This window comes from Apium graveolens, chromosome 3, assembly GCF_009905375.1.
Source record: "Apium graveolens cultivar Ventura chromosome 3, ASM990537v1, whole genome shotgun sequence".
Taxonomy (NCBI): Eukaryota; Viridiplantae; Streptophyta; class Magnoliopsida; order Apiales; family Apiaceae; genus Apium; species Apium graveolens.
In genome coordinates this window covers 179,394,204-179,466,292 of record NC_133649.1, presented here as the reverse complement: position 1 = coordinate 179,466,292, position 72,089 = coordinate 179,394,204, and the positions used below count along the sequence as shown (strand labels likewise).

The 72,089-nt window shown below is 35.8% G+C and overlaps 1 non-coding gene across 1 annotated transcript; it reads right to left on the bottom strand.

The window, feature by feature from the left end:
• Positions 1–54,086: 54,086 nt before the first annotated feature.
• LOC141715860 (small nucleolar RNA R71) lies at positions 54,087–54,193 on the bottom strand. The gene has a single exon (XR_012572607.1). It is a non-coding gene; the product is annotated as a small nucleolar RNA R71 (small nucleolar RNA).
• Positions 54,194–72,089: the final 17,896 nt, after the last annotated feature.

Genomic DNA, 72,089 nt, shown 5'->3' with positions numbered 1-72,089 from the left:
CTAGGCCTTGGTTGGCCTTAGTTAGAGGGAGTGTCAGAGGTGTTTTTACAGCCATAGTTCATAGGAATTGAGTTAGAATCATGTGTCACAAGTTAGGGCAAAATATAACACTTTTCTGTCTAGAAAATATGGGAACCATGGACTTTAAGCTTAGGCCTAGGGAGGCCCAATCTAGGCCCTTGAGCCACACCGAGTTTTAGAGTTGCCTTATGATCAGAAGAGTCTAGTGTAAACGTTTGGGAGGTAAACTTGAAGTGTAAGGGTGTTAATTGTACTTAAAAACCCATTGGTGTCATCCTGAAATCACTATGAAGAGCACATTCACTTCACATTTAGTTTTAGAGCACTTAGGGGTGAGGCCTAGGTTTATCACCATAGTTATAAGATAGTATAAGGTCAGTAGAGTGTAAGTCCTAAGTCAGGGTCAATAAAAACTTGATGGTTTAGAAAAGGCACTTCGAGTTATGAGGTCAATATTAAGAGTTTTGGCTAGTTTAGCATAACTAAGTGACTTGAGTAAGTGGAGTGAGATCATCCAAGCTTAGTGATGCAATATAGTGTGTTGATATATTATTATGTACTTAAATGTATTATGTGAGCATATGTGGCTATGTGAACTATTATGCTAATAAGATAATTGCAAGCATATATGTGTATATAGGCCTAAGTGCCAAAGTGGTTAATTTCGGTTTATAAATAGGTTGAGTTGGTGAGAATATATTATAATGAGGTTACTATTATTTTGTGTAGGCTCGTGAGACGAGGGTAAACTTTCCATTAAAGTCAAGTAAAGCTCCCAGGTGCTCCCACCTGTCAGTCAAGTCAAGCCTTTCTCAAGGAAAGTGTTTCAACCTACCTTTTTGTTTACACTGAAAATGTGTGTTAGCCCATCTTTTATATATGATGCGAGAATTCTAATTCACCTTGATATACATGTACACGTCTATCTTTCATATTATATGTAAGTTCCATGAACCCTCAAGTATTTATTGCAAGCAGTTTAACTTTACTTGAAGATTTCTATGCAAGTGATCCAAAAGTCATACCATGCTATACCAAAGTAATTGTGATGTTGAACCCTGTGCAAGTTATACTCAGTAACCTTACCTTGATACCTAAAAATCAGTTATTCCTTAAAGTTGTTCATGATTGCTTGATAACCCTATTCTTACCCCTAAAATATGATACCCTGTTATAATTTGGAACTGATGTTCACCTTCTTTATATTTTAATACCTATGACTTATCTGGAACCATTACCTTGAACCTAGTTTGACTCAGTTCCTTTATACTATCCAACAACCCTGTTAAACCTCATTGTCAAATTCCTTGTGAATTGAAACTTTGCGATTCCATTTGATAAGGTATCAGTCAAGTTGATCATGGCTTTAAAGTTGATCTAGAACCCTTGATAAAGATGTTCATTGTTTAATAGTTTAACCGTCACTTGGCATCGATTCAATTTTTATAATAAAACTTAAAAAGTAGATTTTCAGTTCCAAAGGGGGACACATATTTTCTTTAAATAGTGGATCTGGACAGAGACGCAAGTCCTTTCCGCTCTTAATTTGTAGGATTAAAGGTTTCCTAGGGATCCCATTAATGTTCTAGAACCCAGTGATGTTCGGGATTACTTCGCGGCTGATCACCGGCTATAATCCGTAGCATCATAAAATGGTTTTTGATAAAAAAAATGATTTTGAATTGTTTTATTACAAGAAAAAGATGCCATCACCCTGAAAGTTTATCTCTTGATACTATAATGTTGAATCTTACATTTCCATTGTTATTCTTTTATTCTTGTTTATGTATATTATAGCACTTGTTGAGCATTTGGCTCACTACTTGCTTTACCCTGATATTATAGCTAGCAGATATGATTAGATTCAAGCAGACAGCGCGTATGACTTGTGATGCCCATTCGTATGTTCGAGCTCAGGGAGATTAGTGATCGTTTTGTGTGAGGACTCGATATTAAAATCAGGTTGTAATAGTTAGTAGTGTTGGGCTGTTCCAAACCCTAAAATATAAGATTTTGTATTCAGATGTATTTGTTAACTATTATAATAATTCGTATAGTGTCTTTTGTTAAATTTGGGGCATGACAAGAAAGATCCTCCTCTGATTGAAACACTGTAAACTACAGTTGTGGGATTACTTTTATAATTTTAACAGATTATTTCTTCAAATAAACCTCAGGTGGCAAGTCAAAAAATAAACCACCTAAATTTTTTGAAATTTGGAGATCATGTTTCATCTCCTAAGTATAGATTATCTTAAAAAAATTAATTTATGTTCAACCCCCCTTCTATAATTTAACCTAAGTTGATTGTTAATGAAAAATAACTGGTATCGGAGCAATCCTTCAACAAACAGAAGGTCAAAAGTTCTTGAAGTTGATTCAATCAACAATGGTGAAGAATGAGGTGGAAGCCCAGATTCCTAATTTAATTAAAGAATTTCTAGATTTGTCTATAATGGAAAAAGATGATGAGTCAGAGATAATCTCAAGAAGTAGTTAGGTAATTACAACTTATCTCTCCAAGTTGATTAAGGGTGAATGTCAAGAAACTACAATGATATATCTTTTGAACTTTACAACTTGCATGTGACTCTCAAATCTCTTAAAAAGGAAAATACTAGGATTAAAAATGATAATTCCTTGTGATTTGAGAGAAACAACTTATTAGAGACTCAGTTGCTTGATTATGAGTTGCTTGAACAAGATAATTCTACTAATAACTATGCATCAAAAGATAATAATTTTCCATTGAAGGAAGATAAACCAAGGGATAAACTTCGTTTATTGAAAGAGAGTATTAGTACTTGCAAACTGGACATGTTAATTGAAGATGATAAACCAGTGAGCAAGAGCTCTATCAAAAGAGTAAGCAGCAAAAAAAAGAGTTGAGCAGAGCAACATAGGATACTTGTCAAACAGGAAACTAAAGGATAAGTTTGAATCTCGAATGGAAATCAAGACGAAGAACAACATGAATGGAAAATTAGGGATTAACAAGCACAACAACTACACCCCTGGAAAATTTGCTCTAAGAAAATCTTGTATCAAGTGTGATAGTGTTAATAATTTATCTACTAGATGTAAAACTATTTACATACATGTCATGTTTGGTCCTTCTATACCTATGTGTGCCATGCCAAATATGCGTAGTGTGCTTAGTTAGAACAGTAATAACATGCCAATCAATTCTAATCCTTATTAATCTGCCATGCCATCGAGTATGCAAGGTATGAATAGCATGTTGGCATTTTCCTCTAGCAAGATGCATTCTCGAGCTCTCTTATCTTCCTATAACACCAATACTTTTTCTCAAAGATCAACACCTAGAGTAAAAGTGGACCTGAATGTTAGAAGAAACTGTCTAAGTCAAAATCAGGATTTGCTAGGAATCAGGATCTGTCAGCAATCAGGATTTGCATGCAGTCAGGATTTGCATCAGGATTGAACAAGTCATCAGAACATGACTAGGTGTCAGGATCATATAATAAATCAGGATTAGCTGATTTGTACAGTCCCAGTAATTGAGGAGTAGTTTAGTGTCAGTTCCTAATTTGTAGGAACAAAGCTGTTAATTTAGATATAAATAGAAATAGGATAAATATTACCGTAACATATCTTGTAACTGATAGATATTGATAGTGCAGCTGTGTACTATATAAACACAGAATAGGTTATCATTGTTCATATGTAATACTCGAGTATCATTGTAACCTAGCAGCTCTCAAGAACATCATAATTTCTTGAGAGAGTTTTGTAACAATTTATACCAGAATTAATAAACTGTTATTGATTTTACCATTCTTACGTCATGATATCAATTTATTTAAATAATTGTATCCAATCCCCCTTAAACAATTATCTTCTTACTGGGTAATAAGTGGTTTCAGAGCAGTTTAATTGTAATATCCGGGGAAAATTTTGTAAATATTATATGTTAAATGAATAAATATTATGTGTTTATATAAGTTAAAATGATTATTGCCAGCAATTATATGAATCGATCTGCAATCCGGACTCGTATTTATTTGTGTTTTATCGAGGTACTCGTTTTATCTCATTTTATGTGAAGTTGTATGTATTTTGCGTGTTTTCGGGCTTTTGATAATTTAGGAGTCATTTCTGTTTTTAAAAAAGTAACGAACCGGGACCCCACCGGGACGTCAAAGCCCACAAAATTCGTATTTTCATTTGTTACAAAATCATATGAATTTCAAATACCCATAATTTTTGCATTTTTGAATTTTTCAAATTTTTTTTGATAAACTGCATTGCGAAGTTGAATTGTTAGAATAAGCATTAATGATAGAACTAGCTAATAAGAACCAAGTCGTCGACCGAGTGTGCCCGAAGTGTGACATTGAGATAGGGGGCATCATTTTTATGCCAACTTAATACCTTTTAAGTTGGGAGAATTTGATGTTATCTTTGGAATGGATTGGTTGTCCAAGAATAACGCTCAAATTGATTGTAAGAATAGGAAAATGAGACTTCAAACCTTGGATAGTAAGAAGAAGGTGATATTTCGAAGGAGTAAGCAAGAGAAGAAGTTCTTAACGATAGCTCAAGTGAAGAAGTTATTGCATTAGAATTGTTAGGTGTATTTAGCTAATGTGATAGACACTAACAAAGAAGTACCAGCACCAGAAGTAATTCCAGTTGTCAATGAGTTTCCAGATGTCTTTCCAGACGATCTTCCAGGGTTATTTGCGATTGATTTATCACCCGGAACGGAACCAGTCTCTAAAGCTCCGTATCGAATGGCACCAGTAGAGATGAAAGAGTTGGTAACTCAACTACAAGATCTTTTGAAGAAAGGAGTTATAAGACCCAGTGTATATCCGTGGGGCGCACCAGTTTCGTTCATCAAGAAGAAAGACGGAAGTATGCGACTATGTATTGATTATTGAGAATTGAATAAGTTGACCATTAAGAACAAGTATTCGCTGCCAAGGATCGATGATTTGTTTGACCAATTGAAAGGCGCTGTATGGTTTTCCAAGATTAATTTAAGATCTGGATATCATCAATTGAAGATTAATCCAGAAGACATTCCGAAGATAGCATTCTGAACAAGATATGAACATTATGAGTTTTTGGGTAATGCCATTTGGATTAACCAATGCACTAGAAGCTTTCATTGATCTAATGAATTGAGTATTCAAGAAGTATTTGGATAAGTTCATGATTGTGTTCATAGTCGACATTTTGATCTATTCCAAGACAGAGGAAGAGCATGCAGAACATTTGAGAATAGTGTTAGAGACACTGCGACAAGAGAAATTGTACGCAAAGTTTTCCAAGTATGAATTTTGGTTAAAAGAAGTATGATTTCTTGGGCATGTGATTAGTAATAAAGGAGTGGAAGTGGGTCCGTCAAAGATTAAAGCTATAATCAACTGGGAGAGACCAAAAACACCAATGAAAGTAAGAAGTTTCATGGGATTGGAAGGTTACTACAGAAGATTCGTGCAAGATTTTGTGAAGATAGCTACACCATTGACAAAGCTCACCATAAAGAACCAGAAGTTTGAATGGGATGATAAGTGCGAGGAGAGTTTCCAGGAATTAAAGAACATATTAGTTTCTTCTCAAGTGCTAGTCTTACCAGATGATCAAGGAAACTTTGTGATCTACAGTGACACGTCATATAAAGGATTGGGATGTGTTTTGATGCAGCATGACAAGGTGATAGCCTACGCTCAAGATAGCTAAAACCACATGAAAAGAAATATCCACCTCATGATCTGGAATTGGAAGCTATAGTATTTGTATTGAAGATATGGAGGCACTATCTTTATGGAGAAAAGTGTGACATCTACATGGACCACAAGAGTTTGAAGTATATCTTTACCCAGAAAGAATTGAACATGAGGCAGAGAAGATGGCTCGAACTGATCAAGGACTATGACTGTACCATCATCTATCATCCAGGCAAAGCAAATATGGTGTCAGACGCTCTGAGCAGAAAAGAAATGTTAAAAATGATCACTTCATCTGAGGAATTGATCAAGGAATTTGAGAAGCTTGAAATAGAGGTCAGTATTTCAAGTATGTCTACAGATATGTTGTGTGCAATATCTTTTCAACCAGAACTATTAGAGAAGATAAGAAGATGTCAGGAAGAGGTAATGAGCCATGAACAAGAAGAGTTAACAGAAGAAGAGTTAAGGAGTCAAAAGGATTATAAAGGAATCTTAAGATTTTCTTCTAGAATATGGATACCCAATGTAGCCGAGCTGAAAGATGAAATTCTTCGAGACGCTCACAACTACAGATATTCAATTCATCCCGGAAGTAAAAAGATGTACAGAGATTTAAGAGAAAACTTTTGGTGGCCAAGCATGAAGAAGGAAATTACTGAATGGGTGAGTAAGTGTTACACTTGCCAGTGAGTCAAAGAAGAACATCAAAGGCCCAGTGGACTGATAAAATCGTTGGACATTCCAGAATGGAAGTGGGAGCATCTTGCGATGGATTTTATAGTTGGATTACCAAGACCAAGGTAAATCATGATGCTATTTGGGTTATTATTGATAGATTGATGAATTCAGCGCATTTTCTTCCTATCAACGAGAGATTCTTATGGAATAAATTGGTCCAATTATACCTGAAGGAAATTGTGGTTTGACATGGAGTTCATATATCCATAGTTTCAGATAGAGAACCTCGATTTAATTCATGATTTTGGAGAAGTTTTCAAGATTTTCTCGGAACGAAGCTGAATATGAGTAGCGCGTATCATCCGCAGACAGATGGTCAAAATAAAAGGACAATTTAGACTATACAAGATATGCTAAGGGTATGTGTTCTATATTTTAAAGGAAGTTGGGATGAATATTTGCCATTAGTTGAATTCTCCTACAACAATAGTTCTCATGCCATTATTGGAATGCCACCTTACGAAGCTTTGTACGGGAGAAGATGCAGATCTCCAATCTGTTGGGAAGAAGTTGGTGAGAGGAAAAATTTTGGGTCCAGAATTGATCCAACAGACGAAAGAGAAAGTAGAACTCATTCGGAAATGATTAGTGGCAGCTCAAGATCGTCAACGCAAATTTGCTGATCCTACCAGAAAGGAATTTGAAGTTGGTGAAGCAGTTCTATTGAAGGTTTCACCTTGGAAAGGTTTATGAAGATTTGAAAAGAAAGGAAAGCTGAGTCCGCGTTCTGTTGGCCCTTTTGAGATTTTGAGGCATGTGGGAAAGGTCGCTTACGAGCTAGCCTTACCACCACACATGCAAGATATCCACAATGTGTTCCATGTGTCAATGTTGATGCGTTATTTTCCAGATTCGAATCATGTGAAAGAATATGAGCCAGTAGAGATTCAGCTAGATTAGTCTTCTGTAGAGCGACCAGTGCAGATTTTAGATAAGAAGGAAAGAATGCTTAGGAATAAGTCTGTGTCTTTAGTGCGAGTCTTGTGGAGGATCCCAAGGTTGAAGAATCGACTTGGAAGTTGGAAAGAGAAACAAGATCCAGGTATCCTCACTTGTTTTTCTAGGCTGATTCTGAGGACAGAATCCTGTTAAAGGGGAAGGAAGTAATATCCGGGGAAAATTTTGTAAATATTATATGTTAAATGAATAAATATTATGTGTTTATATAAGTAAAAATGATTATTACCATGATATCATGTGTTATAACTGTTATTTGTATTCCCGTGCGAACCAGAAAATTTTTCGATTGATTAATATATATTTAAACTGCAATTATATGAATTAATCTGCAATCGGGACTCATATTTATTTGCGTTTTATCGAGGTACTCGTTTTATCTCTTTTTATGTGCAGTTGAATGTATTTTGCGTGTTTTTGGGGTTTTCTAATAATTGAGGAGTCATTTCTGTTTTTCAAAAAGTAACGGTCCGGGACCCCGTCGGGACGTCAAAGCCCACAAAATTCGTATTTTCATATATTATAAAATCATATGAATTTCAAATACCCTTAATTTTTACATTCTTGAATTATTCGCATTTTTTAGGGAATTTTCATATAAATTTTATATTTTATTACTTTTAAAATTATTCCCCATAATTATTATTTTTGGGCTTAATTATTTTAATTAGAAGATAAAAACACCCTACATTAATTTTGGGGTATATAGTTTTCAGTTAATATAAATAGATGCAGATTTATTTATTTTATTTATTTTTATTAAAAAATTCAGAAAATAAAAGTTGAAGAACATGGGGTGTTCTTGAGCTGGGAAATCAAATCTCAATTTTGGATGTGATTTTGAACTCCAAATTGTAAGTATGAGTAATCAAAATGATTGGATTTCGACTATCTACCTGTTTTAATCATCAAAAACAGTTCAAGAGTAGTAGATTTTAATTTCATTTTTTTAGGGTTCTTCATCAAATTTGGGGCTTTTGATTTAAAAATTGTTGATTGATTCTGTGTATATATAGAGTTTGTCCATGCTTAATACAAATGATTCATGTATGTAGATGCATCATTTTGCCTGCAGAGATACTAGGATGAGTTGTTGGATGAACTTATACTTTTCTTTTCAATTCTTTAATCAGTTGTTAATCGTTTATATGTTTGGGTGATTGAACATGATTGTAGAGATCATAAGGATGATTTTTGTAGAAGATTTGTATAGTTTTGGTTAAAAATTGATGAAACTCGAATTATGCCCTATTTTTAAAATCAAAGTTTTATTCTTATTGTTGATTATCTGATATAAAGGTTAGTAGGATTATATTGTACATGTTATCAACTACATTTTGGTATAAGATTCATAAGTTTTTGTTGTGAAATGATGAGATTTGAGTTTTGGTCGGAGTTCGACCAAACTCGCCGGATTATGTTAATTGATTGCCGATGTGTGGTTGATTTTGGACTGATCCTGACAAACGGAGGGTGATATTGAGTTGGGGGAATCTCTGGGAATGATTTGGCAGTAAAAACGGGTTAGTTTCTGCTGGAAATCGTCGAGTTAGTGGCATGCCAGAACTCGACCGGAGGTTCGAGGTTCACCGGCCGGTTTCTGGGTTTTCCAGATTCCGACGGTGTTCATCGAACATTCCGGCCATGTTCTTGTTAGCCCGCCATTTGATCCTTCATTGACTACCTGAAACATACAAAACCTGTTTTTATACTTTCTATTTTTAATTTAATTCAAATTCATTTCTATTTTCTAAAAATCATTTCTTTTAATTCTAAAAATTATTTACTTAATCATTTTAAATTCCAAAAATTATTTTCTTTTATTATTTTCAAAAATCCAATTTGATTTTATTATTTATAATTTATTTTAGTTAATTATTTATGAATTTAATTAATTGATTAAATCATTTAATTAAGTAATTTTATTTATAAATAGTTAAATAAAATGTAAATTATTTATAATTAACACAAATAATTCTAAAAATTACTTTTAAACTTTTAAAAATCATATTTTGGTATTTAAAAATCAATTAATATTATTATTAATTGATTTATTTCCATTTTATTCTTATTTTATTATAATAAATGAACCGTTTGTCCGTTTAATACGAAACGAACGCGTATAGACTCAGAAAAACATTACGCTTTTAATAAAAATACTTTTAAGACCTAATTTCTTTTGTATTGCAATGTCATTTAATTTGTTAGTCCTTCTAAGTTGGTATCTGATCGGTAAACACTATTATTGACCTGATTTCAATTCTAAATATACTGAGGCCTATCTTTTGACTATCTAATTTATGTGTTGCATAAAATATGTGATTATGTGCTACACGAATGACATGATTACATGCTATGTGATATGCATGCTATATGTTTACAGTTTTAAAATACCATGATTAGTTATAAACACTCAGGTAGACGTCAAGACGTATATTTACGTCATTTGAGTTTGGTTCTGTCAATTAAGATAGTCCTTTTATTTATAGAATCGAGTTGTAAGGAGCGCAGTCTAGTATTGGACGAAGTCAGTAGCCAGCAATTATAAGCCAGGGTTATAGTGAGAAGTTATCGAGCATACCAGGCAAGTATCCCTATATTTACTTATCGTTCAAGTGATATTTATTATGAATCCTAATACGCAAGTATTCTTGAACCTTCTTGTAGCATAATTGCTAGTATCCTTACCTTCAATTAACATTAAAGTGATGTTCATTTTGAACTCTATTACACAAGTATTTCTTACATATTCTAAGTTCAGAATAGTTGATCGTTTTTACATTTTGCTACAAAATTACTCTATATAGTGGAACGTTGAGTTAATATTAGTGAATATCTAATTGTTCTAGTTATTTCGCCATCGGTTGTTGAGATAACTCTGGACCATAAGAAATGGGGAGTTATATAGTTAAGGATGTCATTTAGTCCGACTCCTTTGATTAAAAAATGTTTCTATGGATTGGATGGTAGCGTAAGAGGCCGCGGCGGCGGTCCAGTGTGAGCCATGTATTATACTTGATTATAATACCTTGCTATGCCAATATGTGCCTTGGGTGCCCCGTTTGTTTAGTTGGATATGCTTCAGCATACCGGTGTTGCTCCACGGATGATCACCGGCGGCAACATACCATCGTTCGAGGATTCTAATCCAAAATATAAAGATTTATAAAAGTGTTGTTTATTATCAAAACCTATATTAGTTTTTTATATTCTTCATGTATTGTTGTTTGGTTTTGTTCTTCAAATATATTGCTTTTGCTATTTTAAATCATACGCTATACACTACTTTGTGAGCACTTCTTTCACTCATACTTGTTTATTATTCTGATTCTTTCAGTTAGGCCAGAGTAGGTCTGAGTTCCAGGTTTCATAAGAAGTCGAGTGCTTGTAAGTAGTTGGTGTGTTTCCCAGGTAGACTATTTTGGGACGCTTGACTAGTCTAGAGGATTGTAATAAAATTTGAATAGTTTATAAAACTAAATAGACTTATGGCTTGTAATAACATTTGGTTTGTATTAGTGCATGTTCCATACTATAACATGTGATCGATCCAGTTGCATGCAAGGGGTCATATTTTTTTTATTTCGTTGTGCCTATTTTAGTTTGTGTATCGGTTAGTGACCCCCAAATCTAGACCCCGGGTTTGGAGAGCGTCACATTAATTTAATTCAAATTAGAAAAGATCAAATATATCAGGAAGTAAGTATGAAAGCATGAAGATCCCAATCTTGAAGAAGGCTGACTACTCTACATGGAAAGTGATGATGCTGATATTTCTTGAATCCATTGATGATAGCTATGTTAATATAATCAATGATGGACCACCCTATCTTAAAAAGGTTATTACAATAACACCAACAGTTCATGATCATTATATAAGGAAAGAAAAATCTTAATGGTCAAATGTTAAAAAAGCTACAATGCTTAAGGATGCCAAGGTCAAGAATATACTTCACAATAGTTTAGACAATGTTATGTCAAATAGATTGATTGCTTGTAAGCTTGCCAAAGCTATATGGGATGTATTGGAAACTGAATGTCAAGAAACCTTAGCAATCAAGAAGAATAAAATGGATGTTCTCATTCAATAGTATGAATAGTTTGAGGCAAAGTCTGATGAAACCATTACTGACACTTATGACAGATTCTTGACACTGTTCAATGATCTGTCATTAGTTGGAAATGAGTATGACAAGGAAGACTCTAGTACTAAGTTTCTGAGAGCACTACCTAAAAAATGGGATATAAAACATCCATCATTAGGCACCCGTATGACTTGGATCAATTTTTACTAGATGAAATTTATGCGATGCTGAAAATACATGACTTGGAGATTCAACAAAGGAAGAACATGAAAGGACATAAGATTAAGTCTGTTGCACTTAATGCTGAAACTCACAAGTTTAAGGAAAAGACTAGTGAGAACTCAAGAAGAAGGAACATGGTTGAGATGTCAGATACTGATGAGTGATCAGATCCTGACACTGAGACTGATGAGGATTCTGAGATAGAGCTGGATGATCCTCAAGTAATTTAGATGGATGCAATGTTGTGAAAGGTTTCAGAAGAATGAGATTTAGAAATCCACAGAGAAAAGGTGGTTTAAATAAGAAGTACTATGGTGATGGTAATGAAAAGTTCAGGAAGAATGAAGGTCAGTATTCTAAGGGAAGGAAGTTTGATAAGACCAAGGTGACATGCTACAACTGCAATGAAAAGGGACATTTTGCTGCTGAATGTCCAAAGTCAACTGGGAAGGCACTTATCACCTCAAACTCAAACAAGGACTGGATGGACACATCAAGACCTGACAGTGATGATGAATGATATACTCTAATGGAAAATCATGGAGAGGATGTGTCTTCTACTAATAAGGTACAAATGACTATTTTTCCCATAGATATTGATAACATATCTGAGTTAAAAAGATTTTTAAAATCTTTGCAAGTTAACTTTAAGAATAAGTCTCTTGAAAATGAAGGTTTAGTTCTTGAAAACAAAGAGCTCAAAAAGAGAAATGATCATTTAGAAACTGAGCTAATTTGTATTCATGCAACTTAAACTGCATGTAATAGAGCTAAGCGCAATGAAACTTAGATGCACATTAAATATGCCATGTTAGAGGAAGTTCTTTGAAAAAGAAAGCAAGTTTTTAGAACTTGGATGAGTTCTGGAATAAAGGTTCATAGCTTTATTAATGATAAAAACTGGAAAGAGTGTCTAGGTTATAATAAATACACTGATAAAACATTAATAAAATTAGGACAACTGGAAAAGAAAATTTGTGATGTAACTGATAAGTCTCACAAACAGGGTGTAAAAAAGGTAGGAATGGAAAGCAAAACTATTAATAAAGCAAGTAATTATAAGTATATTTCTGATGCTCCTAGAAAGACTTGGTTTAAATATTGCAATGCTAATCATATTGCTATTGATTACAAGAAGAGTAAAAAGAAAGTTGTTCTTATTCTTGAGTCTGATGTTAGTGGTAGATCAGTATTTTAAAAACCACAGAACCCTTGTTTTTAATGTGGCAGTGTTTGGCATTCCATTTATACCTGTAATGAGTATCATAGTTTGTATCACAACTATTATGATCCTTTGCCCATGTTTAATAAAATTTGTATTTCAGCTTGAACTGCTAACTTGAAAACTCAAGCATCTTTTAGAATTAAAACTAACAGGAAAAAATCCTGATGGAGCAATTCCTGATGAAGTAAATCCAGATGGAGCAAATCCTGATGGTCCAAATCCAGTCAGAAAGTCTTCTGTTACACAAAAACATAAGATGTCAAAAAGGATCCAATAAGTGTGGGTTCTTAAAAAATTTTATTGATCTCCTCATTTCTGATTGTAGGAAAATAAAAAGAATAACTGGATAGTGGTTGTTCTGCACGTATGACTGGAAATAAATCCCTATTATCAGAATATGAGGTAAAGGCCGTCCCAATGGTTTTCCATGGTGATGGAAATGTAGAAAAACTGTAGGATATGGTAATATATCATTGGAAATGTCATCATTCAAGATATAGCTATAGTAGATGGACTAAAGTACAACCTTTTAAGCATCAGTCAAATTACTGATGTAACGACTAGGATTTTCATAAATTATATTATGTGAGTAATATATAGATTATGTGGATTATGTGCAAATTATGTGAATTAGTGAAGGAATATTTAAAATTATATCTAGTTTGATGAGTCGGTACAAGACTTAAGATATGTAATCTGGTTAATAAATGAGTTAAAGTGTTAGCCGCACTGTCGGATGGGACATGACACGTAAAGACTGAATAAATTTAAAGTAAAGTTGATAAGATGATTAAGAAAAGAATCTAAAAGGAATATGAGGGAAATGTGAATGAAAAAGGTTTATGTGTTGATATAACTATTTGATTAAGAGTATGTGAAATTGATTCATTATTTGAATTATCGACTTGTCGGTAATTAATAGAAGTACTTATAAATAAAGTTTAAATGAGAAAATTTGCTAATATGAGATTTTATTGAATGATATATACGAATATATGTTATTTGACCCTAATCTGTGCAAAATTGTGATTTAGGAATTTTTAAATATTTTTAAATGATTTATTTAGTGAAAAATAAGGGATATTTGATCTTTAAATATTTTTATAAAATAATCAGATTATAAAGTTATGAAGCTTGCTCTATTTTCTATAGAATACTCCTAGAAAAATTTTAAAAATAAGGGTTAAATTTATTTTCATATTTTGGTATTTTAAATTGATTTTATAAAAGTTATTTCTATTTTATGGGTTATTTTGTGAAATTCGCTGAAAATAAATCGTACACTCAAAAATTATTCTAAAAATATGAGAAGATAGATAATTTCATTCTTTACATTTTAAGCATAAAATTTCATTTTTTTGGTGAGTTGTTAAATTCCAGTTCTATAATTTACAAATTCATTTTTAGCATTTTCAGTTAAGAAAATTAAGGAAATTTATAAAAGGGTAAATTACCCTTTTGTCCTTTGAATAACCAGATATATACTCCCTCCCCTTTTCTTTCCTCCTCCTTCCCCATCTCTCTCTACTCTCTCTCTCTCTCTAATCTTTCACTCTCGGTAATCTCTCTGTCCATATCTCCCTTGTTTCTTGCTTGTTTTTTAATCCGAGACCACTTTCATGCTTGGTTTCTTCCCCTCTACATCTTTATGTGATTGCATATGCGAATTTATGAGATTTTGGAAAACCCATGTTAGGGTTTAGTTCGGTTTTTCTGAAATTTGATTGGGTTATGTGAATTTGAAGATGATTCATGTTATTAAACATATGTTGGATGTTAAAAATGTTTATTGGTGGAGTTTTGGTTGGAAACCCCAAAGGGGGCACCACCAGATCTTCGCCGCCCTCGGTGGTGAACCACCGGTGAGCCGACAAGGACAATGATGATTTCTTCAGTCTGATTCTACCTAATTCAGTTCATATATATTTGTAATAATTTCTGCATATTTGTTAATTCAAAATTTTAGTTTCAAATTCATTTAATTTAGTTCAATTTTTATTAATAATCGATGAAGATGGGTTTAAAAATTTAGTCATGAGTTTTGTCGAGGTGCATGTGTGATTGTTGAATTTTTCAAATTTATTTAAATTGGATTATATGAAATTGGAATCGAATTTTAAGTTATGTTCGGTATATATAGTTCGTATATTATTATGATAGTGATAAATCAAGTTGCATGTTGATAAGTGGATTTTATATATACTTGGAACGCTTCATTTCAGACTTAAGTTGGTGTTTTGGACTCATGTTGTTGGTATTTTTGATGTATTTTTGTGTTTGTGTGTAATAACCCCAAAAAAAAATTAAACTTTTTGTAACCCTTATGAATAGTGATTTTGCTGATTATGCTGAATAAGAAAATTTTTCATGTCGGGGTTCTTTTATTGATATTCTGAGATCTTATTAGTACTCTATATGGTATATAAGTGTATGTAAAGATCGTCAGAATCCAAATTCGAACACTTTGATTTTTCCCGAAAACCCACCAGATACAGAAAGAATTGAGTATAAGGTAACATGATTAAAAGGATTTTAATTCAAGGATTATAAGAGAGGATCATAAAAGAAATATAAAATATTGAGAAAGGTTTAAGGGAACCTAAGTAATGAGATCCCGGGTATGATCCCTCAAAGGATAAACGAGAACGAAAGTTAAGCGAACCGTATAACAGATAAGCGGTCATTAGCCAAGTAATTAGGGGTTAATCAAAGAGGTTAGTGGGTAATGATGTCATCATACCAATAAGAAGAAAACAAGTGTAAGAAGATGACATAAGAAAGATGACATATGCATGGTGACATATGCATGACAAATTGAAAAGTTAGTTGGTTGATTGTGAGCCATGTAATTTTTACCATGGTAAATTTAATTAGCAAACAAGAGAAGCAACCAAACCAAAAGAAATCATAACACAAAAATTGAGAAGTTGACTTTGTTTTTCCACAAGAAGCTCTCGGCCAAAACCAGATCAGCAACTTCAAACTACCATATCTGCTTCAATACTCACTCAAATAGTATGTTCTATAGCTCTTTGGAAAGGTATTGAGATGGACTACAACTCTTGTTCACAAGTCTCGTTTAAATAGGCATGGGAAGACCCTCGGTTTGACATTTCTTTCAATCTGACTTTTAGAAACTTCAAAACCTAACTTTGTGTTCTTGATTTCTTTGGAAAGATCAAGCTTGTAGGTGGCTCCCTAAGACTTACTAGCTACTCTAATCAGTCCAAGGAAGGTATAACACCTCCAAACCCTAACTTTACTTTGAGTATTAAGATGGTTTTGATGGTTATAGTAAATGAGAAGCATGATGCTTGTGTGTATAGAGTTTGGATTGGATTTGTAGTGATTTGGATGTTGAAATCTTGTTTATAGTTAATGAAACTTAATTATAGCTAGTAGTTCATGTGTGGGGTTGTATAAATTGGAAAATCTTGAGGTTTGGGGACTGATGTAGTAAGGTTTGGATGAGGGTTGGTTGTATTGTTGGTTGTGACTTGAATGGTGGTTGTTTGGAGTAGTTTAAAACTTGGTAATCCCGTAAACATAGCCGTCGTAATGCCCAATTTCATACAACTGCTTGTTCTTAATGTTCGGGATAAAGAGCTAACTATTGAATCTGTGACTTTTCCATCTTTAGTTAGATTATGTCGTAAGCTTCGTTTTGATATGTGGTTCGCTTGAATCCGATGTACGGTTTAGGAGAAACGATCGTTTTAAGTAACGGCATTTCGCGAATGAACCATTACCCCTCACCTTACTTTGAAACCTTGGTTAAGGCCCTTAAATGACTAATTGGAGTATGAAACACTTATGTAAAGTGGATTAGGCAGTTGGTAGAGTACTCGCGAAAGAATATCCTTAAAATTCGTAATGGTTAATTTATTAAAAATGGTGTAGCTGAGGGTACTCGAGCGACTTATGTAAATCGCTAAGCGCAAAAGCGAACGTTAGGGTCTAAGTGGTTAAAAAAACTAGTTTCTTAAGCGACCGTGGTCTAATTCCAGATTATGTTATTGTTCATAGGTTACCGGACCCAGTCTAAGCTTAAGTCTATTCCAGGAACACTCAGGCAAGTTTTCTACCCGTTATACTGTTGTTGTGATGTAAATATATGTATATGCATTATCTTGTGATAAGTGCATGATTGTTATTAACAAATTTTGTGATATATTGGAGCATGCTGATATGGGATATATGCATGTCTGTTTCATAATCTTGATATCTATCTGTTGATTCCAATGCTTATAGTTGCATAATACCTATGCTAGAGATAAGCAGTAATTGTGTATACCCTTAGTATAGGGGACCCAAATGTGAATATTTTCTAAACCGGGAGTCGATGTTCCCGAGTATAATATATATATATAGTTTTCAAAACTATTAATTGTATAAGGTTTATTCGATAACTTTATTTTATTTAATGAATATTATTTTGAATATTCATTCGAGGACTTATGACTCCGCTTATTTTATTAAATGAATATTATTTTGAATATTAAATCGAGGACTTATGACTCCGCTTCTTTTATTAAATAATATTCTTTATTTTATTAAAGAATAATGTTTCGATAATCAAACTTATTTTCGATTATTCAAATAAAGATCGTACTTTCGTATAAGTATATCTTTGGTTATTTATTATTCATTTCAAGTATAAGTTTTAAAACTTCTACATCAATTATTTTTATAAGCATTATCCTTATGGGAATATTATTTAAATAATAATATTCAGATATTTTCTAATATAGCGGGACTGATTTATTTTATTAAATCAGCATTACTCCAAACATTCTTAAAAATGTTTTCGAGTCTTCAAAATGATTTTAAAAGTTAGAGCGGATCCCAAAACTCGTTTTCAACTTTAAGATCTTCCTTTCGAAGGGAATTTAAATACTTGCTCAAAAATCTGAGGGATCCGGCTCCGTGATGTATTCTTATATTCGCAACAAGGTTGTTGTTTTGATAAAAGAGTTTTTGATTACCTACCCAACACTCGGGAAGTAAAATTCTTGGAATAAGTTAATCCATTAACAGGCATCGCTTGGGAAATATCGGTGAGTTTTTCTTTCCAACTAGATGCGACTTCTTGGTGGAGTCGTATCAACAAGTTCCTACTTGGGGAAAGGGGAGACGAGCTTTACGTTTCAGAGTCATGGATTTCATCTGAACTAGGAGTGGCGTAAGTGGTCGAGTGGCGCCGGCCCAACCTTATTTATTGGCCCAAATGGCCCGGAAGTTCCGCTAAGACGGTCCATTCCTTAGGAGTCCAGGGTTCGGTTGACAAGTAAATCCGACTGTTCTCCTCTACATGTAGAAAATGGTGGGGTTGCACTACTGCGACTGATCATCGTAAGTGGTCTTCCTGGCGCGGCAAACTCCCGTAATGAGTTCATCATCCAATTGGATATTTCTGCAACACTACCCAGAGCACTTCTATAGAAATGCTACGGCTGGGTGATTGTTGAGTGCTGGCAGGGTCAAGTTTTCAAAATGATGTTTTCATCAAATGAAGTATCCCGTAACTTCATTTCATTTTGATGATATTTCAAAGATTGATTCTATACAAGTTTTGACGTGTAGCTTCATCTATGGGATGAACTATTTATACCTTGAATGGTGGTAGTTCAAGTAGTATTCGGAAAAAGATATAAGTATATTGGAGTATCTTATAACTTCATATTTTCAACTTATATCTAGTTAATGATTATCTTATGAATGACAAAGGTTTTCAGAAAACCGTTGAGACAAGGTTAGATATATGAGATCACCTTGCAACAATATTTTTATACAGTTATAAACTGGAACTCTGTGTATATTATACATGTCAGAGGATTTCAAAGATTGTGAAAAGTATATATGTATATATATATACTGAATATTTTGCGACTTGGTCGCATTAAGATATCAAATTGGTTCAATTCTTCTTGACCAAGACTTTCATGAGTGCTATGAGAATGCTCATATATTGTTATTCATTATACATATTATTTCGGTGGGCTTGTTGCTCACCCTTACTTTCTTCTTTCATCGCACAACAATAGATAGACAAGATGAACAGGATCAAGCTCCCAATTCGTGAGCGGTTAGGAAACATTTCGCAGTTTCCTGTAGGCATTGATGCCGTTGTAGCTGAGGTAGGAACTACCAGTAGGCTAAGCTTTCAACTTTTGTTGTACCGGACTTATGTATCTATATGATTTGTAATAATGGCAAAGAAATGTAAATTTATTCAGAAACCCTCTTGAGGTGTAATGGCTTATAATGTGGAATAAAATGACTTGTGTTATTTTTGGTATTCATCTCTGAGACTATAACTTGTGGCGTGTGTGTGTATATTGTGGGGTCACAGTACAGAGTAGTTGATTATTTACTAAGATTGGGTGTTATTAAGGGAAATGGAACTCGTGACAACCCGGATCCCCGACCCCGGATTTGGGGGTGTTACAGAAATGATATCAGAGCCAAGCGTTATAAACCTCAGAGATGATGTGACGTTAAAATAATAAGTTCACCAAGATAATAAGAACTCTTGCCAAGTTCATGGTCGGACTACCTAACGTAGTACTGACAGTTAAAACCCTTATGGGAACCTTTATAAATATCGTGATAGAAGCGTAGCTCGTTATCATATATGGTAGCGGGACTCCGAACCCTGAGGTTGAGGACCAACAACACGATGATGTTTTATTAGTTATTGGAGATCAGATTGTGGATCCGATAGAGCGTCCTAACGCAGGATCGGCTGATGTTCATATTGAGGATGTAGAGGTTGAGGATGTTGTCCTAGAAGGGATTATTACTGAGAAGGATTCCGTGGAGGATCCTGACAAGAATGAATAAAGGACCACTAAGGAATTGATGACCATGGTTAGGGCGACTACCAGAGGTAGGATTGGCCGGTCACTACCGGAGGTTCGTTCAAGTTTATAAAGATAGTAGCCCCTTTAACGCGGCTTACTCGTAAGACTGAGAAGTTCGAAAGGACAGAGAAATGCGAGAACAGCTTTTAAGAACTAAAGAAAAGGTTGGTGACGACCCCTATGTTGGCGTTGCCGGATGGAAAAAGGAAATTTCGTGATGTGTAGTGACGCTTCGCATAAGGAATTAGGGTGCTTCTTATACAGCACATCAAGGTAATCGCGTACACGTCAAGACAATTAAGGGAATATAAAATTAGATATCCCCACCCATGAGCTTGGGCTCGTGGCAATAGTTTTGCCCTAAAGATTGGAGGCACTACTTGTATGGAGAAAAGTGCGAGATTTACATAAACCATAAGTTCTCTAGTACATTTTCACGCAGAAAGAGCTCAACATACGCCAGAGGAGGCGGTTAGAGCTAATCAAGAATTATGATTGGGAGATTCTTTATCATTCGGGGAAAGCCAATGTGGTGGTTGATGCCCTTAGTAAAAAGGAGAGACTCAAGATGATAATTTCTTTGAGAGAGTTATAGGAGATTTTGAAAAAATGGAAATAGAAGTGAAGGTAACCGGAGCCGGTACCGAAAAGCTGTTAGAGATTGCAATACTGCCCGAATTATTGGAAAAGAACATATTGTGACAGAAAAAGTGATAATAGATTAATACCGAGAAAGATGATAAGGGAATAATGAGGTATTCCTACAGAATTTGGGTTCCAAATGTTCAAGAGCTTAAAGATGAGATCTTAGATGAAAGCTAGTTTGAGGAATAAGATTTAGAGCAAACCCTGAACGTGATAGTCAGGGAGGTCGCCATCAAGATAGAAGGAACCCATAACATAATGAAGTGGAAAATGAGGATTTAAAACATGTAGGATGACCCCGATTATGGGGAGGAGGAGGGAATGTTTAGACTAAGGAAACAGAAGTCGAGTAAGGAAAGGAGACCCGAGACGGTACTCCTATACGATAATTTATGGACCTTTCTAGACAGAACTTAGACTATTATCCCCAACCACCACCCTAAGGAAATAATGCGGTGAGAAATTCTTTCAGGACCTTTAAGTCACTAAGCTCTCAGAGTTCCAAGGAACAAGCTGACCCAGTCGAGGCAAGAGCCTGGCTAAAGGAAATATAGGAATCATTTGAGATTCTAAATGATTGACAAATCACAAAAGACTATTTTTGTCACTTACCCTCCTAAGAGAGATGCCACCCGCTGGTGAAAGGCCAAGGAAGGCACGGAGCAAGAGATTATAATAAAGATTTAAGTTCAGTCAATTGTTTTCAGGAAAGTACTTCCCAAGGTTATGGAGATAGTGTAAAAGCTTTAGAGCCAGAACAAAGGCAGACGAGTATGATGAATTATGAATCTAAGTTGTAAAAGTTGTCAAGATTCATTCTGAGGACACGAATCCAGAATGACGGGATGTTTGAAATCAATGCTTATGTTGTGTTGGTTCATGTAATGGTTGTAATAGAAATGAAAATAAAAGACTGAAAAGGGAAGGAGTATAAAGGGATATAAAGGAAATAAAGTTGAGAAGTGATAAGGAAGTTAGGTATGGGAAAGCCTAAGAAGCCCTTGCAATAAATATAGAGAAGTGTGTCATCATTAGCGCGATGGTGACTGATCATGAGATAAATTCAAGGTTTGAAGGCGTAAGCGATACTTATAGTTAATTCCCTTGAAGTTGAGAGTATTCGATGAAACTTTGAGATAGATCGATGGATTAATAAGGAAACACGGATGGACTGAGGAGACAGGATAAGAAGAATTTAGGAAAATGGGATGAAGGAAGTGACCTTCAAGAATGTGAAGTGTAAGACCGGTGGCTTGATACCCAGAAAGGGAGACGCCAGGTATGAAAGATATCCCAACATTGAGATGACTGTTGAGATAACAACAAAAGTAAATGAGGAATTATTAAGAAGAAGTTCACGTTGAACACGACCAATATCTTCCAGAACATCCCTGTTGTCATTACCAAATTAGGAAAGAAAAGCGGGTAACAATTGTTATCTTTTGAAGGCCATATGGGTTGACCTCAGTTTGAATAAGGATGCTATCATGAAATTGGTATAGACTATCAAGGTGGGAATGATTGAATAAGATAATCTATCAAGGATATATGACTTGATTTTGTTGGATTTTAATCGCAGCGGAGGCATGGTAAAACACTTTTTACACACATAAAATCCAAATAAAAGCATATAAATCGTGGTGAAAACATAGGGATCGATTACTAACCTTTAATATGCGATCCAAATGCAACGTTCGGAGATCCTTAGCAGCTGCTCCTCAAACGGGAAGCACTCCACCGGTATCCACCAAGAAAACGACGTTAAGGAGGAGGAGGAGGTGGAGAGAATTAGGTTTTATAAAATTTTGGGGTTAGAATAAAAATAGGGTTTATAATAGTATATTTATAGGCAAAATTTTCAGCTGAAATTTTCCCATAAAATATTATTATTATTAACCCATTATTATTCACATTAATAATTAAAACACCTTTTAACTATTAATCCTTTTTCTAAACACTTTAGAAATAATTCTCTCTCTTAATTTAATTTCCAAAAAATTAAATTCTTAATTAATCATATTAAGAACTTTTCTTAATTAATTTATAATCAATTAAATCTCATTTAATCGATTATTAAATTTACCAATTAATTATTTATTTCATAAATAAATAATTATTAGCCATTATTAATTAATTCCTCCACCATTAAATCATTCTCTTTTTATGGTGTGACCCTGTAGGTTCAATATTAAGCCGGTAGTAGAAATAAATAATAATAAAATTATTTTATCATTATTTATATAAATTTTCTAATTTATTAAATATGATTAATTAATTAATCACATTTATTCTACATCGTGAGGGATACTTCTCAGCATATCACGACTATCCGGATAATATGAATTCACTGCTTAGAATACCAAGAACCTATTCAGTGAATAGTTACCGTACAATATACTCCTTCTACCCTACAATGTCCTGATTAAATACAAGGCATGGATCTCGTGTCAAGCCTATCTAATTTAATCACTTGCTTTCCATTTACTATGCTTAGTTCTATGCAAATTAGAAACTCCTTTCTAATTTCATTCACTCTGGCCAGAGATTCCTGAACTAGCATAAGTGGATCAGCCTTGAACATTCGCTTCCTTCACTGGAAGGGGTAGATCCTTTATTGATCATACACTATCTTCGTGTACAAATTCCTATACCCAGTAGAGCCCTAATAATTGTCCCTGGAGACTAAGAACTAAACCAAAGCATAGTTCAGTGTACACAAGATGACTATGATGACCTCAAGTCTAAGGATACTTGTACAACTATCACTATGTGAACAACTGCTGACACGTGAGTGAACTCCATCAGTTGTTCAGCTGGGCGAGTCATGTTCAGTGAACTTATTCTATAATAAGCACCTACATACTAGCTATAGTGTCACCACACAAATGTCTATGAGAACAGACATCCTTCATAATGAAGCAAGCATAGTATGTACCGATCTCTACGGATTATTAATTACCAATTAGTAATCCTACGACCAGGAACTATTTAAGTTTAGAGTTATCATCTTTTAGGTCTCACTATTATGATCTGATCATAATTCATAAAAAGCTTTACTCTAAACTATGGTATATCTTATTTAAACACTTAAATAGATAAAGCCCGTAATAAAAACAAAACAAGTCTTTTATTAATATCAATGAAATCAAAACAGATTACACAGGAAGTTATTCCTAAATCCTAATACATGATTGGACTTAGGACATATTCTTTTCAGATTTATCCATGGAAGGATGCAAGTACTTTTTTAAAGGTGGAATTAAGGATATAACTTCGATAACTGGAGATGAACCCTAGGGGAATGAATAAAGGTTGGCATTTCACCCTTAATAGGGACATTATGAGTTTGGGTAGTATGGAATGAATGACTAAAGTAATAACAACCTTTAAAGATCAGTAGATAAATTTTTCAGAAGTAAATAGACAATGGTTCTAGTATTAGTAAATGGTAATTTGATATGCCCTATATCTAGGAAATACAGGAGGAATGATTCAAGGATAACCTTAGAGGTTTTACAAGGAAAAAGGTAATATTCAAAGTTCTCAAGAATAGAAATTTTGATAAAGGAAATGTGATGTAATTATAATAATGCCAGGTGGGGGCACATGTTGAACCATAAGAAAGTATAGATTAACCTAATAAGGGTCGAGATTGGTGAAATCAAGAAGGACCCAAAATAAGAGACGTCTTAAGTATGATCAAGAGTCAATCATGACAATGTTAACCTCTAAAAGAACGAGGCAACAACTTATGGAAAAATGGTGATATTTTTTTTTCTTTCTCACCAAAGTGTAAGGAAGAGAGTTTTCGCATAAGCAGTGATTGGAAATGAGGTAGAAAATTTAGTTGGATATCATTCAAAAGACATTGATTATAAGGAACTATTACTATCAGGAAAGGCCAATGAGGTGGCCAACACTCTAAGTGTAAGAGAGCAATCATAGGTGCTCGTGCCAGAGGAATACAGTAATCAGGGTTAAATCTGTGAATGTTGTATTATGGTGTGGAAGATTGACATTCCTTTTGATGATTGTGCGATACTCAACCGTGATAGTAGTTTGGTAAAGATTAATTTATGTAATCGCCGTGAGCGGGCTATCTATCTTATAAGGTCATATCTTGAGATAAGCCAGGATCATGTTTCAAAAGGACTAAACGAACCTTTGAGTTAAGTCTTCTATCGAAGGCATATGATTAAGAATGGTATTAACCTGCTATCGTTGCTTTGATTGAAACTCTTCTATAATTTTATCTGCTTCATTTCATGTATGTACATCAGGATCTAGAGTGTTCTTCACGAATCATGAATGGTAATTATGTTACCTCCTCAGAAGAATCCGATACGGCAGGTATGGACTCCGTATGGTTAGCTATTAAGACTTCATGGAAAACGAACGACTACAGTAGGTCAACGGTGGACCATAGTAATGCAGGAATGATTCTACGAGTAATGAGCCGATTACTTACAACCGTGAGAGTTGTATTGGAATGGATGTTGAGATTGAGTACCACTAATCGGGTCGTGGTGGTGTATAAGTCATCATTGATAGACTAATTAAGTAGATTATCTACCTATTGAATACTTATTCCTTCTTATCAATAGAGAGTCGTATTACTATACGAGGAAGGTTACGGTGTAGCAATGGATTCTAGTAACGATGATGTCTAGAATGAAATCCCAGATTCGATTTTCGATGTCGAGGGAGTTTCAAAGGTGATTGTTTATAAGCTCGAGCAAGAGCATGGGTCCATAGAATGATGGATGGAATAGAAAAAAAAATATTTAGGCATGTAAAATACGATGCTATAATACTTGATGTTGATATATATACGTATATGTTTTGTTCTCCTATGACAAACCTCTATAGTTTAGAGGTAGATTTCAAGCCAGATATTTTGTGGCAGTATATTTTATATATATACAATTCTCTTCATTTCGTTCTTTTCTCTCCTTTTCATTTCATGTAAGCTGAGAAGAACAACCCTTCCAGAAGGGGTGGTATTGCCGAATGACTATCTATCTGTGTGATAGAAGCCTAGTAGGATACCACATGTTGTTTAATTGCTTGTCAAGTACTAAAGGCTGGCCACCTTCTGTAATAACTATGCAATAGGACAAGTGTTCACGATCATAGTGATCTCTCAATAAATTCTTTGCTTCTATACGAAGGACCAAGCTTTCGAAGATGGAGGCAGCTAGAGATAAAGTGGTACCAAGTATGGTGGTATTCGGAATGGAAACACATTTGTGATACTAAGGTTGACGCAACTATTAAAAGGCTATAAAACTCTAGCGAGTAAAGGTATATCTAGAATAGTATTATGTACGGAAGATAGTAACGATTATGAACGGCAAAAAGTGGGTATTGAGAAGAAAAAGCTATAATGCTAGAAGCTGTGATGAGAGTCTGTGAAATAGACTTGAAAGAATTTGGAATGATCACTTAACGCGGATTGAGTTTTCTTACGATAATAGATCATATGTCATTATCGAGATGTCACCTTATGAGAACCTTGAGGGAACACAATGTCGATCTCCCTTATGTTAGGATGAAGTTGTAGAGCGCAAGATGCTCAGACCCGTCGTAGTCCAAAGGACCAAGGATATAATAGATCTAATCAGAGGACGGCTGGTAGTAGCCCAAGATGGACATAAGAAGTATGTTGATTTGACATGAAAGGACAAAGAATAGGAAGTAGGGGACCTAGTGTTGTTATAGGTATTCCCTTGGAAAGGATGGATGAGGTTCGGAAAGAAAGGAAAGCTAAGCCCACGAATTGTTGGACCCTTGGATATATTAAGACATATTGGGAAGTTAGCATATGAGCTAGCCCTACCCCCGAACCTGTAGCAAGTTCATAACATGTTCCACGTATCAATGTTAAGGAAGTGTAATCCGGATGCCTGACATATAGGGGCATATGAGCGCATAGACATGCAACCAGACGTAACCTATATGGAGCAACCAAGAAGGGTTATAGATCGAAAAGGAACAAGTGCTTAGGAGAAGGGTTATCAAACTAGTCAGAGTTTGATGGTAGAACCACAATGTGGTAAAATTTACTTGAGAGTTAGAAAGTGCAATGCTAAGAGAGTATCCCTATTCATTTTCTATCTGATTCCGGGACAGAATTCTTTTAAGGAGGGGAGACTGTAATAACCCCCAAAAAAAAATTGAACTTTTTGTAACCCTTATGAATAGTGATTTTGCTGATTATGTTGAATAAGAAAACTTTTCATGCCACACTATGTAGGGGTTCTTTTATTGATATTCTGAGATCTTATTAGTACTCTATATGGTATATAAGTATATGTAAAGATCGCCAGAATCCAAATTCAAACACTTTGATTTTTCCCGAAAACCCACCAGATACAGAAAGAATTGAGTATAAGGTAACATGATTAAAAGGATTTTAATTCAAGGATTATAAGAGAGGATCATAAAAGGAATATAAAATATTGAGAAAGGTTTAAGGAAACCTAAGTAATGAGATCCCGGGTATGATCCCTCAAAGGATAAACGAGAACGAAAGTTAAGCGAACCGTATAACAGATAAGCGGTTATTAGCCAAGTAATTAGGGGTTAATCAAAGAGGTTAGTGGGTGATGATGTCATCATACCAATAAGAAGAAAACAAGTGTAAGAAGATGACATAAGAAACATGACATATGCATGGTGACATAAGCATGACAAATAGAAAGGTTAGTTGGTTGATTGTGAGCCATGTAATTTTTACCATGGTAAATTTAATTAGCAAACAAGAGAAGCAACCAAGCCAAAAGAAATCATAACACAAAAATTGAGAAGTTGACTTTATTTTTCCACAAGAAGCTCTCGGCCAAAACCAGATCAGCAACTTCAAACTACCATATCTCCTTCAATACTCACTCAAATAGTATGTTCTATAGCTCTTTGGAAAGGTATTGAGATGGCCTACAACTTTTGTTCACAAGTCTCATCCAAATAAGCAAGGTAAGACCCTCGTTTTGACAATTCTTTTATTCTGACTTTTAGAAACTTCAAAACCTAACTTTGTGTTCTTGATTTCTTTGGAAAGATCAAGCTTGTAGGAGGCTCCCTAAGACTTCCTAGCTACTCTAATCACTCCAAGGAAGGTATAACACCTCCAAACCCTAACTTTACTTTGAGTATTAAGATAGTTTTGATGGTTATAGTAAATGAGAAGCATGATGCTTGTGTGTTTAGAGTTTGGATTGGATTTGTAGTGATTTGGATGTTAAAATCTTGTTTATAGTTAATGAAACTTAAGTATAGCTAGTAGTTCATGTGTGGGGTTGTATAAATTGGAAAATCTTGAGGTTTGGGGACTGATGTAGTAAGGTTTGGATGAGGGTTGGTTGTATTGTTGGTTTTGAGTTGAATGGTGGTTGTTTGGAGTGGTTTAAAACTTGGTAATCGCGTAAACATAGCCGTCGTAATGCTCAATTTCATACAACTGCTTGTTCTTAATGTTCGGGACAGAGAGCTAACTATTGAATCTGTGACTTTTCCATGTTTAGTTAGATTATGTCGTAAGCTTCGTTTTGATATGTGGTTCGCTTGAATCCGTTGTACGGTTTAAGAGAAACGATCGTTTTAAGTAACGGTATTTCGCGAACGAACCATTACCCCTCACCTTACTTTGAAACCTTGGTTAAGGCCCTTAAATGACTAATTAGAGTATGAAACAATTATGTAAAGTGGATTAGGCAGTTGGTAGAGTACTTGCGAAAGAATCTCCTTCAAATTCGTAACGGTTAATTTATTAAAAATGTTGGAGTCGAGGGTACTCGAGCGACTTATATAAATCGCTAAGCCGAAAAGCAAACGTTAGGGTCTAAGTGGTTAAAAAACTAGTTTCTTAAGCGACCGTGGTCTAATTCCAGATTATGTTATTGTTCATAGGTTACCAGATCCAGTCTAAGCTTAGGTCTATTCCGGGAACACTCAACAAGTTTTCTACCCGTTATACTGTTGTTGTGATGTAAATATATGTATATGCATTATCTTGTGATACGTGCATGATTGTTATTAGCAAATTTTGCGATATATTGGAGCATGCTGATATGGAATATATGCATGTCTGTTTTGTAATCTTGATATCTATCTGTTGATTCTAATGCTTATAGTTGCATAATACCTATGCTAGAGATAAGCAGTAATTGCGTATACCCTTAGTATAGGGGACCCAAAGGTGAACATTTTCTAAACCGGGAGTCGATGTTCCCGAGTATAATATATATATATATATATATTTATTTATATATATATAGATATAGTTTTCAAAACTATTAATTGAATAAGGTTCATTCGATAACTTTATTTTATTTAATGAATATTATTTTGAATATTCATTCAAGGACTTATGACTCCGCTTCTTTTATTAAATAATATTCTAATTTTATTAAAGAATAATGTTTCGATAATCAAACTTATTTTCGATTATTCAAATAAAGATCGTACTTTCGTATAAGTATATCTGGTTATTTATTATTCATTTCAAGTATAAGTTTTAAAAATTCTACTTCAATTATTTTTATAAGGATTATCCTTGTGGGAATATTATTTAAATAATAATATTCAGATATTTTCTAATATATCGGTACTGATTTATTTTATTAAATCAGCATTACTCCAAACATTCTTAAAAATGTTTTTGAGTCATCAAAATGATTTTAAAAGTTAGAGCGGATCCCAAAACTCGTTTTCAAATTTAAGATCTTCCTTTCGAAGGGGATTTAAATACTCGCTCAAAAATCTGAGGGATCCGGCTCCGTGATGTATTCTTATATTCGCAACAAGGTTACTGTTTTGATAAAAGAGTTTTTAATGACCTCCCCAACACTCGGGAAGTAAAATTCTTGGAATAAGTTAATTCATTAACAGGCATCACCTGGGAAATATCAGTGAGTTTTTCTTTCCATCTAGATGCGACTTCTTGGTGGAGTCGTATCAACAAGTTCCTACTTGGGAAAGGGGAGACGAGCTTTACGTTTCAGAGTCATATACGTTTCAGAGTCATGGATTTCATCTGAACTAGGCGTGGCGTAAGTGGTCAAGTGGCGCCGGCCCATCCTTATTTATTGGCCCAAATGGCCCGGAAGTTCCGCTAAGACGGTTCATTCCTTAGGAATCCAGGGTTCGGTTGACAAGTAAATCCGACTGTTCTCCTCTACATGTAGAAAATGGTGGGGTTGCACTACTGCGACTGATCATCGTAAGTGGTCTTCCTGGCACGGCAAATTCCCATAATGAGTTCATCATCCAATTGGATATTTCTACAACACTACCCAGAGCACTTCGATAGAAAGGCTACGGCTGGGCGATTGTTGAGTGTTGGCAGGGTCAAGTTTTCAAAATGATGTTTTCATCAAATGAAGTATCTCGTAACTTCATTTCATTTTGATGATATTTCAAAGCTTGATTCTATACAAGTTTTGATGTGTAGCTTTATATATGGGATGAACTATTTATACCTTGAACGGTGGTAGTTCAAGTAGTATTCGAAAAGAGATATAAGTATATTGGAGTATCTTATAACTTCATCTTTTCAACTTATATCTAGTTAATGATTATCTTATGAATGACAAAGGTTTTCAGAAAAATGTTGAGACAAGGTTAGATATATGAGATCACCTTGCAACGATATTTTTATACAGTTATAAACTGGAACTCTGTGTATATTATACATGTCAGAGGATTTCAAAGATTGTGAAAAGTATATATGTATATATATACTGAATATTTTGCGACTTGGTCACGTTAAGATATCAACTTGGTTCAATTCTTCTTGACCAAGACTTTCATGAGTGATATGAGAATGCTCATATATTGTTATTCATTATACATATTATTTCGGTGGGCTTGTTTCTCACCCTTGCTTTCTTCTTTCATCACACAACAACAGATAGACAATATGAACAGGATCAAGCTCCCAATTCGTGAGCGGTTAGGAAATATTCCGCAGTTTCCTGTAGGCATTGATGCTGTTGTAGCTGAGGTAGGAACTACCAGTAGGCTAGGCTTTCAACTTTTGTTGTACCGGACTTATGTATCTATATGAATTATAATAATGGCAAAGAAATGTAAATTTATTCAGAAACCCTCTTGAGGTGTAATGGCTTATAATGTGGAATAAAATGACTTGTGTTATTTTTGGTATTCATCTCTAAGACTATAACTTGTGGCGTGTGTGTGTATATTATGGGGTCACAGTACAGAGTAGTTGATTGTTTACTAAGATTGGCTGTTATTAAGAGAAATGGAACTCGTGACAACACGGATCCCCGACCCCGGATTTGGGGGTGTTATATTGTGCATTTCAGGCATCAGTTAAATGAAGAAAGAAGCTTTTCAAAAACAATATGATGAAAAGAGATCAGAATTGGAATCCTTGGCCATTCTAAAGTTGTAGATAATCTTGTTAGCTTCACGTGGGCAGTTGAATCGCCTAATTCTGGCGAGCAGAACTCAAGATACGGCCAAAAGAAGAATTGTCAGAATTTTTCCAGAATATCAGTGCGGCCGCACCAGAACTAGCGCGGTAGCGCCGCTGAAAAAACTATTCCAGCATGGCCGCGCCCAAAAACTGCGTGCCCGCGCCCTGTTTCTACCCCAGAAAATTGATTTTAGTCGAAATTGAAGATTTTGAGAGTCCCGATCATCCTGGATCCTATATATACCAATAAAAAGACGTTTTTAACAACAAGGAGTTCTGGGAGAGCAATAAGAAGACCTATAGAGCACAAGACGGCTACGGAGAAGAAGACTTTTGTTTTCTTTGAGCGATACTTGGATGCTTGTTTTTTACTTATCTTTGAACCCTAGCACTCTTATATTGTTTATTATCATGCTTTCACTGGAACCCATGGTGATGATGAGTTCGATTATGAACTAATCGTTATCGTGGGGTTCTAGCATATTTATTTATGGATTTCTTTAGTTAAATTATTTCGATACCTTAGTGTGTGGTGATTGTATGATAGCCTAGTATTGGTTGTGCTTATTCGTCTTATGTGCGTAGCTAATATATAAGATAGCGTGTTAATCTCTATTGAAGCGACAATGAATACAGAGGTTTAGAACTTGCCATGCTAACATAAGTTCATGTGTTACTGTTATGCATGATTCGTAGGTAATTTTAACCATCTTACTTGCCCTATATAATCACGATAGATAACTTGCACATTAAACCGTCATGTTTTCAATTCTTATAGACATATAAGGACTAAGCATAATTGGTGATATTCAACGTCTATCTCTTTTGTGGATGCTTGGTAGTAGGGTATTCGTATAATGAAAGTTCGCATTTACTAGTTTCGTGTTATCTGATTAGTGTCATCACCATTACATGTTAAGGTTAAGAATAAAAAGGCTATTGAATGAAGTATTTAATGAAGTTAGGATCCCATGTTTGTCATATATATTAATTCAACCATTCTTGTTCTCTTAGTTATAATTGTTAGTTTAATTCTTAGTTATAAACAATCTCAACTTGTTATTTGTCTTAACATTGGATAATAACCATATCATTGTTGCATAGGTGCATATTCTTAAAATTAATCAAAGTGTCTCTGTGGGAATGAATTTGATATAAATCTTATACTACTTGTGAACGCGTATAATTGCATGTATTATTAGCTACCGGGGACTCGGTGTTGTTAATTGTTTAGTTTATGTACTTGTCGTCCATGATCTTTAAAGTTCAGTGACTCAGATATTTTACTTACATGGGTACTTGTTTTGTTTCAGGTATTCTAGAGAGCATGTATGCAAACGCGTTCTCAATCTCGTGTCTTTGTTGAGGAAAAAGTTGAAGAAGAAGTTTTTGTTGCAATGGGAGAACCAGTAGCGAATCCGAAGGCTTTTGTCACGCCCCCAACTTAGACAGCAAATTAAACATAACTATTACAACATTTTAAAAGAAGAATACACAACCAACTCCAAGATCTTACAGTTTAGGGTTTGGAACAGCCCAACACTACCAACTATTACATTTGATTAAAAGTACCGAGTCCTCACACAAACTATTATTACTTATTCTACCTGAGCTCGAACATAAGCATCAGCATCACAGGTCTTATGGGCAGTCTGCTTGAATCTAACCATAGCTGCTAGCTGTAATATCAGGGTAAAGCAAGGAGTGAGCCAAACGCTCAACAAGTGCTAACAGTACGACACAAAACATAAATCGAGATATACATTAAAGAATGACAATGGAAAGACATAACCAATGGTAACGAGAGATAAAACTATGTGAGATGGCATCATTTTGCTTGTATCAAAACAATTTTAAAATCATGTCTTAATCAAAATCATTTTATGACGCTACGGACTACAGCCGGTGATCAGCCGCGAAGTAATCCCGAACCTCGCTGGGTTCTAAAACATTAACGGGAATCCCTAGGCAACTTTTAAGCCTAATATAAGTGTGGAAAGGACCCGCGTCTCAGTCCAGATCCACTATTCAAGGAAAACATTTATCCCTCTTTGGGACTGAAAACCCATATTTTATTTATTTCAAAAACTGATGCCGAATTATAACAAAATCTCTTTTAACAGTAAACATTTTATTAAGGGATTTTAGATCAACTCGAAACACGGGAAATGTGGTACTAAATCTCAGGGCCATGATTTACAAAATTTTACTCTATTAGGGTAACCAAAAGGTTTTCATATGTCAGAACTTGGACAGGAAAATTTAGTGAGGCTAATGGATAATATAAAGGGGTAATGCCAAACTGGGCTTAAAGCAATGGTTTCTCGTCAAGGTACATGTGTTGGATCATCAAGAAGATAAGCTTCATGAATACTATGGGTGTTAAGGTATGAATAAATGATTCTTTCGCTCAGGATATATTAGAGTTTTCAAGCTTTGGGATAAGAAAGAGGGGTATCAATCAATGAGGGATTACTTTGATAAGTTTCTGACTTTCAGGGTTCAAGGTAAGGTTCTATAGGGATTCAAGTATCAGGATGAGATATCAATACTTAGGAATCATCAGCATGTTAATCAAGAGGATCAATCAAGTAATATATCAACTCTTCATTTTATCATGGCATTTAACTATCATGAAAAGGCTTTTGAACTACTTGCAATACATACTCGAGGGTTCATGGCATTTCTATATAATTCAAAGATAAACGAAAGATACGCTTGATTTAAAACATATCAAATGACTCAGGATAATTGCATCAATATATATATGAACTGTTTATAGTAAATACGAAGGTCAAGTTGAATCACTTGCCTTGAGAAAGGCTGGTCTGGTCTGACTGGTAGGAGTAACTGGAGCTTCACTCGACATTTATGGCAAGTTTTCCCTCATCTCGAGATCCTACATAATAATAATAATCCTCATTATAATATATTCTTACCATCTTAACCTATTTACAACTTGAAATTAAACACGGATGGCACTTAGGCCTATACGTACTTAGTTTTATATTCACTTTTAAATTACAAAAGTACACACATAGCCACATATTCACATATCATATATTAACACCAAATAACACAATATATACCATAATGCAAAACTAGGCTTGGATGATCTCGGACTCACATCTTAAGTCACTTGGTCGCTAAACTAGACAAGGTCTTCTAATTTTGGCTTCCTAACTCGATGTACATTTCCTAAATTATCCAAAACCTATTGACCCTCACTTGTGCCTTTAGCTCTACTGACCTTATACCATCTTACAACTATGGTGGTCGACCTAATACTCACTTCACTGGTGCAAATTTCAGAATGAGAACTATAGTTTCTTGAGTGCATTAGGCACTCTTAAACTACAATGTTTCCTTCAAAACTTTTACACAAGACTCTCCTGACCTAAGGGCATCTCACAAACTTGATGTGGCTCAAGGGCCTGGCTTTGGCCTTCTTGGGCCTAAGCTAAAAGTCCAAGGTTCCCCTGTTTTTTTGGGCAGAAAACGTCCTGACTTAAATTAACTTGTGACACATGGTTCTAACTCATATCCTATGAACTATGGTTGGAAAAACTTCTCTGACACTCCCGCTAACTAAGGCCCAATAGGGCCTAATGATAACCTACCCATGACATGGTCAAATCTTCCTATTTCTAAGTTGCAACAAAACTGTCCCCTGCTGGACAGATTTTGTTATTCTACTTGTGCACCTAACCAAAAGACATGAAAACCTCCAACCAACTATTAAAACCTTTTATATACTCCCAATACTAACTTCTGGTGGCTTGGGCCTCAAAGTGCACATCAATGACATGGTCAAAACTCACTCTAAACCTCAGGGTACTAAACTGATTTTCTGCAGAAACTATAACTCTCATTTCTCCAAGGATTTGACTTGATAAACTCAACTACCAACATCCCAATACTTAAACCAAGACTTATACATGGTAATCTACTGAACTAACTCCCTTATTCTCAAAATAACCTTGGGTGAGATCATCCTTACCTAAGGTACAATTATGGCAAAACAAAAGAGATCACATTTCTCAACTCACCAATCATTAAGTTTTTGAAACTACAAGATATGCATTTTATAAAAGATAACCACGAATTATTACCATGCAACAAGAAGCATAAATCAATATTAACACATTATTCCTACTGAAATTAAGGCTCACTAACAAAATCTTCCCAAATGATCAAAATCTTACAACATTCTAAGAGAAATCCACATGCATGCATGTCCTCGGGTTTTGCAAACCAAAATAACACATATTCTACCATAAATTGACATGCAAGCCTAGCATGAGCTATACCTAGATGATCACTTAGCATGCAAGGAGTTTTATCAAATTTTCACCACAAAATTCAAGTCATTATCACATAAACGTGCAAAATTTGAGCAAAACAACAAGAATGATCTCAAGGACCATTCATTCGGCTCCCATATGGTCATGGCCAAATGAAATGGATGAGAAGGGCCATTTAATCATCAAGAGTTTCCTTCTCAAGACTTGTCACATATCCAATCCTTGTAGTCCTCTCAAAACAACCCTAAACTCAAAAGAATCAAGGTTGTATTTTGAGTTTCACTAAAACCTTTACATGCAACCTTTAAACTTAAACTTTCTACTCAAAACTCTTTGAAATATGAGTGATAATGGTATGGGAAGTAACATTTACTTGTGTAAAGAGTAGAAGCTTGGTTGAGTAATGAAGAAAAAAAATGGGGAGGGGGGTTTCGGCTAAAAGCCGAGAGTGAGAGAGGGAGGAGGGAGGGAGGAGAAAGTGTGGTGGTGAGTGAAGTGAAATGATCATGTCTTTGCTTGTTTTATGGTTTTTGTATTGGAAAAAGTGAGTGGAATTAGGAATTGACATGATTAGCCTTCCACTTGAACTTGGTTCAATTTGCATGCAAGGGTAAAGAAGGAAATTGGCTAGAAAAATAAGAGTTAGTGGGGTTGGAATTGTCCTCTTTGTCCTTGAAAAGAATGAGAGGGTGGTTTGCATACAAGGGCTTTCTTGTAATTTTCTAAATATGACAACTAAAATTTATAATGATTTATTTTTATAAAATAAAATACAAGTTCAAAAATTATAAAATTTATACCATAAAATAACTTGGATTTTTAGAGACTTTATAAAATCATTTTCAAAATTTGTGAGCAAAATACCTTTTAAAAGAAAAATTTTCCAAGGCTTAGAATATTCCTTATAAATCAAAAATAAAGAAATTAAATAAACTCTTGCTTTGAAAAATCATATACTACATAAAGCAAATTTATAATGCAGAAATTTGCACTCACACAAACGTACAATCATTGAATATATTTTCATTCGGCTTTAATATTATACCAAATCCACAAATAATATTACACGAAGATACAGGTCGTAACATCCTCTCCCCCTTAAGGGATTCTGTCCCCAGAATCTAAGAGAACAGATGAGGATACCGGGAACGCATATCAGACTCTAACTCCCAAGTCGATTCTTCGACCTTAGGGTTCCTCCAAAGCACTTTCACTATCTTTACCGACTTATTCCTAAGACTCTTTACTTGCCAGTCGAGTATTTTAACCGGTTGCTCCACAAATGACAGGTCTACCTGAATTTCTACAGGTTCATATTTTATCACATGGCTAGCGTCAGGATTGTACTTCTTAAGCAACGACACATGGAACACATTATGCACATGCTGATACTGAGGTGGTAAGGCCAACTCGTAGGCCACCTTTCCTACTTGACTCAAAATCTCAAAAGGACCTATGTATCTAGTTGCTAACTTCCCTTTCTTTCCAAATCTCATCAACCCTTTTCTAGGTGACAACTTTAGCAACACAGCTTCGCCAATTTGGAATTGAACATCCTTACGCGCTGGATCCGCATACTTCCTCTGTCTATCTTGAGCAGCAAGCAACCTTTTCTGAATTAACTTGACTGTGTCATGCAACTGTTGTACCAATTCCGAGCCAAGAATTCTTCCTTCCCCTACTTCATCCCAATTTGTTGGTGATCTACATTTTAGCCCGTACAAAGCTTGGTATGGTGGCATGCCGATACTGAAATGATAGCTGTTGTTATAAGAGAATTCAATCAACGGCAAGTGGTCATCCCAACTTCCTGCAAAATCGATTGCACAACTGCGCAACATGTCTTCAATTGTTTGAATTGTCCTTTCACTCTGGCCATCAGTCTGCGGGTGGTATGCCGTGCTCATATTCAGCTTCGTGCCAAGACATTCCTGAAATTGCTTCCAGAATCTCGAGTTAAAGCGGGGATCTCTGTCTGAAACTATTGATACGGGTACTCCATGCCCTAGTACGATTTCGTGCACATACAAATGAACCAACTTGTCCAGTGACGACTTCTCATTTATTGGAAGGAAATGCGCCGAGTTCGTAAGACGATCAATTATAACCCATATTGCGTCATGTCCGGATTTCGTTCGCGGTAGTCCTACTATAAAGTCCATAGCGATATTTTCCCATTTCCATTCTGGAATCTTCAAGGGTTGAATTAATCCGCTTGGTCGTTGATGTTCTGTCTTCACTTTCTGACAAGTATAGCACTTCGCAACCCATTTTGCCACGTCTCGCTTCATATTTGGCCACCAAAAGTTATTCTTTAAGTCTCGATACATCTTGGTGCTTCCCGGGTGGATTGAAAATTTCGAATTGTGGGCTTCATGGAGGATCTCATTCTTTAATTCAAGTACATGAGGAATCCATATTCTGGATGAAAACCTTAGTATCCCTTGCTCATCCCTTTGAGTATTAATCTCCTCTCCAGATAACTGATTCTTCTCTTTCTCCGTTACTTCTTCTTGACACTTCTTTATCTTTTCCACTAGTGTTGGCTGAAAGGTCATTGCACGACAAACTTCCTCAACTTTTCCATAAGCACAAAGTTCCAATTCCAATCTTTCGATTTCTTCAGATAACTCTTTTGATGTAATCATCATATTCAGTCTCTCCTTCCTACTCAGAGCATCGGCCACTACATTCGCCTTTCCAGGATGGTAATTTATCGAACAGTCATAGTCCTTGATCAATTCCAGCCATCTCCTCTGCCTCATATTGAGCTCTTTCTGAGTAAAAATGTACTTTAAACTCTTGTGATCCGTGTAGATTTCACACTTCTCTCCGTAGAGGTAATGTCTCCAAATCTTAAGTATGAACACTATGGCGGCTAGTTCCAAGTCATGCGTCGGGTATTTTAACTCATGCGGTTTCAACTGTCTTGACGCATATGCGATCACTTTACTGTGTTGCATCAACACACAACCCAAACCCTTATGTGAAGCGTCGCTGAATATTACAAAGTTCCCTTGATCATCTGGAAGTACCAATACCGGAGCTGTTACCAACTTCTGCTTTAACTCTTGAAAGTTATCTTCATATTCTACACTCCATTCAAACTTTTGATTCTTTCTGGTTAACTTGGTCAATGGCGTGGCGATCTTCGAGAAATCCTTGACGAATCTTCTATAGTATCCGGCCAATCCTAGAAAACTTCACACTTCCGTAGGAGTCTTTGGCCTCTCCCAACTCATAACTGCCTCAATCTTTGCCGGATCCACTTTAACTCCCTCATTTCCAATGACATGCCCCAAAAATTGAACTTCCTTTAACCAAAACTCACATTTGGTAAACTTGGCATACAACTTCTCTTGTCGGAGTATCTCCAATGCTATCCAGAGGTGCTGCTTATGTTCTTCTTCCGACTTAGAATAAATAAGGATGTCATCAATAAATACCACGACAAATTTGTCCAAATACTTCTTAAATACCCGATTCATCAGATCCATAAATACGGCCGGAGCGTTGGTCAGTCCAAACGGCATTACTAGGAATTCATAATGCCCATATCTGGTCCTGAATGCGGTCTCGGGAACATCTTCTTCTTTGATCTTTAATTGATGATATCCCGATCTCAAGTCAATCTTTGAAAAGCATTTTGCTCCCTTCAACTGATCAAAAAGGTCATCTATCCTTGGTAGTGGGTAGCGGTTCTTGATCGTTACCTTATTCAACTCCCGATAATCTATGCATAGACGCATACTCCCATCTTTCTTCTTTACAAACAGAACAGGTGCTCCCCATGGCGACGCACTTGGCCGTATCACTCCCTTATCCAACAATTCTTGTAGCTGGCTCGCCAACTCTTTCATTTCTGCTGGTGCCATCCTATATGGGGCCTTTGAAACTGGTTCCGTTCCTGGAGCAAGGTTGATCTCGAACTCGATTTGTCGATCTGGTGGTAAGCCTGGTAGTTCATCGAGAAACACATCCGGGAACTCGTTAACTACAGGGATATCTTCCATGCTGGGGCTGCCTTTTTCCGAATCCACTACATAAGCTAGGAACGACTCACAACCTTTTCTAAGTAGCTTCTTAGCCTGAACAATTGTAAGAAATAGTTGCTCTTGCCTCTGCCCCTTAAATACTACCTTCTCTCCACTCTTCGTCTTTAAGTACACTCTATTGGTCTTACAATTAATCTGAGCGTTATTCTCTCCTAACCAATCCATTCCTAAAATTATGTCAAACTCTCCCAACTTGAAGAGTATCAAGTCGGCTGAAAACTTATACCCCGAAATATCAATCTCACACTTTGGACAAAATTGATTCACAGGAATCTTCTCTTGGTTCGCAATTACCACATTTACTACCTCACTCATAATCATTTTCTCACATTGAAGCTTATCAACAAAAGATTCTGATATGAAAGATCTTGTTGCTCCCGAATCAATCAATACTTTAGCTTTGACATTATTGAGTAAAAGTGTACCTGCTATCACCTCCGAATTCTGTACAGCATCCTTCATCTTCAAATCAAATGTCCTTGCTGTTGCTTGCGGGGTTGGTGTAGGTGGTGGAGGTAATGCCAATACCTCAGCTGGCACGCTTGCACTGGTACTTGCCACATTCATCAGAGCTTTGACTGGTCCGGTTGCCTTGCACTCACTAGCTATGTGTCCAGTCTTCCCATACTTGTAACACGTAACTCCTGGCTTCGGCATCTTGCACTCATTCGCCAAATGTCCCTTCTGATTGCACCTGTAGCATGTCATGCTCAGCTTATTACACACTCCGGGCTGCCTTCTTCCGCAGTGCTTGCATTCTGGCCTCTGGAACCTGTTTTCTCCAACTTGCCCTTGGCTTGCCTGATTGTTCCCCTTCGATTCTTGCCTTTTACCCAAATTTCCTTTCTTTTGAAAATTTCTGCCCTTCTGGAAACCAATCCTTTTTACATTCCGATCTTGTGAACTTCCGGCTTCAGACTTTTCTCCATAAAATAGAACCTTCCTCTTCTCGTTATCCCTCTCTTTCCTTGACTGCATCCCATTATTCTCAATCAGAGCAGCTTTCTGTACTACTTCCGCATAAGTTTCAAGCTCAAACATAGCCACCCTATCTCTGATCCAAGGCTCCAATCCTTGTTAAAATTTCTTTGTTTTTTCCTCCTCAGTGCTGGTATACTTTGTCACAAACCTTGACAACTCAGTGAACTTCTTCTCATACTCCAATACAGTCATGTTCTCTTGCTTCAACTCAAGAAATTTTAGTTCCATCTGATTCTGCATGTACTTAGGGTAATACTTGTCCAGAAATAACTTCTTAAATCTCTCCCAAGAAACCTGCTGAGTGACTTCCATAACTTTTACTGATTCCCACCAATAGATGACTTCTCCCTTCAAGAAGTAAGTAGCATACGACGTCTTCTGATCGTCTTCTAACTGTACCAACTCAAAAGCCCTTTCCATCTCCTTGATCCATGTGTTAGCTATCACTGGATCAGTGGTATCATGAAATGCAGGTGGATTCACATTCTGAAAAGCCTTGAAAGTGACAATTTGTCTTGGTGGTACTGGTGGTTCAGGTGGTTGGTGGCTCACGGTTATCTTGGTTTTCAATTCGTTGTTGAAGAGTTAGTTGTTGTTGAGCTATAGCATTGGTTTGCTGTTGCAAAGTTTCCAGTAGTCGAAGAATATTTGGGTCTGTGGTGGATGTGGTTGTTGGATTCTTTTTGGGAGGTATAATCCTGAAATAAGAGTTATGTCAAAACAGATATGAATGATAAAATGATTCGAGGGTATCGCATGGCATTCTTATTTACATATGGGCTCAAGTTTCCAAATTAAGCAGTTATGATGATGCATATAAAAACATAAAATAATAGTTGAGAGCAAATGGAACAATAGAACATAATTATTGATATTTTAAAGGTCACAATACATAGGATTTGGACAAAGTCTGATTCTAGGAATAACAGGCTTATTTAAAGGAAACAACGGAAACAACTGGGGATTCCATAGAGTCTGATAGTACAACAACATGAAAGGTAAATGGAAAGAACTAAGGCTCCACTCCATCTGAACGGGGCTTGGTAGTCTTTTCCTCTCGAAGCGTCTTCACAATGCTCTGGAGCTCATCCGCCACCATCTGAATGACATACTGGCTGGTACGGTCCCGGTGCACTGGCATCTCCTCAAGCTTAGTGTTGACGTACTGAACCAAGGTCTCAAGTCTCGCAGTCATCTGCTCGTTGGGCTTCCCTTCATAGTTTCGGCTGTCCGGATACACGTTCTTCAGTCGGTCTATCAGTCGGTCGTACTTGCCCTGAAGCATGTCGAACTCGCGCCTCAACTCAGCATACACTGTGAAAGCAATAGTGTCGTCCGACCCAGAGGATGACGAGGAATGCGCCTTTTTGCTGACAACCAATAAGAGGAGTATTAATAATAATTTACTTAACCTACTCTCTCGCATATTATCTATAACCTACACACATATCCTATAACCTATTTGGGCTGTCCAGGGACTCTAAACCGTAGCTCTGATACCAAAACCTGAAAGGAATATGTCTTAAGTCCAATCATGAATTAGGATTTAAGAATAACTCTTTATGTAATCTGTTTTGATTTCATTGATATTAATAAAAGACTTGTTTTGTTTTTATTACGGGCTTTATCTATTTAAGTGTTTAAATAAGATATACCATAGTTTAGAGTAAAGCTTTTTATGGATTATGATGAGATCATAATAGTGAGACCTAAAAAGATGATAACTCTAAACTTAAATAGTTCCTGGTTATAGGATTACTAACTGGTAATTAATAATCCGTAAAGATCGGTACATACTATGCTTGCTTCATTATGAAGGATGTCTGTTCTCATAGACATTTGTGTGGTGACACTATAGCTAGTATGTAGGTGCTTATTATAGAATAAGTTCACTGAACATGACTCGCACAGCTGAACAACTGATAGAGTTCACTCACGTGTCAGCAGTTGTTCGCTTAGTGATAGTTGTACAAGTATCCTTAGACTTGAGGTCATCACAGTCATCTTGTGTACACTGAACTATGCTTTGGTTTAGTTCTTAGTCTCCAGGGACAATTATTAGGGCTCTTCTGGGTATAGGAATTTGTACACGAAGATAGTGTATGATCAATAAAGGATCTACCCCTTTCAGTGAAGGAAGCGAATGTTCAAGGCTGATCCACTTATGCTAGTTCAGGAATCTCTGGCCAGAGTGAATGAAATTAGAAAGGAGTTTCTGATTTGCATAGAACTACGCATAGTAAATGGTAAGCAAGTGATTGAATTAGATAGGCTTGACACGAGATCCATGCCTTGTATTTAATCGGGACATTGTAGGGTAGAAGGAGTTTATTGTACGGTAACTATTCACTGACAGGTTCTTGGTATTCTAAGCAGTGAATTCATATTATCCGGATAGTCGCGATATGTTGAGAAGCATCACTCACGATGTAGAATAAATATGATTAATTAATTAATCATATTTAATAAATTAGAGAATTTATATAAATATTGATAAAATAGTTTTATTATTATTTATTTCTACTATCGGCTTAATATTGAACCTACAGGGTCACACCATAAAAAGAGAATGATTTAATAGTGGAGGAATTAATTAATAATGGCTAATAATTATTTATTTTTGAAATAAATAATTAATTGGCAAATTTAATAATTGATTAAATGAGATTTAATTGATTATAAATTAATTTAGAAAAGTTCTTAATATTATTAATTAAGGATTTAATTTTTGGAAATTAAATCAAGAGAGAGAATTATTTCTAAAGTGTTTAGAAAAAGGATTAATAATTAAAAGCTATTTTAATTATTAATGAGAATAATAAATGGGATAATAATAATAATATTTATGGGAAAATTTCAGCTGAAAATTTTGCTTATAAATACACTATTATAGACCCTATTTTATTCTAACCCACATCGAACCCGAAAACCCAATTCTCTCCACCTTCTTCCTCCTCCTTAACATCGTTTTCTTGGTGGATACCGGTGGAGTGCTTCACACTTGAGGAGCAACTGCTAAGGATCTCTGATCGTTGTCTCCGAATTATTTTAAAAGGTTAGATTCGATCCCTCGAATTTTTATTCACGATTTATATGATTTTATTTGGATTTTGTATGTGTAAAAGTGTTTTGCCATGCCCCCGCTGCGTTTAAAATCCATCAATGGTATCAGAGCATAGGTTGTATGCATATAGATCTGTGGTAAAAATTTCAGAATTTTATGTGCTTGTATGAATTAATTATGATTTTTACAAGTTATATCATGAATTAATTTTTTCTGTTGAGAAATCGTTTCTCAGAATAATTTTGAATGTTGATCTGGGTTCTACAAGTGTTGTATATCGTCTGGGTATTTTTTTCATAATTTTATGATGTATAGATTTTTTATTATGAATTTTTGAAGTTCTTGTAATTAAAATTCTTAATTAAATAAGTAAATATATGTATATAAAGTATATATATATATATATATGTTTATATCTGTACTGTTGTCATCTGCTGTTGAATGCTGTCTGTGTTGGCACGGAAAGAAAGAGAAGTCAGGTACGGCTGCGCGCTGTTCGAGAAGAAAAGAAAAGGCGGCTGCTGAGAAAAAAAAGGGGTGTAACGCATTCTGGGAAGCATTACACACCTGTGGCGCATTCACGGAATGCGTTACACCCTTTAATGGCTTAAAAGGGGTGTAACGCATCACCGGAATGCGTTACAGGGCTTGTAACGCGTTCCTGTAATGCGTTACAGCCCGTCTGTTGATTTTAAAATTGATTTTCTGGGAGTTTCGTAACTCCGTTTTGGGCATGCAATATACCGTTGGATTCGTTTTTCCGAGACGGATCTAATGGAGTGATCAATTTTAGTTTATATAAAATTTTTGAACTATTTATATTTCCATGAAGTGTTTTAAAGCTGTTTTTGATTGTTTTAATTGATTTTAAATGGTTCATGTGATACATAGAGATGTATAATGCTTAGACTAATGTGCTAGATGATGTAACATGCCTACCTTGATGTTTATTCATGTTGATATATGTGATATATGCTTAGTTTATCATGTGATGATAGATTTAGGTGAACTTAAATAAAGATAAGGCGTTTGTTAGACAACCTAGTATAGTGAAATTGTTTCATAACCTTAATAATAATATTATGAATACAATCATGAGATTCTTGTGTTTATGAAACACGTAATTGAATATGAATTTTCGATATGAGAGAAAGGATGATTCTGTCAACAACAGATTTATATCTGTAAGAAAGGGTTATTAAGTGACGCCTCTTGACAATGCTCCACCCGATCTGGGAATCATCGGATTATTGATTATTGATTTGAAATATTTAATTTAAAAGGAAGAATTTCTTTATAATATGATTATGATTGTAACGTAATATAATCCCTCTAAAATTAAATAATATCAAGTAGTAATTGGCCAATGACACAACAGGCTTGTGTCGGTCATAGCCTTCCAACATGGTAGAAAGTAGTTCTTATTTTTGAATCATTGTCATTTCGTGCCACAGCCGAGGGCTTTGATTTCGAAATAAGAAATACTTGTCTATTACATAGAGATGTGTATATTGAATAAGAATCTAAATGTCGTTATGTGCCACAGCTGTGGGCCTTTGGGGACTGATTCAATTGTACGGAATGTTGGGTTAGACTTGACTTAGAATATTGAGTTTGTCGTGCCACAGCCGTGACTCAATTATTCAAGAGGCTAAAGTTTGATTAGGGAATAACATTAGATGTAATTGATAAGAGTTATCTGCCTATTGAACATTACATGGCGTTTCGTGCCACAGCCGGGGTTATGTAATGGAATGTAGGATCCCTATTCCCACTAGCATTATGAATGCTTAATTTTTCACGTAGGGGGTTGAATAAATTAGATAAACTAGTGGGAGCCACTTATGAATAAAGACCCGATTCATATAGTATTTTGAAATGAAATCGAATATTTGCTAAGTGTTGTTATGTGTTTATCATTTACAGATTTACTTTGTACGTTATGTCTTCTGCACTATCACTCAGGAGCATACTAGATGCTCACAAATTGACTGGTCCTAATTATGTTGACTGGCTTCGAAACTTGAGAATTGTTCTCAGGATTGAGAAGCTGGAATACATGATTGACTCACCTAATCCTACTGAACCTGCTAGCGATGCGCATAATGATGAACATATTGTGTATCATAAGTGGATGGATGATGCAAATGTTGCTCAATGCATCATGCTAGCTTCCATGAACATTGAGCTACAGAAGCAACATGAGCATATGGATTCTCACACTATCCTCGTGCATCTACAAGAGTTGTATGATGTGGCGGGGAGGACAACTCGATATGAGATATCGAAGGAGTTGTTCGGTTGTAGGATGTCTGAGGGATCATCTGTGAATGACCATGTACTTAAGATGATCAATTTGATTGAACGTCTTAGACAACTTGGTTTTGCCATGGATGGGGAGCTGAGCCAAGACCTGGTCTTGCAATCACTTCCAAGTTCGTTCTCGCAGTTTATTGTGAACTTTCACATGAATAAGTTGGATGTCAGCCTGCCTGAACTCCACAACATGTTGAAGACTGCGGAATCAAATTTTCCCCCTAAGAAGAGTTCTGTTCTTCTAATTGGTGAAGGTTCCAATCCTAAGAAAAGGAAGAGGAACTCTTCCAAGAAGAAGAAAGTAGGTGATGAAAAGCCGGTTCCACCAAAAGCTAAAGACCCCAAGAGCAAAGTTATTTGCTTTCACTGTAACAAGGTGGGGCACTGGAAGAGTAACTACAAGGTTTACCTTGCAGAATTGAAGAAGAAGAAGGGTAGTGAGACTACCGCTTCTGATTCAGGTATGTTCATGATAGAAGTGAATATGTCATTAGATCAAATTTCTACTTGGGTATTAGATACCGCCTGTGGTTCTCATATCTGTAATTTGTTGCAGGGACCAAGGAGAAGTAGGACTCTTGAGGAAGAGGAGGTGATTCTACTGATGGAAATGGAGCAAGAGTTGCTGCAGAAGATGTAGAATCATTTCATTTACATATGCTTACGGGCAAGACTATTGTTTTAAATAATTGTTATTTTGTTCCCTCGATTGTGAGGAATATTATTCCCATGTTAGACTTGGCTGGATTTTCATTTATTATTGAGAATAATGAATGTTCTATTCTTAGAGATAATATTCTTTATGGACGTGGTGCTTTAAATAATGGTTTGTATGAATGTGACATAATTTGCTTCAGATTGAACAAACTAATAAAAGAAAAGGGATGATGAAAATCTCACTTTATAGTGGCACTGCAGTCTCCATTTAGTAGACATGGAGAGAGGACTGCAAATTTTCTAGGATTGGTACACACAAATGTATGTGGACCAATGTCTACGCAAGCCATGGGTGGATTTTCATACTTCATTACTTTCATAGATGATAGATCTGGATTCGGATATGTGTTTGATGAAACACAAGTCTGAGGCCTTTGAAAAGTTCAAAGAATATAAGTATGAAGTGGAGAAACAACCAAACATAGTATTATAATTCTTCGATTAGATCGAGGTGGTGAATACTTGAATGGAGAGTTTCTGGATTATCTCAAAGTAAATGGTATAGTCTCCCAGTGGACTCCTCCAGATTAGTATCTGAAAGGAGAAATCGAACTTTTTTAGACATAGTTCGGTCCATGATGAGCTATGCAAATCTTCCAATATTCCTATGGGGTTATGCATTGGAAACCTCAGCATATTTACTGAATAAGGTGCCTTCCAAATCTGTTCCTCAAACTTCGTATGAGATATGGAAAGAAAGGAAACCGAGTCTTAAACACGTTAAGATTTGGGGATGTCCAGCTTATGTCAAGAAAGTTGACCTAGATAAGCTGGAATATCGATCCGTAAAATGTAGTTTTGTGGGATATCCTAAAGAGACTTTAGGGTATTACTTTTACACCGATCATCGGGTGTTTGTCTCCAGACATGCTACCTTCTTGGAAAAGGAGTTTATCTTTGAAGGAAATAGTGGGAGCAAAATTGAACTTGATGAAGTTCAAGAAGCACAAACTACTACGGATCAAGTGGAAACACCTGTTCTGACTGAACAACCTTTTGTGGAACAGCCCATTCATTGATCAGGGAGAGTGTCTCGCCAACCTGAGAGGTATTACGGCCTTGTCATTGAGAATGACAATGAGTTGTCGATCATTGATGATGATGACCCTGTGACCTATAATGAGGCTATGAGTAGTGTTGACTCAGAGAAATGGCATAGTGCCATGAAATCCGGAAAGGAATCTATGTATATGGTATACAAAAGATAGATTATAGCAGATGGCCAGGTGGAGACCTATAAGGCCAGGCTTGTGGCAAAAGGATTCAAACAGAGGCAATGGATTGACTTTGATGAAACCTTTTACCTGTAGCCCTGTTAAAATCAGTTCGGATTTTGCTTGCGATTGCTGCTTACTACGACTATGAGATCTGGCAATTAGCCAGATGGTTTTCTTTCCAAGAGAAATGAAAACCTAGTGTGTAAGCTACTGCGAACCATATGTGGTTTAAAGCAGGCTTCTCGAAAGATGGAACATTCGTTTTGATGAGACAATCAAAGAGTTTGATTTTATCAAAAACGAAGATGAACCATGGGTCTACAAAAGGGTTAGTGGGAGCGTGGTAACATTTCTTGTATTGTATTGAATTAGAGTTGACACACATAACAAAATAGCAGACCCACTCACAAAGCTACTTTCTGAAAGTCACTTTGATCGTCATAAAGACTAGATGGGTATTAGATACCAGAGTGATTGGCTTTAGTACAAATGGGATATTGAAAGGAATATGTCCTAAGTCCAATCATGAATTAGGATTTAGGAATAACTCTTTATGTAATCTGTTTTGATTTCATTGATATTAATAAAAGACTTGTTTTGTTTTTATTACGGGCTTTATCTATTTAAGTGTTTAAATAAGATATACCATAGTTTAGAGTAAAGCTTTTTATGGATTATGATGAGATCATAATAGTGAGACCTAAAAAGATGATAACTCTAAACTTAAATAGTTCCTGGTCATAGGATTACTAACTGGTAATTAATAATCCGTAAAGATTGGTACTTACTATGCTTGCTTCATTATGAAGGATGTCTGTTCTCATAGACATTTGTGTGGTGACACTATAGCTAGTATGTAGGTGCTTATTATAGAATAAGTTCACTGAACATGACTCGCACAGCTGAACAACTGATGGAGTTCACTCACGTGTCAGCAGTTGTTCGCTTAGTGATAGTTGTACAAGTATCCTTAGACTTGAGGTCATCATAGTCATCTTGTGTACACTGAACTATGCTTTGGTTTAGTTCTTAGTCTCCAGGGACAATTATTAGGGCTCTTCTGGGTATAGGAATTTGTACACGAAGATAGTGTATGATCAATAAAGGATCTACCCCTTCCAGTGAAGGAAGCGAATGTTCAAGGCTGATCCACTTATGCTAGTTCAGGAATCTCTGGCCAGAGTGAATGAAATTAGAAAGGAGTTTCTGATTTGCATAGAACTACGCATAGTAAATGGTAAGCAAGTGATTGAATTAGATAGGCTTGACACGAGATCCATGCCTTGTATTTAATCGGGACATTGTAGGGTAGAAGGAGTTTATTGTACGGTAACTATTCACTGACAAGTTCTTGGTATTCTAAGCAGTGAATTCATATTATCCGGATAGTCGCGATATGTTGAGAAGCATCACTCACGATGTAGAATAAATGTGATTAATTAATTAATCATATTTAATAAATTAGAGAATTTATATAAATAATGATAAAATAGTTTTATTATTATTTATTTCTACTACCGGCTTAATATTGAACCTACAGGGTCACACCATAAAAAGAGAATGATTTAATGGTGGAGGAATTAATTAATAATGGCTAATAATTATTTATTTGTGAAATAAATAATTAATTGGCAAATTTAATAATTGATTAAATGAGATTTAATTGATTATAAATTAATTGAGAAAAGTTCTTAATATTATTAATTAAGGATTTAATTTTTGGAAATTAAATCAAGAGAGACAATTATTTCTAAAGTGTTTAGAAAAAGGATTATTAATTAAAAGGTGTTTTAATTATTAATGAGAATAATAAATGGGATAATAATAATAATAATATTTATGGGAAAATATCAGCTGAAAATTTTGCCTATAAATACACTATTATAGACCCTATTTTATTCTAACCCACATCGAACCCGAAAACCCAAAAAGTTTGGAAAACCCAATTCTCTCCACCTTCTTCCTCCTCCTTAACATCGTTTTCTTGGTGGATACCGGTGGAGTGCTTCACACTTGAGGAGCAACTGCTAAGTATCTCTGATCGTTGTCTCCGAATTATTTTAAAAGGTTAGATTCGATCCCTCGAATTTTTATTCACGATTTATATGCTTTTATTTGGATTTTGTATGTATAAAAGTGTTTTGCCATGCCCCCGCTGCGTTTAAAATCCAACAAAACCTATCACGCCCCCAACTTAGACAGCAAATTAAACATAACTATTACAACATTTTAAAAGAAGAATACACAACCAACTCCAAGATCTTACAGTTTAGGGTTTGGAACAGCCCAACACTACCAACTATTACATCTGATTAAAAGTACCGAGTCCTCACACAAACTATTATTACTTATTCTACCTGAGCTCGAACATAAGCATTAGCATCGCAGGTCTTACGGGCAGTCTTCTTGAATCTAACCATAGCTGCTAGCTGCAATATCAGGGTAAAGCAAGGAGTGAGCCAAATGCTCAACAAGTGCTAACAGTACGACACAAAACATAAATCGAGATATACATTAAAGAATGATAATGGAAAGACATAACCAATGGTAACGAGAGATAAAACTATGTGAGATGGCATCATTTTGCTTGTATCAAAACAATTTTAAAATCATGTCTTAATCAAAATCATTTTATGACGCTACAGACTACAGCCGGTGATCAGCCGCGAAGTAATCCCGAACCTCGCTGGGTTCTAAAACATTAATGGGAATCCCTAGGCACCTTTTAAGCCTAATATAAGTGTGGAAAGGACTTGCGTCTCACTCCAGATCCACTATTCAAGGAAAACATTTATCCCCCTTTGGGACTGAAAACCCATATTTTATTTATTTCAAAAACTGATGCCGAATTATAACAAAATCTCTTTTAACAGTAAACATTGGATTTTAGATCAACTCGAAACACGGGAAATGTGGTACTAAATCTGAGGGCCATGATTTACAAAATTTTACTCTATTAGGGTAACCAATAGGTTTTCATATGTCAGAACTTGGACAGGAAAATTTAGTGAGACTAATGAATAATATAAAGGGGTAATGCAAAACTGGGCTTAAATCAATGGTTTCTCGTCAAGGTACAGGTGTTGGATCATCAAGAAGATAAGCTTCATGAATACTATGGGTGTTAAGGTATGAAGAAATGATTCTTTCGCTCAGGATATATCAGAGTTGTCAAGCTTTAGGATAAGAAAGAGGGGTATCAATCAATGAGGGATCACTTTGATAAGTTTCTGACTTTCAGGGTTCAAGGTAAGGTTCTATAGGGATTCAAGTATCAGGATGAGATATCAATACTTAGGAATCATCAGCATGTTAATCAAGAGGATCAATCAAGTAATATATCAACTCTTCATTTTATCATGGCATTTAACTATCATGAAAAGGCTTTTGAACTACTTGCAATACATACTCGAGGGTTCATGGCATTTCTATATAATTCAATGATAAACGAAAGATACGCTTGATTTAAAACATATCAAATGACTCAGGATAATTGCATCAATATATATATGAACTGTTTATAGTAAATACGAAGGTCAAGTTGAATCACTTGCCTTGAGAAAGGCTGGTCTGGTCTGACTGGTAGGAGCAACTGGAGCTTCACTCGACCTTTATGGAAAGTTGTCCCTCGTCTTGAGATCCTACATAATAATAATAATCCTCATTATAATATATTCTTACCATCTTAACCTATTTACAACTTGAAATTAAACACGGATGGCACTTAGGCCTATACGCACTTAATTTTATATTCAATTTTAAATTACAAAAGTACACACATAGCCACATATTCACATATCATATATTAACACCAAATAACACCATATATACCATAATGCAACACTAGGCTTGGATGATCTCGAATCACATCTTAAGTCACTTGGTCGCTAAACTAGTCAAGGTCTTCTAATTTTGGCTTCCTAACTCGATGTGCCTTTCCTAAATTATCCAAAACCTATTGACCCTCACTTGTGCCTTTAGCTCTACTGACCTTATACCATCTTACAACTATGGTGTTCGACCTAATACTCACTTCTAAGTTTTCTAAAACTATGTGATAAGTGAAAGCGCTCACTGGTGCAAATTTCAGAATGACAACTATAGTTTCTTGAGTGCATTAGGCACTCTTAAACTACAAGTTTTCCTTCAAAACTTTTACACAAGACTCTCCTGACCTAAGGGCATCTCACAAACTTGATGTGGCTCAAGGGCCTGGCTTGGGCCTTCTTGGGCCTAAGCTAAAAGTCCAAGGTTCCCCTATTTTTCTGGGCAGAAAACGCCCTGACTTGAATTAACTTGTGACACATGGTTCTAACTCATATCCTATGAACTATGGTTGGAAAAACTTCTCTGACACTCCCTCTAACTAAGGCCCAATAGGGCCTAATGAGGGCCTACCCATGATATGGTCAAATCTTCATATTTCTAAGTTGCAAAAAAACTGTTCCCTGCTGGACAGATTTTGTTATTCTACTTGTGCACCTAACCAAAAGACATGCAAACCTCCAACCAACTCTTAAAACCTTTTATATACTCCCAATACTAACTTCTGGTGGCTTGGGCCTCAAAGTGCACATCAATGATATGGTCAAAACTCACTCTAAACCTCAGGGTACTAAACTGATTTTCTGCAGAAACTATAACTCTCATTTCTCCAAGGTTTTGACTTGACAAACTCAACTACCAACATCCCAATACTTAAACCAAGACTTATACATGGTAATCTACTGAACTAACTCCCTTATTCTCAAAATAACCTTGGGTGAGATCATCCTTACCTAAGGTACAATTATGGCAAAACAAAAGAGATCATATTTCTCAACTCACCAATCATTAAGTTTTTGAAACCACAAGATATGCATTTTATAAAAGATAACCACGAATTATTACCATGCAACAAGAAGCATAAATCAATATTAACACATTATTCCTACTGAAATTAAGGCTCACTAACAAAATCTTCCCAAATGATCAAAATCTTACAACATTCTAAGAGAAATCCACATGCATGCATGTCCTCAGGTTTTGCAAACAAAAACAACACATATTCTACCATAAAATTGACATACAAGCCTAGCATGAGCTATACCTAGATGATCACTTAGCATTCAAGGAGTTTTATCAAATTTTCACCACAAAACTCAAGTCATTATCACATAAACATGCAAAATTTGAGCAAAACAACAAGAATGATCTCAAGGACCATTCATTCGGCTCCCATATGGTCATGGCCGAATGAAATGGATGGGAAGGGCCATTTAATCATCAAGAGTTTCCTTCTCAAGACTTGGCACTTATCCAATCCTTGTAGTCCTCTCAAAACAACCCTAAACTCACAAGAATCAAGGTTGTATTTTGAGTTTCACTAAAACCTTTACATGCAACCTTTAAACTTAAACTTTCTACTCAAAACTCTTTGAAATATGAGTGATAATGGTATGGGAAGTAACATTTACTTGTGTAAAGAGTATAATCTTGGTTGAGGAATGAAGAAAAAAAAATGGGGAGGGGGTTTCGGCTAAAAGCCGAGAGTGAGAGAGGGAGGAGGGAGGGAGGAGAAAGTGTGGTGGTGAGTGAAGTGAAATGATCATGTCTTTGCTTATTTTATGGTTTTTGTATTGGCAAAAGTGAGTGGAATTAGGAATTGACATGATTAGCCTTCCACTTGAACTTGGTTCAATTTGCATGCAAGGGTAAAGAAGGAAATTGGCTAGAAAAATAAGAGTTAGTGGGGTTGGAATTGTCCTCTTTGTCCTTGAAAAGAATGAGAGGGTGGTTTGCATGCAACGGCTTTCTTGTAATTTGCTAAATATGACAACTAAAATTTATAATGATTTATTTTTATAAAATAAAATACAAGTTCAAAAATTATAAAATTTATACCATAAAATAACTTGGATTTTTAGAGACTTTATAAAATCATTTTCAAAATTTGTGAACAAAATACCTTTTAAAAGAAAATTTTTCCAAGACTTAGAATATTCCTTATAAATCAAAAATAAAGAAATTAAATAAACTCTTGCTTTGAAAAATCATATACTACATAAAGCAAATTTATAATGCAGAAATTTGCACTCACACAAACATACAATCATTGAATATATTTTCATTCGGCTTTAATATTATACCAAATCCACAAATAATATTACACGAAAATACAGGTCGTAACAGCTTTGATGGATTATTCTCAACCGAAGACCAATGACATTCAGTCTAGGATTGTCAGACCAGCCATCTCGGCTAATACTTTTAAAATCAAGTCTAGCACGATTCAATGGGTGCAGAATTCAATCCAGTTTGGGGGTTCTCCAGCGGAAGTTCCCAATATGCACATTAGGGATTTCATTGAGATCTTCGACACCTTCAAGTTCAACGGTGTTTCTGAAGATGTTGTGAAGCTGAGACTATTCCCATTCTCTTTGAGGGACAAGGCTAAGAGCTGGTTACACTCTTTACCAGCTGGTTCGATTACTACTTGGGAAGATCTTGATCAAAAAATTTTCACTAAATTCTTCACTATGGTAAAGGCAACTGCAATCAGGAATGCACTTACTCAATTTGCGCAGCAATAAGGGGAATCTTTATATGAAGCTTGGGAGCGCTACAAGGAGATTCTTAGGAAGTGTCCTCATCATGGAATTCCTGATTGGATGATCATCAATTATTTTTATAATGGTTTGGGAGCACAATCCAGACCCATACTCGATGCAGCATCAGGTGTAGCCTTATGGTATAAGAGCTACGATGAAGCTTATAATCTAATTGAAATGATGGCTGCTAATGAATATCAGTATCCAACCCAGAGATTGCCACATGGCAAGGTAGCAGGAGTTCTTGAAGTGGATACAGCTATGGCTATCACTGCTCAACTAAAGCCGTTATCTATGAAGATCGATTCTCTGACTAACTATGGTGTTAATCAGATAACCAGAGTTTATGAGCTGTGTGCAGGTTCGCATGCGATAGAGCAATGTGTTATATCTATTGAATCAGCTCAGTTTGTGAGCAACTTTCAGAGATCGCATCAACCAGTTCTAGACACTTATCATCCTGACAACTGGAATCATCCTAACTTCAGATGGAGCAACAATCAAAATGCGATGCAATAGCCGTTCTAGCAGTTTGGAAAAAAACAATTCAACCCTCCTAGTTTTCAGCAACAATTTGCACCAAAATAACAACCGCAACTTCAACAACAACTCACGATGCAGGTCAATCTTCGAATGAAAAATCTAAATTGGAGGAGTTGAGGCTTATGTGCAAAAAACCAGGCTCTTATATGCCAAAGCCAGGTTATTTCTATCAAGACTCTAGAGAACCAGATAGGACAAATTGCTAACGCCTTATTGAATCGACTACCAGGGATGCTTTCTAGTGATATAGAAGTTCCAGGAAAGAGGGAAGCAGAAGAGCAGGTTAAGGCAATTATGTTGAGGTCTGGGAAGGTTGAAAGCCCTGCAAAATCTCAAGTTCCAGAATCTGACGTTTTGGCTGAAGAAGATGTGCAGAAGGAAGCAGGAGTGGAATCAAGGAAGAAAACTGTGGAACACACTCTTCCTGAGGGTAATACAGAGGAGAAACAGGTATATCCTCCACCTCATTTTCCTAAAAGGCTGCAGAAGCAGAAGTTGGATAAGCAATTTGCTAAGTTTCTGGAGGTGTTCAAGAAACTTCATATCAACATACCTTTTGTTCAAGCTCTTGAACAGATGCCTAGCTATGCGAGGTTTATGGAAGGTATTCTCTCCCAGAAAGTGAAGCTCGATGACTTAGAGACCGTTGCACTTACGAAGGTATACAGTGTTGTGCTGCAACATAAGTTGCCTCCGAAGCTTAAAGATCCTAGAAGCTTCACTATTCCTTGCACCATCGAAAACTTGTCTTTCGACAAATGCTTGTGTGATTTGGGAGCTAGCATCAATCTGATGCCCTTGTCTATCTTCAAGAAGCTTGGTCTACCTGATCTGAAATCGACATACATGTCATTACAACTAGATGATCATTCCATCGCTTATCCACGAGGTAGTGGAGGATGTAACACCCCCAGATCCGGGGTCGGGGATCCGAGTCGTCACGGTCTTTCATTCCACAATACCACTTCACTTACTTAATAAAATAACCTTATGCTGTGACCCCACACTAACACACACCACAATCCGTTATAGTCTCAGAGATGAACATCAAAAAAAAAATATAACCACAAGTAATTATATTCCACAATATCTGCCAATACACCTTAAAAGGTTTTCTGAATAGATTTACATTTTATTTGCCATTATTACAATTCGTATTATACATAAGTCTGGTACATCAAAAGTTGAAAGCCTAGCCTATTGGTAGTTCCTACCTCAGCTACAGCCGCATCAACGCTTCCAGAAGACTGCCGAACGTTTTCTAACCTCTTGCGAATCGGAAGCTTGGTCCGGTTCATCTTGTCTATCTGATGTTGTGTGATGAAAGAAGAAAGCAAGGGTGAGCAGCAAGCCCACCAAAATAATATGCATAATTATTTACCGTATATGAGTCTACTCATAATACTCATGAAAGTCTTGGTCAAAAGAAATGAACCAAGTTGATAACTTAATGCGATGAAGTCGCAAAATATTCAGTGTATATATATATACATATATACTTTTCAAAATATTGGAAGTCCTCTTCCATGCATAATATACACAAAATCCCAGTGTATAACTGTATAAAAATATCGTTGCAAGGTGATCTCATATATCTAACCTTGTCTCAACGTTTTTCTGAAAATCTTTGTCATTCATAAGACAATTATTAATTAGATATAAGTTTAAAAGATGAGGTTACCAAATACCCCAATATACTTATATCTTTCCCAATACTACTTGAACTACCACCATTCAAGTTATAATCAGTTTCAAAAGTTCATCACATAGATGAGACTACAAGACAAGATTTGAATAGATTCAATCTTTGAAATATTATTGAATGAAATAAAGTTACGAGATACTTCATTTAGTCCCGATATATATATATATATATATATATATATATATATATATATCCACATATATATATCTCTTAAACATTTCCTGGAACCTCTGTTATGTGAAGTATGAACAGAGTTCGAAACATCCAATGAATTTTGGAAAGGAAAAGAATTTTGGCATAAACCCGATATCTTGCTGATCAGGCAAAGATACCAATAAGTAACCTTTTCTACTAGTAGATGGACGAATTCCCCACTGGTCATCACCCTGGTCATAATTAAGACCTATGCTGGACTGCCACTCAGCCACTTATGCATTTGATGGACTCCCACTGAGCCACTTACACAATAATAGACCGTACCTCGGCCTGTCGCTTATGCCGACTCAATGAGAGGGGCTTACTTCCCGAACGTTGGGCAAGTAATCAATTCATTTACCAAATCTGCAACCTTGTTGCGAATATAAAATACACCACAGAGCCGGATTCCCCAGGTTTTGAGCGAGTATTTAAATCCCCTTAAAAAGGAAGATCTTAAATATAAAAATGAGTTTTGGGATCCACTCTGACTTTTAAAAATCATTTTGAAGACTCGAAAACACTTTAAAGAGTGTTTGGAGTAAGGCTGATTTAATGAAGTAAATCAGTCCCCAGAATATTAGAAAATATCTGAATATTATTAATTAAATAATATTCCCATAAAGAATAATCTTTATAAAAATAATTGAAGTAGAAGTATTAAAATTTATACTTGAAACGAGTATTAAATAACCAAAGATATACTTATATGAAAGTATTATCTTTATTTGAATAATCGAAAATAAGTTTGATTATTGACATCTTATTCTCTAATAAAATAAAGAATATACCTCAGCAAATAATCGGAGTCATAGATCCTCAAATGAATATTCAAATAATATTCAATAAATAAAATAAGCTGAGTCATAATACCTCGAATGAATATTATAAATAATATTCATTAAATAAAATAAATACATCCTCAAATGAATATTCAAATAATATTCAATAAATAATATAAAAGGAGTCATAAGTCCTCGAATAATATTCGAAATAATATTCAATAATAAAATAAAGTTTAAAGTTATCGAATAAACCTTATTCGATTAATAGTTTGGAAAACTATAACCATATATATATATATATAAATATATATATATATATATATCCATATCCATATATACAAAATCTACTCGGGATCCTCGACTCCCGGTTTTAGAAAATATTTTCACCTTTGGGTCCCTATACTAAGGGTATATGCAAGATACCGCTATCCTCTAGCATAGGTATTATCAAATGAACCAACAGATATATATTTCAAGAATATGAAACAGGCATGCATATATACCATATCACATGCTACAATATATCGCAAGAATTTGCTAAATAACCAACATGCATCTATCGCAAGATAATGCATATACAAGTGTATTCATCACAACAACAATATAACGGATAGAATACTTGCCTGAGCGACTTGGGGGTGAGAAAGGCTCGGGACGAGTCTGGTAACCTATAAACAACAAGTAAGTTGGAATTAAACCAAAATCACTTGTAAATCTATACTTTAACTAACTTAGACTCTAACGCTTGTTTTGCGCTCACCGATTTGCTTAAGTCACTCGGGTACCCTCGACTCCACCATTTTTAATAACTTAACCTTTACGAGTTTTAAAGCGATTCCTTCGCGAATGACTTACCAACTGCCTAACGCACTTACCATAAATGTTTCACACATTAATTAACCCTTTTTGGTCTTTAACCTATGTTTCAAAGTAAGGCGAGGGAAAAAGTTTCGTTCGCGAAACGCCGTTACTTGAAACGGTCGTTTCTCTTAAACCGTAAATCGGAATCGAACGAACTACATATCAAAACGAAGCTCGTAACATGAGCTATCTAAAAATGGCAGTGGTCACAATTTAGCAGGGGGTTCTCGGGTCCTAATGCTATGCACAAAAACAGTCCAAAGAAAATCGGACGTTACGACGGCTATGTTTACGTGATTTCCAAATTTCAACCCATTCACAAACAACCCAAATCAACCTCAAATCCAACATACAACCATCCTCCATCCTTATCACATCATAACAACCCCAACCAATTCAATTTAACCATTCATACTTATGCTTAAACTTTACTTTAATCATTCTTAAGTTTCTTTAAATCAAAACCACAAAATTACCATTTCATTTCACTACCATTCCAAATCTCAAACTCTAATCATAACAACAACTACAATAACATCCTACTCATCAAAATCACCTTATAATATATATGAACCTAGGGTTTGAAAATGGTATACCTTCCTTGAAGTGGTGGGTTGAGCTAGGAAGCCTTAAGAAGCTTGGAGAAGCCTTAGGAAAGCTTGGATCTTCAAGAAAACAAGAAAAAGTTCAAGTTAAAAACTAGAAAACACTATTCATTGTCTTCTTCATTGATTAAATGGAGAAGCTAGAGAAAGAATTAATGGCTTAAACTCATGATATAGCCATAACTAAGCATAAAGATGGTTAGGGAATTTTCTTACCAATTAAGGATGCTTGGATCTTGATTTTGAAAATTTTAGCCTTGAAAAAGTGTAAAAAGCCGAGAGCTAGGTGATGAACAAATGCCTTGGTTGATTTTTTGATTTTTGATGAAATGATTTGCTAGTTGGTTGGCTTGGTTTTGTTTTTGATTTAGCAAATTACCACCTTGCCCTTGAATTTGTGTGGTCCTTAATCAACCACACCTCCCTTCTTCCATGTCATGCTTATGTCACCCTTATGATGTCATCCTCCCTTCCTTGTCTCCTTTCTATTGGTTGGATGACATCACTCCCATTAAACCCTTTGATTAGCTTCCTAATCGTTTGCCTAATGACCGCTGATCTGTTGTACGGTTCGCTTAACTTTCGTTCTCGTTTATCGTTTGAAGGATCATACCCGGGATCTTATTACTTAGGTTCCCTTAACCTTTCTCAATACGTTATATTCCTTTTTATGATCCTCTATTATAATCCTTTAATTTAAATCCTTTTTATCCTGTTACCTTATACTCAATTCTCTCCGTATCTTGTGGATTTCCGGGAAAAACTAAAGTGTTCGGATTTGGATTCTGACGATCTTTACATACACTTATATCCCATATAAAGTACTAATAAAATCTCAGAATATCCATATCAGAACCCCTACATAGTGTGGCATGAAAAGTTTTCTCATTCAGCAAAAACACTATTCATAAGGGTTTCAAAAATTTCTCAAAAATTGGGGTTATTACAGTCTCCCCTCCTTAAAAGGATTCCGTCCCGGAATCAGATAGAAAACAAATGGGGACACTTTCTTAGCATTACATTTTCTAACTCTCAAGTAAATTTTCCCACATTGTGGTTCTTCCATCAAACTCTGAATAGTTTGATAACCCTTCTCCAAAGCACTTGTTCCCTTTTCACTCTATAACCCTTCCTGGTTGCTCCATATAGGTTACGTCGGGTTACATGTCTATGCGCTCATATGCCCCTATTTATCTGGCATCCGAAGTTCACTTCCTTAACATTGATACGTGAAACACGTTACTACCTGCTACATGTTCGGGGTTAGGGCTAGCTCATATGCTAACTTCCCAAACGTCTTAATATATCCAAGGGTCCAACAAATTGTAGACTTAGCTTTCCTTCCTTTCCGAACCTCATCAATCCTTTCCAAGGGATACGTATAACATTATAGGTCCCCTATTTCATACTCTTTATCCTTTCGTGTCAAATCAACATACTTATCATGTCCATCTTGGGCTACTACCAGCCGTCCTCTGATTAGATCTATCATACCCTTGGTCCTTTGGACTACTGCGGGTCCGAGCATCTTGCGCTCTACAACTTCATCCTAACATAAGGGAGATCGACATTGTCTTCCTTCAAGGATCTCATAAGGCGACATCTCGATAATGACATATGATCTATTGTCGTAAGATAACTCAATCCGAATTAAGTGATCGTTCCAAATTCTTTCAAGTCTATTACACAGACTCTCATCATAGCTTCCAATCATTAGAGCTCTTGCTTCTCAATACCCATTCTTTTCCAGTTCGTAATCGCTATCACCTTCCGTTCCTAATATTATACTGGTTATACTTTTGCTCGTTAGCGTTCTATAACCTTTTAATAACCACGTCAACCTTAGTATCACTAATGTGTTCCCATTCCGCATACTACCACCACTTCATTACTCCTTTTTCAGTTGTTTCTATTTTCCAAAATTTGATCAATCAAATAGAAGTAAAGGAATTTGTTGAGAGATCACTATGATCATGAACACTTGTTATATTGCATAGTTAGTACAGAAGGTGGCCAGCCTTTAGTACTTGACAAGCAATTAAACAATAGATGGTATCCTACTAGGCTTCTATCACACAGATAGATAGTCATTCGGCAATACCTCCCCTTCTGGAAGGGTTGTTCTTCTCAGATTACATGAAATGAAAAGAAGAGAAAAGAACGAACTGAAGAGAATTGTATATATAAAAAAAATATATATATATATATATATATATATACTGCCACAAAATATCTGGCTTGGAACCTACCTCTGAATTCTAGAGGTTTGTCATAGGAGAACAAAACATAAACGTATTTATATCAGCATCAAGTATTATAGCATCGTATTTCCCATGCCTAAATATTTCTATTCCTTCCATCATTCTATGGACCCATGCTCTTCTTCGAGCTTATACACAATCACCTTTGAAACTCCCTCGATATCGAAAATCGAATCTGGGATCTCATTCTAGACCTCATCGTTACTAGAATCCATTTCTATACCGCAACCTTCTTCGTATAATAATACGACTCTCTATTGATAAGAAAGAATAATTATTCACTAGGTAGATACTTTACTTAATTAGTCTATCAATGATAACTTATACACTACCACGACCCGATTAGTGGTACTCAATCTCAACACCCATTCCAATACAACTCTCACGGTTGTAATCAGCTCACTACTCGCAGAATCATTGCTGCCTTACTATGGTCCACCACTGACCCACTGTCATCATTCACTTTCCATGAAATCTTAATAGCTAACCATACGGAGTCCATTCATATCATATCGAATTCTTCTAAGGAGGTAACATGATCACCGTTCTTGATTCATGAAGAACACTCCTGATCCTGACGTACATTCATGACGTGAAGCAGATAAAATTGCAGAAGAGTTTCAATCAAAGCAACGATAGCAGGTTAATACCATTCTTAATCATATGCCTTAAATAGAAGACTTAACTCAAAGGTTCATCTAGTCCTTTTGGAAATATGGTCCTGGCTTATCCCAAGATAGGACCTCCTAAGATAGATAGCCCGTTTATGGCGATTACACGAATTAAACTTTTACCAACTACTATTACGGTTGGGTATTGCACAGTCATCAGAAGGAATGTCAATCTTCCAAACCATAATACAACCTTCACAGTTTTAACCATCATCACTGTATTCCTCTGGCACAAGCGCCTATAATTATCCTCTTACCTTTAAAGTGTCGGCCACCTCTTTGGCCTTTCCTGATAGTAAAATTTCCTTACAGTCAATGTCATTTTAACCACCTCCAAATAAATTTTCTACCTTATTTCAATCACTGCTTTTGTGAAGATGTATTCCTTAAAATCTGATGAGTAAAAAAAAAATATCACCATTTTTCCATAAGTTATTGCCCTGAATAATTTCGACCTTTACTGGTTCGATCCATACTTTCTCGTGGTTTAACACGTGCCCCACTTGGCATCATTATAATTATGTCATATTTCCTTTATCAATTTTTCTATTCTTGAGAATTTTGAATATTACCTTTTTCCTTATAAAACCTCTAAGGTTATCCTTCAATCGTTCCTCCTGTATTCCCTAGATACAGGGCATATCACAATACCATTTACTAATAGTAGAACCATTGTCTATATACTTCTGCAAAATTTCTCCACTGATTCTTAAAGGTTGTTGTTACCTTAACCCTTTCCCAATCATACTGTCAAAACTCATACTGTCCCTATTAAGGGTGACTTGCCAACCTTTATGCAGTCCCCTAGGATTCATTTTAAGTTACCAATGTTCTATCCTTAATTCTACCTTTAAAAGGTACCTGCATCCTTCCACGAATAAATCAAGTCATATTTCCTTGATAGATTATCATATTCATCATTCCCACCTCGATAGTCTATACCTAACTTCATAATAGCATCCTTATTCAAATTGAGGTCAATCCATATGGCCTCCAAAAGATAACAACGGTTATCCGCTTGTCTTGCCTAATTTGGTAACGATAACAAGGATGTTCTGGAAGATATTGGTCGTGTTCAACGTGAACTTCTTCTTAATAATTCCTTATTTACTTTTGTTGTTTATCTCAACAGTCACCTCAATGTTGGGATATCTCTCATACCTGGCGTCTCCCTTTCTGGGTATCAAGCCACCGGTCTTACACTTCACATTCTTGAAGGTCACTTCCTTCATCCAATTTTCCTAATTTCTTACTTCCTTGTCTCCTCAGTCTATCCGCGTCTCATTATTTATCCTTCAACTATCTCAAGGTTTCCTCAAATCCCCCCAACTTACAGGGGTAAACTATATATATCTCTTATGCCTTCCACCATCAACTTTAACTCATGGTGAATCACCCTCATCCTTACGAATGCATACTTTTCTATATCTATTGCTACGAGTCTTTAGGGTTTCCTTATACCCAACTCCCTTATCATTAATTCATGAACAAACACAACATAAGCATTGATTTCAAATATCCCGTCATTCTGGATTCGTGCCCTCAGAACGAATCTTGACAACTTTTTACAACTTAGATTCATAATTCATCATACTCGTCCGCCTTTGATCTGGCTCTAAAGCTTTTACACTATCTCCATAACCTTGGGAATTACCTTCCCGAAAATAATTGGCTAAACTTTAATCAGTTCATTAAAATCTCTGGCTCCATGCCTTTCTTGGTCTTTCACCAGCGGGTGGTCTCTCCCTTAGGAGGGTAAGTGACAAAAACACTCTTTTGTGATTCGTCAATCATTCAGAATCTCAAATGATTCCCTATATTTCCTTTAGCCAGGCTCTTGCCTCGACTGGGTCAGCTTGTTCCTTGGAACTCTGAGAGCTTAGCGACTTAAAGGTCCTGAAAGAATTTCCTATCGCATTGCTTCCTCAAGGTGGTGGTTGGGAATAAAGTATAAGTTCTGTTTAGATAGGTCCATGAATTTCCGTATAGGAGTACCGCCTCGGGTCTCCTTATCTCGCTCGACTTCTGCTTTTTTTTTTTTTTTTTTTTTCTAAATATTTCTTCCTACTCCCCATAATTGGGGTCATCTTTTAATTTAAAATCCTCATTTTCCACTTTATTGTATTCTGGGTTCCTTATGTCTTAATTGCGACCTCCCTGATTATCACATTCAAGGTTTGCCCCTAATCTTATTCCTTGTGGGGCATATTACTTGGAAAATTTTGAGAGTCTCTGGATATTTGTCTTACTTACTTTGCTTAAGTCTTCCCCTCGTTTAGTCCTTGCACGATTGCAAATTATGAATTCTTAAGTTCGATAAACTTCATGACACTCTCTTAAGTGTTAATAGAGCAATTAACAATGTGATTTATCACAATCAAACTGATCTGAACTGAAATTAACGAATATATACATAACCATTTGTTCGAGGGTACAACAACTGAACATATTAAAGAGGATTACATCATATGAACTTATCGCTCCTATCCCAAAAGTACTACCATAAATAGTCATCTCGTCATTAATACTAATCATTCATAACTTAGGCTAATCATCCAAAAGCGGTGCTACATGAGACCCTTGTTTGATTGCTCTGGCTCTGCACACTACCATGGATTAAGAGGTGTGAGCACGCACAACATCCCTAACCTGTTCCATCACAGAGGTGATGAGGTCTAAGATAGTCGCAAGTAGAGCTGGATCAACCTGACCCTCAAGATGGCCTCTAGCTGTAACACGGGTGGTAGCCTCAATCCTTTCCATGCTATACGCTAATCCTGCCGGAAGTATCCCACCCTCAATCCTTGGTGCAGTAAGTCGATCCAACAGATCACTCCTAACATTCCGGGCCTCTGACAGGCCACCCAAAGTCATATGATAATCAGCGATAAGAGATGCCTGAGTGGTAGCATCTAGCAGTCCATGGGGAACAGGTGGTGCAGACCCAGGAGATCCAAATGGATAACCAAGCACAGTATCAGGTGACAATGGTGCAGGGGATAAAGGTGGCATTTCCTCAGTATGTGCTGGGCTCTGTACAGGGGAGGGAACAGGAATTGGTGGAACCTCATGGAGGTCTACAGGAGCCTCTGGAAGAGGGTCTGATACTGGTATAATTGGGGTCGTGGAAGGCCCCACTCCTTCTGCCCTCATTAACTTTTGTGCCCTTGGTAACTCTTCATTCTCTAGGGCCACCCTCGCGGCCATTCTTGCTCTGGTAGTCGCCCTGACTGCGGTCATCTGTTCCTCAACGGTCCTCTCTTCATTCTCATCAGGATCCTCCATGAGATCCTCCTCAGCCATAATCCTTTCCAGAATCACATCCTCAACCGCAGCATTCTCTATCTGAACCTCATCCGGTCCCTCATTAGGGTACTCCATCAGATTCACAATTTGATCTCCAACTTGTAATAAAACATCCTCATGCTGATGCTCCTCAACCTCAAGGTTTGGTGCCCCGCTGCCCTATACGAGGACAAACTATGTTACTATCACGATACCCATAAGGGTTCCCATAAGGGTTTTAACTGTCAGTGCTACTTTAAGTAGTCCGACCATGAACTTGGCAAGAGTTCTTATTATCTTTGTGAGTTTATTATTTTATCGTCGCATCATCTCTGAGGTTTATAACGCTTGGCTCTGATACCATTTCTGTAACACCCCCAGATCCGGGGTCGGGGATCCGAGTCGTCACGGTCTTTCATTCCACAATACCACTTCACTTACTTAATAAAATAACCTTATGCTGTGACCCCACACTAACACACACCACAATCCGTTATAGTCTCAGAGATGAACATCAAAAAAAAAATATAACCACAAGTAATTATATTCCACAATATCTGCCAATACACCTTAAAAGGTTTTCTGAATAGATTTACATTTTATTTGCCATTATTACAATTCGTATTATACATAAGTCTGGTACATCAAAAGTTGAAAGCCTAGCCTATTGGTAGTTCCTACCTCAGCTACAGCCGCATCAACGCTTCCAGAAGACTGCCGAACGTTTTCTAACCTCTTGCGAATCGGAAGCTTGGTCCGGTTCATCTTGTCTATCTGATGTTGTGTGATGAAAGAAGAAAGCAAGGGTGAGCAGCAAGCCCACCAAAATAATATGCATAATTATTTACCGTATATGAGTCTACTCATAATACTCATGAAAGTCTTGGTCAAAAGAAATGAACCAAGTTGATAACTTAATGCGATGAAGTCGCAAAATATTCAGTGTATATATATATACATATATACTTTTCAAAATATTGGAAGTCCTCTTCCATGCATAATATACACAAAATCCCAGTGTATAACTGTATAAAAATATCGTTGCAAGGTGATCTCATATATCTAACCTTGTCTCAACGTTTTTCTGAAAATCTTTGTCATTCATAAGACAATTATTAATTAGATATAAGTTTAAAAGATGAGGTTACCAAATACCCCAATATACTTATATCTTTCCCAATACTACTTGAACTACCACCATTCAAGTTATAATCAGTTTCAAAAGTTCATCACATAGATGAGACTACAAGACAAGATTTGAATAGATTCAATCTTTGAAATATTATTGAATGAAATAAAGTTACGAGATACTTCATTTAGTCCCGATATATATATATATATATATATATATATATATATATATATATCCACATATATATATCTCTTAAACATTTCCTGGAACCTCTGTTATGTGAAGTATGAACAGAGTTCGAAACATCCAATGAATTTTGGAAAGGAAAAGAATTTTGGCATAAACCCGATATCTTGCTGATCAGGCAAAGATACCAATAAGTAACCTTTTCTACTAGTAGATGGACGAATTCCCCACTGGTCATCACCCTGGTCATAATTAAGACCTATGCTGGACTGCCACTCAGCCACTTATGCATTTGATGGACTCCCACTGAGCCACTTACACAATAATAGACCGTACCTCGGCCTGTCGCTTATGCCGACTCAATGAGAGGGGCTTACTTCCCGAACATTGGGCAAGTAATCAATTCATTTACCAAATCTGCAACCTTGTTGCGAATATAAAATACACCACAGAGCCGGATTCCCCAGGTTTTGAGCGAGTATTTAAATCCCCTTAAAAAGGAAGATCTTAAATATAAAAATGAGTTTTGGGATCCACTCTGACTTTTAAAAATCATTTTGAAGACTCGAAAACACTTTAAAGAGTGTTTGGAGTAAGGCTGATTTAATGAAGTAAATCAGTCCCCAGAATATTAGAAAATATCTGAATATTATTAATTAAATAATATTCCCATAAAGAATAATCTTTATAAAAATAATTGAAGTAGAAGTATTAAAATTTATACTTGAAACGAGTATTAAATAACCAAAGATATACTTATATGAAAGTATTATCTTTATTTGAATAATCGAAAATAAGTTTGATTATTGACATCTTATTCTCTAATAAAATAAAGAATATACCTCAGCAAATAATCGGAGTCATAGATCCTCAAATGAATATTCAAATAATATTCAATAAATAAAATAAGCTGAGTCATAATACCTCGAATGAATATTATAAATAATATTCATTAAATAAAATAAATACATCCTCAAATGAATATTCAAATAATATTCAATAAATAATATAAAAGGAGTCATAAGTCCTCGAATAATATTCGAAATAATATTCAATAATAAAATAAAGTTTAAAGTTATCGAATAAACCTTATTCGATTAATAGTTTGGAAAACTATAACCATATATATATATATATATATAAATATATATATATATATATATCCATATCCATATATACAAAATCTACTCGGGATCCTCGACTCCCGGTTTTAGAAAATATTTTCACCTTTGGGTCCCTATACTAAGGGTATATGCAAGATACCGCTATCCTCTAGCATAGGTATTATCAAATGAACCAACAGATATATATTTCAAGAATATGAAACAGGCATGCATATATACCATATCACATGCTACAATATATCGCAAGAATTTGCTAAATAACCAACATGCATCTATCGCAAGATAATGCATATACAAGTGTATTCATCACAACAACAGTATAACGGATAGAATACTTGCCTGAGCGACTTGGGGGTGAGAAAGGCTCGGGACGAGTCTGGTAACCTATAAACAACAAGTAAGTTGGAATTAAACCAAAATCACTTGTAAATCTATACTTTAACTAACTTAGACTCTAACGCTTGTTTTGCGCTCACCGATTTGCTTAAGTCACTCGGGTACCCTCGACTCCACCATTTTTAATAACTTAACCTTTACGAGTTTTAAAGCGATTCCTTCGCGAATGACTTACCAACTGCCTAACGCACTTACCATAAATGTTTCACACATTAATTAACCCTTTTTGGTCTTTAACCTATGTTTCAAAGTAAGGCGAGGGAAAAAGTTTCGTTCGCGAAACGCCGTTACTTGAAACGGTCGTTTCTCTTAAACCGTAAATCGGAATCGAACGAACTACATATCAAAACGAAGCTCGTAACATGAGCTATCTAAACATGGCAGTGGTCACAATTTAGCAGGGGGTTCTCGGGTCCTAATGCTATGCACAAAAACAGTCCAAAGAAAATCGGACGTTACGACGGCTATGTTTACGTGATTTCCAAATTTCAACCCATTCACAAACAACCCAAATCAACCTCAAATCCAACATACAACCATCCTCCATCCTTATCACATCATAACAACCCCAACCAATTCAATTTAACCATTCATACTTATGCTTAAACTTTACTTTAATCATTCTTAAGTTTCTTTAAATCAAAACCACAAAATTACCATTTCATTTCACTACCATTCCAAATCTCAAACTCTAATCATAACAACAACTACAATAACATCCTACTCATCAAAATCACCTTATAATATATATGAACCTAGGGTTTGAAAATGGTATACCTTCCTTGAAGTGGTGGGTTGAGCTAGGAAGCCTTAAGAAGCTTGGAGAAGCCTTAGGAAAGCTTGGATCTTCAAGAAAACAAGAAAAAGTTCAAGTTAAAAACTTGAAAACACTATTCATTGTCTTCTTCATTGATTAAATGGAGAAGCTAGAGAAATAATTAATGGCTTAAACTCATGATATAGCCATAACTAAGCATAAAGATGGTTAGGGAATTTTCTTACCAATTAAGGATGCTTGGATCTTGATTTTGAAAATTTTAGCCTTGAAAAAGTGTAAAAAGCCGAGACCTAGGTGATGAACAAATGCCTTGGTTGATTTTTTGATTTTTGATGAAATGATTTGCTAGTTGGTTGGCTTGGTTTTGTTTTTGATTTAGCAAATTACCACCTTGCCCTTGAATTTGTGTGGTCCTTAATCAACCACACCTCCCTTCTTCCATGTCATGCTTATGTCACCCTTATGATGTCATCCTCCCTTCCTTGTCTCCTTTCTATTGGTTGGATGACATCACTCCCATTAAACCCTTTGATTAGCTTCCTAATCGTTTGCCTAATGACCGCTGATCTGTTGTACGGTTCGCTTAACTTTCGTTCTCGTTTATCGTTTGAAGGATCATACCCGGGATCTTATTACTTAGGTTCCCTTAACCTTTCTCAATACGTTATATTCCTTTTTATGATCCTCTATTATAATCCTTTAATTTAAATCCTTTTTATCCTGTTACCTTATACTCAATTCTCTCCGTATCTTGTGGATTTCCGGGAAAAACTAAAGTGTTCGGATTTGGATTCTGACGATCTTTACATACACTTATATCCCATATAAAGTACTAATAAAATCTCAGAATATCCATATCAGAACCCCTACATAGTGTGGCATGAAAAGTTTTCTCATTCAGCAAAAACACTATTCATAAGGGTTTCAAAAATTTCTCAAAAATTGGGGTTATTACAGAGGATATCTCGGTTAAGGTGGATAAGCTCATCTTCCCTGCTGATTTTGTCATTCTAGACTTTGAGGAAGATAGGAAGATTCCCATCATCTTGGGAAGACCATTCTTGGCTAAGGCCAAACTATGATTGATGTGTAAAAAGGAGAGCTTATGATGAAGGTTCATGATCAGAAGGTCACTTTTAATGTGTTCAAGGCAATAAAGTTACTCACAACTAAAGAGGAATGCTTAAAAGTAGAGATGGTCGATTTTGTAGTGAATTTGGAACTTGAGAAATTGTCAAAGTCAGATATCTTAGAGAGATCCTTAATAGGGGAATTAGTTATTTAAGATGAAGAAGGAGCAGAGTAATTGCAGGTTTTGAATGCACCTTCGTGGCAGAGGAAGTTGGATATGCCAGTTGATTCTCTTGGGTTAGCAGAGATGAAAATTTCTCAGGAGCGTCTTGAGCCGTCTATTGAAGATGTATCCATACTTGAGCTAACGCGCTATCATATCACCTGAGTTATACATTCTTAGGTGCACCCCATGATAAGGGGTTGGGACATATTTTTAATGATGTAAAGAGTGGCCGGACGGATCCTCCCATACCTATAGAAGGTTCTTCTCTTGTGCAGCAGGTAGTTGATAGGACTGGTGTTGGGGCTGAGCAGTACAAGCGATTGACTAGGCATATGGAGGCCATGCATCACATTCACCTTCATTTTGCTGCAGATTTGACATACGCTCTCGGTACTGTTTTCTGAGACACTGGTGTCGAGGTTGATTGGCCACCTGATCCTCCACCCGAAAAGGGTGATCTTTCTGACGACTAAGTATGCCTGAAATCCTTATTATTGCCTTCAATAAGGACATTGTAATTTTTTAGTTTGGGGGTGATAATGTAAGGATTAGTTTGTGTGTGTCCATATAATTCATATAGATTCATATAGATTCATGTTGCATATATAGTTGTATTTCATTCATATTTTTGCATGATTGTTAATATAGGACATATTTGTTTGTGTTATTATGTGAGTCCATGTACTTGCATTTGCATGCATATAACATGATCCCTTAGGTTGAGCTATTTCTGATTGATTGGTTGATGTTGATGTGAGTGTAGTGATAATGAATAGAGGGATGTTTTAGTCCTAATGAATAGATTTGCATGCCAGAAACAAATATTTTCACAAAATCTTATAGGGTTTCTTTTGATCTAGATCATGATCATACTTGTTTGTTGTTGAGATTTAATCACTTGTTTATATTTAGAATTTATGATATTCTCGTAATGACGTAAAAACACTGATTTTTTATCTGGAGAAAAACTGGGATTTCATTGCTAGTTGTGAATAAGGCTAGGTGTCAAATGGCTAGTAGCCGGCTCATAGTATTATGAGTAGTATAGGGTTGAATGAGATTGAGCGAAATGCACTCATTCAGAAATTGTTGAAAAAAAAGGGAAAAAAAGAGAAAAAAAGAAAAAAAAAATTGTGTTTATGCATAATTGATCAAGAGTGAGCTCTTTAATACTCGAGTTATTATGTTCTAGGGGACTTTATGCCTAGTGACCTAAGGCTTTTATAGTCTGGGATCCGGTAACCTAACGCTCACTACATGGGTATTATTGCATAAGTCTTTGGGGACCTCACTCATTGCACGGTCAAATAAGCATCTTTGTTATGTGTTCAATAATTACGTGAATCCTTGTATAATTATGATAGAAATAAGGTGTTGAGATTCATTATGTGTTTAACGTCTATTATGTTTATAAACTTGTGATTGTTTTGATGAAAGATAAGTTATAGTTATTGATCTAGTTTCGAGAGTATATCTGTTAAGCATCCACACACGCACGTTTCCGGTTTGTGAGTTGGTTTGTGGAATTTATTCGAGCTCTGTTTTGAGTCATTGCATTCTTAGAGGCATTGTCTTATTTATTTGGTTATGGTTATTTTGAGGGGATCGATTGCATTATCATTTAGTTGCATTCGCGTAATTGCATTCATGCATTAGGTTTATTTTGTAGTTTTGAGTTTGTTTATGCTTGAGGACAAGCATCGATTCAAGTTTTGGGGTGTGATAAGTGGATTTTATATCTACTTGGAATGCTTCATTTCAAGCTTAAGTTGGTGTTTTAGACTCAAGTTGTTGGTATTTTTGATGTGTTTTTGTGTTTGTGCATTTAAGGCATCAGTTAAATGAAGAAAGAAACTTTTCAAAGCAATATGCTGAAAAGAGATCGGAATTGGAATCCTAGGCCATTCTAAAGTTGTAGAGAATCTCTTTAGCTTCGTGTGGGAAGTTGAATAGCCTAATTCTGACGAGCAGAACTCAAGATACGGCCAAAAGAAGATTTGTCAGAATTTTTCCAGAATGTCAGCGTGGCCGCGCCAGAACCAGCGCGCCCGCGCAGCTGAAAATACTATTCTAGCGTGGCCACGCTAGAAAACCGCGCACCTGCGCCCTGTTTCTGCCCCAA